The following is a 72,089-nucleotide window of genomic DNA, read 5'->3' on the forward strand; positions in this document are numbered from 1 at the left end:
AATAAATGTCATTCCACTTCACGATTGTGTCCCACTTGTTGTTGATTCTTCACAAAAATTTGAATTTTATTCCTTATGTTTGAAGCCTGAAATGTGGCAAAAGGTTGAAAAGTTCAAGGAGGCCGAATACTTTCGCAAGGCACTGTATGTGCCTCTGAAGGTTCAGGTCTGAGTCCATCACTACACCCAGAGCCTGATTAGTGGTTTCTAGCTGTATTAACTGAAGCTGTGTACTAACTTTTAAACGCTCTTTCTTTGGTCCAAAAATGATTACTTCAGTTTTGTTTTGATTCAGCTCAAGAACATTTTGGCACATCCATCCATTAATTTCTTCTAAGCATTTACCAAGCAATTGAATGGGTTCATAGTCACCTGGTGACATTGTAACGTATAGCTGTGTGTCGTCTGCATAGTTATGATAACTTATGTTGTTGTTTATTAAAATCTGAGTTGGGGGAGCATGTAGATATTGAATTGGAGGGGTCCTAAGATGGACCCTTCGGGAACGCCAAATGTGATTTTCGTGGTCTCTGATGTAAAGTTACCTACTGACACAAAAAAGTACCTGTCCTTCAAGTAGGATTTAAACCAATCAAGTGCTTTTCCAGAAAGGCTGACCCAGTTTTCCAGGCGCTCTAATAAAATGGAGTGATCAACAGTGTCAAATGCTGCACTAAGGTCCAATAATATAGTCTTCATTTATACAAATGTCATTGAACACCTTGACAAGGCAGTCTCTGTACTGTGGTGAGCACGGAAGACATTGAAGCAGCTGGTCATTGTTAGGAAGTTGTTTAACTGCTGAAACACACATTTTTCAATGATCTTACTGATGAAGGGGAGGTTTGAGATAGGCCTGTAGTTCTGCAGTTGCAGCTGGTCCAAGTTGCTCTTATTCAATAGCGGTTTGACCGGTGCAAAGAGGATTGGGCGGCAGACGAAGGTAGAGACCTCGGCGGCCCAATCCCCAGATGCTTAGGCTTGCTCTAGGGATGTGGAATGTCACCTCGCTGGGGGGAGAAGGAGCCTGAGCTTGTGCGGGAGGTTGAGAGATATCGACTAGAAATAGTCGGGCTCACCTCCACGCTCAGCGTGGGCTCTGGAACCCATCTCCTCGAGAAGGGTTGGACTCTCTTCTACTCTGGAGTGGCCCATGGGGAGAGACAACGGGCTGGGGTGGGTTTGCTTGTTGCCCCCCAGCTCAGCGGTCTCGTGTTGGGGTTTACCCCAGTGGATGAGAAGGTCGCATCCCTGCGCCTTCGGGTTGGGGACAGGTCTCTGACTGTCTGTTGAAGGATTGCATTTCAGCAATGTGACCTACATGTAAAATGCACATGTAGCCCAATGTGCATGTGACCAACTGTCACATCAGTCTGAACACAACCTCCCCACCATGAGAAATGGTGGTGGTAGCGTCATTATTTTCTTCAGCAGGGGACAGAGAAGCTGATCAGAGTTGACAGGAGGATGGATGATGCTAAATACAGCACACTCCTGAAAGAAAACCTGGAGACAGAGTAAGACTTCAGGGGCAGAGGTTCACCATGCAGCAGGACAGGGACCCTAAACAGACAGAGCTACAATTAAATATTCAAAGCGTGTGTTAGAATGGTCTAAAGCTAAATCTCATTGAGAATATTTGGCAAGACTTGAAACTGATGTTCAGAATCAATCTCCATCCAACCAGATGAATGAGCAAAAATGTCAGTTGTTTGACATCCAAAGCAAGCACAGATGCACCCTAGACGTGCAGCAGTAACTGGAGCAAAAGATTTTTCAACAAAATATTGAAAACCATGTATCATTTCGTTCCACTTCACAACTATGTACTTCTTTCTTTTTTCTATGACAAAAGGTTGTTACATGACAAAATGTGAAAAGGAGTGTTAATACTTTTTGAAAGGACTGCATGTTCTTGTAATTTATTTATAAATTAATTGTTTTAATGAGTGCCTCTGGTGCAGGAACCAATGTTCTATATTTCACAAACAAAACTGTATCTCCAGTCAGTATCCATGCTGATTTTTGGCCTCAGTTATTGCCAGATATGACTTTTTTTTCTAAATATATCTTTGCAGTTTGTTGTATTGTGGGCAAAAATAAAGCAGCCGTTGATGGGACCTTTACTAAGTTACTGCCTGTTTCACATCACGGAGTTTGTGGCTCCCGTGTGGTTTTCTCTTTTGCTCAATATTCAACAACTATATGTCTCATTCAAATGTTATTTTCTATGAAATGTAGAAATGGGTTATTCTTGTTTTATTCTTGAGATAGATTTAAAATTTGTCCTGCTCTCTGGGTCTTTAGTTCTGCAGGGAGACATTTATTCTAAAGAAAAATGGGACCCACCTCTGAAGGTTTTGAATTTCAAAAATGGGCTCTTAGGCGTTCTGCTGTAGATGTAAATTGTTAATAAATAGTCTCCTCCCAGGTGACAACATATTCACTGTACATTTCCTTATTAAGATGTGGACAGCGTAAATGCTGTATTTCATGCATGTAAACTGTGACTTATTTTTATCACGACTTTCTACAGAAGCTAGATTAGCGTAGAGGTATTTGAGAAAGTCAGACAAAGAGTGCCGTCGTGTGTGTGTCTGATAGAGAGATAAGATGTCTGTGTGTGGGCAGTTTGTCGTTGATGGAATAATTCAGATTTAGTCTTTTTTTTGATAAAATCATGCCAGGGAAAAAGTTATTTTCAAAGAATTACCTATGTCAAAAACCCCTTCACAGTTTTCCAAATGAGATGAAGACAAAGATAATTCCAGTTTACCAATGTGTCTCCTATCTATCTCATGCAAGCATAAGAGATTCTTTAGTGAAACAAAAATCACCATATTCTCTCTGGTTGGTGCTATTTTATTTAATGATTCTTAATCTTTGCCAAATATTTTGTAAATATTAAAACTGAGTGTAACTTCTTCCTGGCTTTCTGGTGTCAGTTGTTAAACTGCCTGCTACATGACGTGCCATGTGTTTGTGGTTCTTAACACATTTCTGTTTAGAAAATGAGTGGAAAGTAGTTTTCACCACAATCAGGCCAGAGAGCTCTATCACCAAATTAGACAAGAGTTCAACCGCTTTCATTTTTGCTGCTTCAAGTTTATCCTGTCATGACTAAATGTAACATGATACAATGTTTACTGATGTTTTGTCACACCTTTAGGTTAATTTAAATTTGTGACGTTTTAAGTTGGCTTTTAGTTCCAGTTTTGCCAAAATGTCAGGCTGTTTTTAATAATTTTTTTAAATTTTGTTTTACTTACTGTTTTAAGCCATTATTTTTCTTTTTGTCTATTTGTTTTACTGTAGGCGTTTGTGTGTTTTTAGTTTATTATATTTATTTGTGTGCATAAAGAGCTCTATAAATAAAGTTTGATTGTTATATTGTGTTTCAAGTCTTGACACCAAAGGTCCAAAATTTTACAAAATTCAGGCATTGGTTGATTCTTCAATCTGTCGATAAATTGGATCATCTACACTGCCTGGCCAAAAAAAATTTGCCTCCAGAAAAAAAAAAAGGTCACACACTCTAATATTTCATTGGACCGCCTTTAGCTTTGATTACAGCACACATTTGCTGTGGCATTGTTTCAAGAAGCTTCTGCAATGTCACAAGATTTATTTCCACCCTGTGTTGCATTAATTTTCACCAAGATCTTGCATTGATGATGGTAGAGTCTGACTGCCGCGCAAAACCTTCTCCAGCACACCTCAAAGATTCTCAATGAGGTTGAGGTTTGGACTCTGTGGTGGCCAATCCATGTGTGAGAATGATGTCTCATGCTCCCTGAACCACTCTCACAATTTGAGCCCGATGAATCCTGGGTTTGTCATCTTAGAATGCCTATGCCATCAGGGAAGAAAAAATCCATTGATGGAATAACCTGGTCATTCAGTATATTCAGGTAGTCAGCTGACCTCATTCTTTGAACACATACTGTTGCTGAACCCAGACCTGACCAACTGCAGCAACCCCAGATCATAGCACTGCCCCCACAGGCTTGTACAGTAGGCACTAGGCATGATGGTGCATCACTTCACCTGCCTCTCTTCTTACCCATCACTCTGGAACAGGGTAAATCTGGACTCATCAGACCATATGACCGTATTCCATTGCTCCAGAGTCCAATCTTTATGCTCCCTAGCAAATTGAAGCCTTTTTTTTTCCAGTTATCTTCACCGATTAGTGGTTTTTTAAGGCTACACAGCTGTTCGGTCCCAATCCCTTGAGTTCCCTTCACATTGTGTGTCTGGCTGTTTCACTATTAAACAGCCAGGAGTTCTACTGTTGTTTTTCTTCGATTTGATTTTACCAAACGTTTATTTGATCGTTGATCACGATCATTCAGGATTTTTTTTCGGCCACACTTCTTCAAAGACGTAATAATGCATTGGACAGTTCTTAACCAAATTTTGGTAGTTTCTGCAATCTCCTTAGATGTTTTCTTTGTTTGATGCATGTCAATGAAAACAAACTCACATCTGCATGGGTGCATGACCACAGGATGTGTCTTTCAACAGAAATGAGAAGCAACTCATTACACCAGTTAGGGTTTAATAACTTGTTGCCAGCTGAAACATAATCACCCATGCAGTAATTATCCAATGGGAGGCGCGTACCTATTTGGTTAGTTAAATCTAGGTGGCAACTTTCTTTTGGCCAGGTAGTGTATGTATTTTATGTAAAAAATGCATCAGCACACAGCTATCATAAATTATGTTTTTACAGTATGTTCAGGAGCTCAAGCCAAGTAGAGATGTTTTCTTCTGTAAATGAAAGAACTAGACTGATGTTTGAAATTACATACAGATGGTAAAAAGAAAGTACAGACCTTCAGTTGTAGAGCCTTATGTATCAGGCCATAACAAAAATGTTCTAGTCTTTACCTGGTTCTGAAATTTTTAATCTAACCTTAAGGGTACAATAACACAGATTCCACAGTGTTATTACAAAAACAAAAAAAACTTATGTAGTGTGTAAAAACCACATCCCATGATTTCATTTAAAAATAGTACCTCCTTTTGCAACTTAAATTTGTTATTGCTATAAACACAGTAGTATGAGGCCAAACTCCTCATACTGGCTGTCAAGTACGGTGGTGGAGGGCTGATGATATGGGCTTCATTTGCAGCGACAGGATATGGACATTTCAAAGCAAAGATGGAGATTTGAGTCTGGGATTTATACTCAAATTGTACTTAAATCACAAAAACAAACATTTCAGATTTGACCTGGGCTCATGCTCCAAAAACTGTTGACTCTACTTGGACTCGAGTCTCATGAACTATCTTTATCTCATCCAAGCAGAGGTGAAGGTAAACCTGTACCTGAAGATCATTTGTGTACATGATTAATGTCCTCTTTGAGTTACTTTAGTAACATTTCACTCAGTACAAATAGGTTCTCTAATTAGGCTGCAGACCACAGCTCTTACAGGGATGTGGAGTCTTTTTGTTTAAAGGTCCATTTCAATTTATCAATCGGGGACTTTACTGGATATTAATGGTTCATAAAAACCTTTTAATATGTAATGTAGCATCATAATTAATTATTACATGGATGACTCTCAAATTGAACTTTAGCAAGTGATCGCGGGGTGTTCAGACATATTATTTGACTTTTAAGATAGAGTTATTGCAAATGATGTTTCAGACAGTGTCCTGCCATTGTAGGCGATTTACCAGTCCAGGGAATTCAGTGCCCTAGATTTGGTTTAGAGGCTGCATAGTTGCATGTGAAGAGCTTGTTTTTTATGTGCTGGATGGAAGTATTTTGCAAGTGGGAGACAATGGTACCGAACATTTCACTGTTAGGCCTTCATGGTGTTTATTTTGCAACAGATTGACAAAGAAAGGCATTCTGGCCATGAAACACAGCATGTCTGTTTGCCTCTTTGATTCTCTGTGAGATTTTCCTTAATTTGTTTGACTATTGTTGGTAACTATGAAGTCATATTTGTATTAGTTATGATCGCTATCACTAGAATCATGGAAAATATTACTGTTACCAACAACAGCTGAAGATATCCTACATTGGCAATATTTCATTCAAAGACAAAGGTAGGATTTGACAGCAAAACATTAGTACTTTACAGAACCAAAATCAGAAGCATGTTTTCTGTTTGACAGAAGAACAAAAACCCAAGAAAATTCACATTCAGTTTTGTAGTTTTCAGTCAGAAACTCAGAAACAGGCAATTAGGGAACTGAGATTTCTGTCAAGTTGTCTTACTAATTAAAAATAACATTCTTGCTTTTTGTGCTGCTTAACTAAAAACTGATGTCCTTAAGTCTTTACCAGCTGCCAAGAAGACTTTCTGCAAAAGGAAACCTTGAATGCAACTTTTGAGATGGGTTTAAAAAAGCTGTGGGCAGCCACTGAACAGATAGGGCCTTCTGTGTCTCTCTCTGTCTCAGCCCTAATGTTCCCAGGAAAACAGAAAGCTGTTCTCCTTTGGCAGAGCTATGGCCCACACAGGCTGTAAAAGCTACCCCCATCAGACCAGCGGAGGCAGTCACCTCAGGCACTTCCAGTGTTTTCAGAGACCTTCCGACGCTCTATTGACCTCGCGCCCTTATCAGGGGCTTAACAGATTCTGTCAGCCACTGTCACGCTGTACAGCCCTCGCAGTACGTATATTTACATATGTTAGCGGAAGAAAGGATTCAAACATCATATGTAAAAGTAGAAGTGCATTAGAGTAAAAGCACACAGTCTAAAGAGCTTAAAACTTTGAAATGCGAAGAAATCAGCAGTGTTTAAAGTTCTGATTCTTGTAAGATTTATCTGGCTAAACTTATAATTATGTTGATTTTCTTTTTTATGCCGCATAGTGCTTCATTTTATAATAATGTGTCAAATACCTGAAACTGGAAATCCAAACATTTCACTCACATCCAAAACAGGAACAAGGGCAGACGGTAGAACAGAGACATGGAAAGTCGGGTCAAAAAGGAACTGAACAGCAACAGTTAAAAAAACAGGGACTACATACAGCAACTGTGAAAAGTGAACACACCCCTGTTAAAATCAGATGTTGTGATGTAACAACCTTTAAAACATTTTTAAATTTTAATGTGATACATATAATGTCTAACTCAACAACAGCAAAAAAAAAAAACAACCCTATCCCTCAGCATTCAGTCTTATTTGGTAGGATTCTATAATCTTTCCACATTTTGACTTGACAATATTTGCCTGTTCTACCGGACATAAGGTCTCCAAATCTACCAGACTGAGAAGACATCTCTCATCCACAGTGCTCTTCGGGTAACCCCACAGATTTGCTGCTAAATTTAGATCTGGACTCTGACTAGGCCATTCCAAATCTTTCATGCTCCTCTCATGAAGTAATTGTTTTGGTGCTCTAGATTACATGCTTGGACTCACTGTGATGCAGAAAAAGCTTTGTGTTTGCCTTTCAAGTACAAACCAGAATGGTATGTGAAACTATTCATCACAACTCAGTCCATCAACCTTGTCAAAATCCTAAATTCAATCTAAAGAAAAGGAATCCCACAGCATGATGCTGCCACCACCATGTTTTATTGTGAGTATGGTATTGTGGAGTGTTGTTTGTGTGCCAAACATCCTCTTTGAAATTATGGGCCAAAGGTTCAGGTTTGGTTTGATAGAATCAGAATCAGAATCAGAAAAGCTTTATTGCCAAGTACGTTTTTGGACATACAAGGAATTTGTTTTGGCGTAGTCGGTGCAATACGGTACAAATTAAACAGTATAAACATATCTACAATATAATATAAATATATGTGCACAGTTTTAAGTGAGTGAGAGTAAATGTAGAGCAGTATAGGATGCAAGAGCAATACAACAGTGCAGGTGGTACATACATCATCCCACAAGTTTTCACCATTTCTGGATGTTTTCTTTGGAGGACAATAATTCTGTCTTTCAATCCTACTTCCTAATCCACATACACTCACCGGCCACTTTATTAAGTACACCTTGCTAGTACTGGGTTGGACCCCCTTTTGCCTTCAGAACTGCCTTAATCCTTCGTGGCATAGATTCAACAAGGTACTGGAAACATTCCTCGGAGAGTGTGGTCCATATTGACATGATAGCATCACACAGATGCTGCAGATTTGTCAGCTGCACATCCATCGAAAAGGTGCTCTATTGGATTGAGATCTGGTGACTCTGGAGGCCATTTGATTACAGTGAACTCATTGTTATGTTCAAGAAACCAGTCTGAAATGATTCGTGCTAATGACATGGCGTGTTATCCTGCTGGAAGTAACCATCAGAAGATGGGTACACTGTGGTCATAAAGGGATGGACATGGTCAGCAACAATACTCAGGTAGGCTGTGGCGTTGACACAATTGGTACTAAGGGGCCCAAAGTGTGCCAAGAAAATAGCCCCCACACCATTACACCACCACCACCAGCCTGAACCGTTTATACAAGGCAGAGTGGATCCATGCTTTCATGTTGTTGACGCCAAATTCTGACCCTACCATCCGAATGTCGCAGCAGAAATCGAGACTCATCAGACCAGGCAACGTTTTTCCAATCTTCTATTGTCCAATTTTGGTGAGCCTGTGCGAATTGTAGCCTCAGTTTCCTGTTCTTAGCTGACAGGATTGGCACCCGGTGTCGTTTTCTGCTGCTGTAGCCCATCCGCCTTAAGGTTGGTCATGTTGTGCGTTCAGAGATGCGCTTCTGCTTAACTTGGTTGTAACGAGTGGTTATTTGACTTTCTGTTGCCTTTCTATCAGCTTGGACCAGTCTGGCCATTCTCTTCTGACCTCTGGCATCAACAAGGCATTTGCACCCACAGAACTGCCGCTCACTGGATAGTTTCGGACCATTCTCTGTAAACCCTAGAGATGTTAGTGCTTTAAAATGCCAGTAGATCAGAAGTTTCTAAGTAAGTAAGTAAGTAAGTAAGTAAACTTTATTTATATAGCACCTTTCACAGACATGGATTGTCACAAAGTGCTTTACAATAAAGGAACATAAAAATAATAAAAAACAATATGAAATCAGTGAAACAAAATTTTAGCTAAAAGCCTGCTTGAATAAATATGTCTTAAGACTTTTTTTTTTTTTAAATCAGTGGAATCAGAGCAGCACAGAGCATTCCAGAGCCTCGGTGCCACCACCTGAAATGCTCTGTCACCACGGGTTTTAAAATACGTTATGGGTACAGTCAGCAGCATCTGATTAGAACATCTCAGAGTCCTAGGAGGACAGAGAGGCTTCAAAAGGTCCACTATATATTTGGGAGCCTCACCATGAAGTGCCTTAAAAGTTAAAACCACAATTTTAAAATGAGTCCCAAAGTGCACAGGGAGCCAATGCAGAGAGGCCAGAACAGGAGTTATGCGAGCTGTTCTGTGGGTCTTAGTTAAAAGCCTGGCTGCAGTTTTGCACTGACTGGAAGGCGAGCCATGAAGGATTTACTTTAGACCCGCTAAAAGGCTGTTACAGTAGTCTAAACGAGAAGAAATAAACGCATGGACAATCATTTTTAGTTCCTTTTGTGATAAAATAGATCGCAGCTTTGAGATATTCCTTAAATGGTAAAAACAGTAACGAACTAACAGTTTACAATGATTGTCCAAAGACAAAGAACTGTCAAAGACAACACCTAACTTTCGGAGTCTATTTTTTACCGAAGGGTTTAAGAACGCAAGATGCTTCCTGATTTCAGCGATTGTATCGTCAGGAGCAACTATAAGAGTCTCAGTCTTGTTTGCATTTAACTGCAGGTAGTTGTCATTCAGCCATATTTTGATGTCAGACAGGCAGTAACTGAGTTCAGTCAATTTACATAACTCAGAGGATCGAAAAGAACAGTATATCTGAATATCATCAGCATACACATGGTATGAGACATTACTGTAGCGTTTTAAAATAAAACCTAAAGGGCGTAAATACAACAAAAACAGAAGTGGGCCCAAAACTGAACCTTGGGGTACCCCACAGCACAGCTGTGTTAGTAAATAAGTAAAATTTTATTTATATAGCACCTCTCAAGACACAGATCACAAAGTGCTTCACAACACTAAAACAAATTACAATTGGAATAATATATTTATATATGTAAAATAAAAGAAGATAAGATAAAATCAAAAATAAACTAACCAAACGCAAGCCTAAAAAGTTGAGTTTTTAGTTGTTTTTTAAAAGACACCACTGAATCCGCAGTCCTTATACACAAGGGGATAGATTTCCAGAGTCGGGGAGCTACTGTTGCAAAAGCTCTATCACCCTTAGTTTTCAGCCTTGTGTGATGTACAGCCAGTAGGACTTTAGCGCATGACTGCAGAGACCTGGGGGGAATGTACAGATACAAGAGTTCACTGATATAAATTGGGGCTTGACCGTGAAGACCTCTATAAGTCAGGACCAGAATCTTAAACTGAGCTCTGAAATTAATGGGGAGCCAGTGCAGCTGGATGAGTAACGGTGTGGAATGGAAATACTTAGAAGATTTTGTCAGAAGTCTAGCAGCAGCATTCTGAACAACCTGGAGACGTTCCAGGGAGTTTTTGCTAAGACAGGTAAATAAAGCATTACAGTAATCCAAACGTGAGGAAATGAATGCATGGATAGCAATCTCAAGTTCAGAACGTGACTCAATGGGACTTAACTTAGCAAGGTTCCGTAAATGATAAAAACAAGAGTGAACCAAAGATTTGACGTGGTTATCTAAGGAGAAAGCAGAGTCAAAGGTTACACCAAGGTTCCTGATGGAAGATTTAGCAAATTTGCCAAGAGGACTAAGCTTCCATCATCCTGGGTATAAATCTATCAAGGGCACAAACAAGGACTTCAGTTTTTTCATCATTAAGTTGGAGAAAGTTATCAGCCATCCAACTTTTGATAGATTCAAAACATACAATCAGCAACTGTAACTTAAAGACATGTTCAGGCTTAAAGGAAATATACAGCTGAATGTTGTCGGCATAACAGTGATAAGAAATGCCCTCAAAAGTGTTCAGGATATGCTGTAAAGGAAGCAAATACAATACAAATAACAAGGGCCCTAGGACAGAACCTTGGGGGACACCACAAGAAAGGGAGGCTGGAGAGGACCTGTACCTAGAGGCAGCCACACAGAAGCATCGTTCAGATAGATATGAAGTGAACCACTCTAAAGCAAAACCAGATACACCCACCCAATGTCTCAGCCTATCAAGCAAGATTTGATGGTCAACAGTATCGAAGGCAGAAGTAAGGTCCAACATCAGCACAACAGAACACTCTCCTGCATCACTACGCAACAAGATATTGCTAGAAACTCTAACAAGAGCAGTTTCTGTGGAATGAAACCTACGAAAACCAGACTGATATTTATCAAGGATATTGTGTTTGTCCATGAAGGCTATCAGCTGCATAGATACAACTTTTTCCAGAATCTTAGATAAAAAGGGTAATTTTGAAATTGGTCTATAACTGTTGAAAATAGAAGGGTCAAGCTTGGATTTCTTTAAAAGTGGGTGAATGACAGCGTTCTTTAAATAAGTGGGTACTTGACCAGAGACCAGTGAAGTGTTAATGCCAGTGATATTAAGCTGTGTGACATCGGAGTAGACGTTATTCATAAAAACAGTAAAAGACCTTTCAGATAAATAAGAAATAAACCAGTTTAAAACCGTGCCAGAAATACCATAAAGATCTCTCAGTCTGTTGATAAGACCAGTAGGATCCACAGTGTCAAAAGCTGAAGTCAGGTCCAGTAAAACTAACACAGTGTATTTTCCAGAATCAGCTGCCATCAACACATCACTAGAAACTTTTAAAAATGCTGTTTCTGTGGAGTGCAATCTGTGAAAACCAGACTGAAAAATGTCCATAGAATCATTTTCCTCTAAAAAGGAATTAAATTGTTGTGCTACAACCTCCTCAAGGATCTTTGACATAAAAGGAAGTTTGGAGATGGGTCTGTAGTTTTCAGGCAGAGAAGAATCCAAGTTAGGCTTTTTTAGCAGTGGACAAACAGCAGCCCTTTTAAAACAGTGAGGTACAGATCCAGAACAAAGAGAGGAATTTATCAAGTTTACTACACTGGGACCAATGCAATTAAAAATATCTTTAAAAAGAGATGTTGGGAGGACATCAAGGGGACTCGATGACAGTGTCATATGCGCCAATAGATTTGTGATGTCCTTAATGGTCACTGGGGTAAAAGAGGACCACTTCTCAGAAGTCAGAAGACAGGGGTCCAGACAGTGGGAAGGTGAAGGAGAGATACTGGCTCTGATGTTGTGAACTTTGTCCGTGAAATAATTTAAAAACTGATTACAGTTGGCATACGTAAAAGCACTTTGAGAGAAAGGAAAGGAGAAATAATGTTCTTAATTGTTTCAAATAAAATTTTTGGATTTCGTCCTTTGGATTTGATGAGATTAGCGAAATAACTGGCTCTGGCACTCTTGAGCATCTCATTTAAGGAGTTGATCTGGTCTTTAAGGTGGAGCCTGTGAACCACCAGATCAGTGCGTTTCCATAAACGTTCAGTTTTCCAACATGTTCTCCTCAAGGTCATGATTTCCTTATTAATCCAAGGACAGTTTGTGCGCTGAACAGTCCTCTGTTTTAAAGGTGCTATGAAGTTCAAAATGTCCTTACAGTAGGTGTTGAAACAGGAAACGCTAAGTCCACATTCATGAAGTTAAAATCTAAGGAGGCAGGATCAAAAAGAGAAATAAAAGCTTCAGCAGTGTGCTCAGTTATGATTCTTCTTTGGCTCAAAAGACTAGGAGGAGCAGGATCAGGGCTGAAGGACACATTGAAATATATACACTTGTGATCACTGAAAAATATATCCTCTACACGAACATCTTCCACATTAAGGGCTAAAGAGAAAACAAGGTCTAAAGTATGGCCTTCATAATAAGTGGGGGCACACACATGTTGAGTAAAATGAAAGAAGTCTGTGATAGAGAGAAGGTCAGCAGCTGCCTTACAAGAATCATCATCAATGTGGAAATTAAAATCACCGAAAATTAAAATATTTTCCAGCTTAATGATAGAGGACAGCAGCTCAGTGAATTCAGATAAAAACTCGCCGGCTGCACCTGGAGGTCTGTATACTAAAATGCAATGAAATATATTAAAAGAACCAACTTTGATTATTTGTATCTCAAAAGTTAAAAATTGAGCTGGATTAACAAGTCTGCAGGAGAAACTGTCTTTAAACATGGCCGCTAGTCCACGGCCTCGACGCGCTTCCCGGGGTGTTGCAAGCACCGAACAGTTTCCTGGACAGAGTTCCCGCAGATGAGTTCCCTGCCATGTTTCTGTTAAAAACATAAAATTAAGAGGCTCCTTCGTAATCAGTTCATTCAAGTCAAAAGACTTGTTGCTAATGGAGCACACGTTGAGGAGGGCCATACGCAGAAATGATAGTTTAGCAGCTCTCACATCCGTCATCAGCGGCACGCAGATTAAACTGCGCATATCAGCGGAGCGTTTGCAATGAAGAAATCTACGATGGTGAGCATGTAGACCTCCATCCATACAAGGTGAGTAATATGCTGATGACAGGCAGGTGGAGGTCCCCACCTGAAATACTCAGACCAGCTCGTCTGGCACCAACAACCATGCCATGTTCAAAGTCGCTTTAATCACCTTTCTTCCCCATTCTGATGCTCGGTTTGAACTGCAGCAGATTGTCTTGACCATGTCTACATACCTAAATGCATTGAGTTGCTGCCATGTGATTGGCTGATTAGATTTGCGTTAACAAGCAGTTGGACAGGTGTACCTAATAAAGTGGTTGGTGAGTGTATATGGAAAACACCGGAGATTCTTGTTGCATGTTCACAACCAGTTCTTGCAGGAATTCCCTGCAGCTCCTTAAGTGTTGCTGTCAGTCTCTTAAGATCCTCCCAGACCAGTTTCAGTCTGTTCTTTAATCATTTTTTAAGAAATAACTGATTTCTAATATTTTCAACAATAATTAGCACTATGCTCAATATGCCATGTTGGATATGTAATACTGTGGATTATTTTGTAGCCTTCTCCCGACTGATACTTTTGCATAGTTAGGTTATTCTTTTCTTATGTTACCTCTCAGCAAAGTAATGCTTTAATTTTGGTGTGTAAACACAAAATCTGTCAGGGATTGCAAGAGACTTTAGACCGTAGCAGAGGTTTACCTTCCAGCAGTTTGACAACAACCCTACACATACCACAGCTACAATAAAATGGTTTAGTTTAAGGCATATTCTTGTGTTAGAATCTAATTGACAATTTATGAAAAGACCTGAAAATTAAAGTTTACAAACCCCCATTCAATCTGACTGAGCTTGAGCTAAGTCTCTAGATGGGGAAAGTTGATAGCAAAAGATTAATCTACAAAGTATTGCCTCTTGGAGCTGACTGCACACCTCAATTTTATCTTGAAAATATACAGAAAACCAAGATATGTTTTCTTCCCACTTTACATTGTAGTGCTACTTTGTATTGGCCTGTCATATAAAATCCCAGCAAAATATGTTGGTTATAACGTGACGAAATGGGAAAATACTTTATCAACGTACTGCCCACAAATGAAAAGCACTTCAGTAAATTCCCTCTGACTGCAGTGTTGTTCTTTGCTACTCATAACTGATTCTTTATCAGACAAAGGGAGAAGGAGGAGCTGCGTTTAGGCAGTGGGAGGGACTATTACAACTGCTCACTCTCTACCATTCAAAGTACAAAACTGTCTGTGATACCGGCACAAAGCAGAAGTGGAAATCCTGAGTAAGATTAGAGAAGCCCTGTGAGACTTGTCGGAGGAAGAGCTCAACACACACGTTTGTTAGGAAGAAGAAGGAGAAAAAGAGGGAACAGATCATCAAGTCAAAATAATAAAGACGTTCACCTTATTACAAAGACAGAGCAAGGGGATCCAGCAAAACTTCAGTTCTGCTGTCGGGAGGAAATGTGTTGCATTGTGTGAAATCTGTGAGGCATGGGGAACTTGTGACAACTTTACTCCTTTGGAAGTGAAACAATCCAAATCACAGCTCAGAGTTTGGACAAAGGGACAGAATCTAATCATAAGGACATCCCTCTGAAGGATTTGAATGGAGATAACCCATATCGTTTGGACCATACGAGGGAGAAGGATCTTTGTTTGACTGATTTATCTGAGTGAGTAAAAGTGAGTCTGTATCTGGTGGGCTGTACCCTGGTGAACAGAGCCCTAGTAGGGGGAGGGGAAGAAGCTCTGGCCTGGATCTCTGTCCTCTGGGTTCATCAACCCCCGAAAGTAGGTACACCAAGAGAGGAAAGTTATTAACATTTGTAATGCCCCATCCAGAGGACTTGTTATTGCTAATGGCCTGACTGTGCCTCATTGTTTTGGACTGCTCTGGTTTTTGTTATACATTCATGGACAGTGGCATTGTCTCATAATGAATAACACTACCGACCTGCCAGACATTTCAAACTGCAGCAAGAATGACAACTTCAAATATCCCCTGTACAGCACAGTCTTCAGCATTGTGTTTGTAGTTGGACTCATCACCAATGTCGTGGCTCTTTATATATTCACATGCTCTCTGAAACTGAGGAATGAGACCACCACATACATGATGAACCTGGTGGTGTCCGACCTGCTGTTTGTCTTCACGCTACCGCTGAGGGTCTTCTACTTCATCAACAAGAATTGGCCCTTTGGGGGAACTCTCTGCCAGATCTCTGTCTCGCTGTTCTACACCAACATGTACGGCAGCATGCTCTTTCTCACGTGCATCAGCGTGGACCGCTTCCTAGCTATTGTTCACCCTTTTCGCTCGAGGATGGTCAGGACCAAACGTAATGCCAGGATAGTGTGCGCTGCTGTCTGGGTGCTGGTGCTTTCGGGGAGCCTCCCCACTGGGTTTCTGTTGAATAGCATCACAACGGACAAACATGGGAACACTTTCTGCTTTGAGAACTTTTCATCCAAAACGTGGAAATCCCACCTGTCTAAAGTGGTGATATTTATAGAGACAGTTGGCTTCCTCATTCCTCTTCTACTTAATGTTTGTTGCTCCATCATGGTGTTACAGACCCTGCGGCGCCCTCACACCATCAGTCGTGGGGGAAGGGTGAACAAAAAAAAGATCCTGCAGATGATAATTGTGCACCTGTTCATTTTTTGCTTTTGCTTCATTCCCTATAACGTGAACTTGGTGTTTTATGCTCTGGTCCGCACAAAAACCCTAAAGGGCTGCTTTGTTGAGTCGGTGGTCCGAACTATCTACCCGATAGCCCTTTGCATCGCTGTGTCCAACTGCTGCTTTGATCCCATTGTGTACTACTTCACCTCAGAGACCATCCAGAACTCTATCAAGAGGAAGTCTCAGGCCTCCCGTTCGTTTGACGTCAAGTTCTCTGAGGCTCTGCAGTCGGAGAGCAGCTCCAATTTGCAATGCAGCCTAAAGAACCTGAAAGCTAAGGTCTTCCACAACGAATCTTCAGTATGAAAATTCTTAATTTGTTTACTTTGGAGAGCATTTCCTAATTTGGACATCATCTCAGGGCAAAAGCTTTAAACTGTGGATTTAATAGCCTCTGCATTGCAGTATTACCATTTAACCCTCTGCTTACATGTGAGGATTTGTTACGACTACTTACACATATCTGTTTCCTGTGGATTATACTGTAATTTTGCTTAACATAGTTACATGTATAGGGTAATATGATGACTAAACTGCAGCATGGTTATTTTAACATATTAATGTACTTGTATATCTGTATATATGTATGATAAGTTGTGGTGCTAACTTAATAGTCTATTATCTATTAAGTTAACATAAAGATATTCAAAGCTATACATATACAAGGCTTTTTGTTTGTTTAAAATTAAAAGTCATTCTGTAATTCGCTTTTGTGAATGTGTCATTTTTTTGTAATTGTGAATTACAGAATGTAAGGGTGCCTTTTTGTTCTTGTTCTGGGAACATTTCTTTGTAGTCTCATTACTGAATTGTAAATGCACTGACACACTTCCCCAAACTGCACTCACACTATTGCCATGAATAAAAGTCATGTGCTGTGAAAAAACTTGACCACAAAACAGTCAGTCATTTTCTACCGCTTATTCCATAGAGGGTCGTGGGGGAGCTGGTGCCTATATCCAGCAGTCTATGGGCGGGACCTTGAAAGTTTTTGTTTTAAATTTGAAATAGGTGGTTTCCTGTCATTTATCACACTGTGGTATGTTTAAACTGAATTTGGTAAAGAATTGTTTGAATTATTGGATTAATAGTTTTATCATACTGACCCCAATCCTCTGTGTCTTGTTTTGAACCAAAAGGGGAAAGCTTGCAGTACTATACATTAAATAAAAGTGTGACTTTTCCAATTTAACCCTAAACGTTTAACTGTTGATACACAAATCTGAGATGTCTACCTCTAACCATAAAATGTTAAATGTTTCATTTTTGATTCACCCATTGCTGAGACCTCTGAATCTTTAACAAGGTTATTTGTTATTTTTCTTTAATTGAATCCTATCCATGTATTCTTTCCTTTTGTGGAAGAACTAAAGATCTAAGTGCATGACTATATGCACCTTCTAGGAACCAGTTTTTATGGAGTACAAAGCCCCTATGAAATGGTTAGAAAAAATAAAATGTAAAATATATTTGAATTTTTTCATTAAATGCAACTGAAGATATGTATATCATTTACGATACATTTTATTGGTCAGTGCATTGGTTGTTTTTTAGTTGCTATCTGCTGTTTTTAATGAGTACTATCGATATTGTTTTGGTTTGAAAAACATGACGAATGTATGACCTAATTTGGCCTAATTTGTTAATTATGATTTTTGAGATTGAAAAATCCAGGTAAAGTTTATAAAATGTTTTAATGTTTTGAAAAGCATCCAAAAACAACAAAAAACAAAATGTAATTGATGATAACTATACAGCAAGCATGTAATTTTTGATACACATATTTCTGAGACCTCTTTTTTCCTCAAAAAACGATCTACCAAATCCAGTACTCTTTTGCGTGCTGGTGGAAGATCTAAATCCAAGATGACTACACCCAGCTTCTAAGCTGCAGTGTATGCAGCAAGTAGAAACTTCGCTATTTAAAATGGTTACAAAAAATTTAATTTGAAAAAGGATTTTATTTTTTTTTCTTAGAAGTCATGCAACAAAATTGCTGAAAATCATTTAGTGGTAATACAGAAACACTAGTGAGAAAATGGATCATTGGTTCTGCTTAAAAATTCTAGTATATTTTAGAGGTTACAATATTAAGGTTGTTTGTTTTTTTGGGGGGGGGATTTCTGATGTGTTTACCATCTACAGGGGTTGGACAATGAAACTGAAACACCTGTCATTTTAGAGTGGGAGGTTTTATGGCTAAATTGGACCAGCCTGGTAGCCAGTCTTCATTGATTGCACATTGCACCAGTAAGAGCAGAGTGTGAATGTTCAATTAGCAGGGTAAGAGCACAATTTTGCTCAAAATATTGAAATGCACACAACATTATGGGTGACATACCAGATTTCAAAACAGGACAAATTGTTGCTGCACGTCTTGCTGGCGCATCTGTGACCAAGACAGCAAGTCTTTGTGATGTATCAAGAGCCACGGTATCCAGGGTAATGTCAGCATACCACCAAGAAGGACCAACCACATCCAACAGGATTAACTGTGGACGCAAGAGGAAGCTGTCTGAAAGGGATGTTCGGGTGCTAACCCGGATTGTATCCAAAAAACATAAAACCACAGCTGCCCAAATCAGGGCAGAATTAAATGTGCACCTCAACTCTCCTGTTTCCACCAGAACTGTCCATCAGGAGCTCCACAGGGTCAATATACACGGCCGGGCTGCTATAGCCAAACCTTTGGTCACTCATGCCAATGCCAAACGTCGGTTTCAATGGTGCAAGGAGCGCAAATCTTGGGCTGTGGACAATGTGAAACATGTATTGTTCTCTGATGAGTCCACCTTTACTGTTTTCCCCACATCCGGGAGAGTTACGGTGTGGAGAAGCCCCAAAGAAGCGTATCACCCAGACTGTTGCATGCCCAGAGTGAAGCATGGGGGTGGATCAGTGATGGTTTGGGCTGCCATATCATGGCATTCCCTTGGCCCAATACTTGTGCTAGATGGGCGCGTCACTGCCAAGGACTACCGAACCATTCTTGAGGAACATGTGCATCCAATAGTTCAAACATTGTATCCTGAAGGCGGTGCCGTGTATCAGGATGACAATGCACCAATACACACAGCAAGACTGGTGAAAGATTGGTTTGATGAACATGAAAGTGAAGTTGAACATCTCCCATGGCCTGCACAGTCACCAGATCTAAATATTATTGAGCCACTTTGAGGTGTTTTGGAGGAGCGAGTCAGGAAACGTTTTCCTCCACCAGTATCACATAGTGACCTGGCCACTATCCTGCAAGAAGAATGGCTTAAAATCCCTCTGACCACTGTGCAGGACTTGTATATGTCATTCCCAAGACAAATTGACGCTGTATTGACCGCAAAAGAAGGCCCTACACCATACTAATAAATTATTGTGGTCTAAAACCAGGTGTTTCAGTTTCATTGTCCAACCCCTGTACATCCTTTTGGTTCGGAAATATAATAACTACCAGCCCATAAATGGCTGACATATTGATAATGCCACAAAAATTTCAGAAATGCAGAAGACCTTTCTAAAAATTGATCTGGAATTTATGTGATTATTTTCTCTGGTGACATGCACTACAGGGTTAGGAGCTAGGCAGCTTTTTTTTCTAACTTTCCCTCCATGACATAAAGAAGTTGAATCTAGAAACAGGAATGATTTTCACTTCTGCAAGGGACTTCTGTATAGCAGCCTAGAATAGGAGAAAAATACGTAATTCTTGTTCACTGACATTTACAGGCTCTCCACACGTTTAGGTCATTGAAATATGAATGCATTTGTCTCTGTGGTGCAAAATAACCACATTGAAAGGCGGATAAATCCCTTTTGCACAGTTGGTTGATCAGTTAAAGAAAGGCTGGAAACGCAATGGTGTCTGTTTCTTTTTAACCTAGACTGGAACTTCATTTTATCTTCCTGTAACACTTTGTCTTCCCTTCCCTCACAAGGACATAGTGTTTTTGATTTGAACAGAGGCTCCATGCCTCCACCAGGCTGGTACATGTTGTATAAGTATAAATAAGCAGTTTTTTTTGTCGAGCTTTTTAACAACAAGGGTAAAAGTTTATATTGTAGTAACTGATAGTTCACGGTTTTGATAGACCCATTTAAGAGACGGTCCAAGAAATAAGCAAACCATGCAGGATACAGGATTTTTCATAAGTAAATCTTAAAAACTTTGTGGTTAGGTTTGTTAAAAAGTTTACAGAATATTTAATTTAACAGCATTTTAATTATTTCATATTGAACATTTTAATGTATTTAAAACATAACAGAATTAATAAATGTAACAATTATTATCATGCAAGTAATGTCTTCATAGTGTGATAGTTAATAGTCATAGTTGGATACTTTTTACAAAACATTTCAGTATCAGTTAGGTTTTCCAGTATGTATTACAGTAATTAATTTATCAAAAAGACTGCATCTGCTTCATAGAAAAAAGGAAAAATACACAAAAGAAAATCCACTGATGCACTCACCCATAAAATATACCCGAATAGCAGATATCACAATTGATGTCACATTAACACAAGTATTATATATTTGTAGGATGTTAAGTTATTTGACTCAATTAAAGAAGTATTTGTGATCCACCATCATCCCGGTTCCCAAGAAACCCACCATCGTAGGATTAAATGACTACAGGCCTGTAGCCCTCACGTCTGTGATCATGAAGTCCTTTGAGTGGCTGGTGTTGAAGCACCTGAAAGACATCACAGGCCCCCTGCTGGACCCCCTGCAGTTTGCTTACCGAGCAAACAGGTCGGCAAATGATGCTGTTATCTTAGGTCTACACTACATCCTGCAACACCTCGACCACCCAGGGACGTACGCCAGGATCCTGTTTGTAGACTTCAGCTCGGCCTTCAACACCATCATACCAGACATCCTCCACCAGAAGCTCACCCAGCTCAACGTCCCAGCCTCCACCTGTCAGTGGATCAACAGCTTCCTGACGGACTGACAGCAGCAGGTGAGACTGGGGAGCATCTTCTCCCGATCCAGATCAATAAGTACTGGTGCCCCCCAGGGGTGTGTTCTATCCCCACTCCTCTTCTCCCTGTACACAAATGACTGCACCTCAGCAGACTCGTCCGTGAAACTCCATAAGTTTGCAGACGACACCACTGTCATTGGACTGATCCAGGACGGTGATGAGTCTGCATACAGACAGCAGGTGGATCGGCTGGTACACTGGTGCGGTCAGAACTACCTTGAACTGAACCCACTCAAGACTGTGGAAATGGTGGTGGACTTTCGGAGAACACCACCCCCTTACACACCCCTCACCATCCTCAACAACACTGTATCGGCCGTGGACCACTTCAGGTTCTTAGGAACCACCATCTCTGAGGACCTGAGATGGTCTTCACACATAGACACTGTTCGAAAGAAGGCCCAGCAGAGACTGTACTTCCTGAGGCAACTCAAGAAGTTCAACCTTCCACAGGAGCTGTTGGTCATCTTCTACACTGCCATCATTCAATCTGTTCTGTCTTCATCCATCTCAGTGTGGTTTGGCTCATCCACAAAACAGGACAGGTCCATACTGCAATGAATAATCAGGACTGCAGAGAGAATAATCAGGGCTGACCTTCCCTCCATCCAGGACTTTTACAGGTCTAGGGTCAGGAAAAGAGCTGCTAAAATCTCTGCATAAACTGTTCAGAGCGTTACCTTCAGGCCGCCGCTACAGAGCACTGTTTACTAAAACCAGCCGCCGCAGAGACAGTTTCTTCCCCCAGGCTGTTTCTCTGTTGAACATTCAATAGAGTACAAAACAACAGCATACAGATGTTGCAAATGCACCTTTTTATTATATATGTGTATATTGTACATTGTAAATTTTAAATTTGTATATTCTGTAATGCAAAAACAAAACAAAAGAGCAAAGTGTACCGGAGTCAAATTCCTTGTTTGTATGTACGAACTTGGCAATAAAGCGGATTCTGATTCTGATTAATAAGCCTTAAGAGCGTGATGCAAACGATAACAGTCAGAAAAATCAATATTTTTAAAAGTGAACTTTTTATTTGACATTTTATACATTTTTTATTAGAAAAATCTGAATTTATGGTCCTAGGTTTGTTTTTGTATCTTAATATTCAAAAGGATATGAACTGTATGCCTAAGGGAATGGCAGAACTCTGATGCAAGGTCCCATAAAATAAACCTGAATACAACTGATGCACACAGTTTCACCACAGGCTTTTTTTTAGCACATGTAATATTATGACTCATTTGTGTAAAACTCTATTAGATAATTTTAAAAGTAATCAGTGTTGTTTTTATTTCTTTATACCACTTCAAAAGGAGCAGTGTGTACTCCATGAAACCCTTCCTTCTTAGAATGTGAGTGTAACCATCCTGGACTTGGATCTTCCACAAGAGGACAGAAGACAAGTATAGGATTAGATACAGCAGGTAATTGAATGAAGTGCAGACTTTGTTAAAGAAATGGAGGTCTCAGAAATACCGGTATCAAAAAAGAGACATTCAGAGTTACAGGGTTACAGAGTTACAGAGGCTGCACCGTCACGCAGTTGGTAGCACTGTTGCCTTGCAGCAAGAAGGTCCTGGGTTTGATTCCCGGCCGGGGGTCTTTCTGCATGGAGTTTGCATGTTCTCCCCGTGAATGTTCTCACCGGGTACTCCGGCTTCCTCCCACAGTCCAAAGACATGCCTGTTAGGTTAATTGGTTACTCTAAATTGCCCTTAGGTGTGTGAATGAGTGTGTGCGTGGTTGTTTGTGTGTTGCCCTGCGATGGACTGGCGACCTGTCCAGGCTGTACCCTGCCTCTCGCCCATAGACTGCTGGATATAGGCACCAGCTCCTCCGCGACCCACTATGGAATAAGTGGTAGAAAATGACTGACTGATTTGTGGTCAAGTTTATAAAGAATCGGTTCTGTGTGGCAAATTTAAAATTATTTCATTATTTTGCATCCTATTACATTTTTAAGTTTTATCAAATGTAGCAGTTGTCATCGCACAAACAAAGTGTTCATATAGTTTAATAGCTATGTTAACAGTCAAAGTTGAAAAATAAAGTAAATTCTGCTTCGGATGTCAATTCTCTGATCTATGGCAGTCAGTAAATCCAGGCAAACTACTGCTTTCAGTGCGACTGTATTTACATGTTTTCACAAAAGAGCTGACCTTACTTAAATTCACACTCATACTCAATGAGGAATTGTGCCTGCGAATGTGTCATTCAGTGACGACAGTGCATGTAAAAATAGTTAGTATGTGTGTGACGTTTTCCTCTTCATCAGAAACCTTCAGCAAATTTTCCTGCACATGGCAGGGTCATATACTGTACATTCGCATACACGTATGTTCTGCTGCAGGTCTCTTCCTGTTGAAAGGGAGGTTTCCGTTCTGCTGTCCTTACATGCATGCTAAGTATGAGGGATTGCTGCAATGACACTGACACAATGCAAGTGACTGTCCACGCTACATGCTTGTCCAGGAGGAGTGAATGGTGCAAGTCAGTGGCTCTGTGCAATTTTGATAAAAAAGATTTTTAACCAATTTGAATAATAACTGAACATAACTGCACTGTTTGTATGACTCCGTTGCTTTTTTATTGTAAGGTGCCTTGAGACGACACGTGCTGTGAGTTGCTGCTATGTTAATAAACAACAGATATGAACATACATGCCACACACATGTGGCTCTTATCCACTGTTGTGGTTTGCAACAAGCTGGCAATAAACATAATATTTGCCAAATAGAGGTTTGATCTTTTGTTGCAGACATGTTTCTAGTGTGAACCTTTTATATTTTACATCATTGCAGGCCAGAAAGTCTCACTCAGAGATTTTAGAAGCACCATTTGTGCATCAAAATGTAATGTTTATTTTAAGGCTAAAAGAAAAAGAAAATTAATTGCTAGTCACGGAGGCCTACTGTAGCACAGTGGGAGAATGACAATCTAAAACTCGAAATCTGTAGAATTGGTTCCCTTTCTCACAATTAGTTGTGAAAACGGTTGAAACTTCAGGAATCAACTCAGCGTGAGAGAAATTAACAGAAACACATGCTGCTGGAACTTTATTGACAAACCCCAAAGGTCAGCCAGCTGCACTTTATTCATACTTTAACCACAATTCAACAAAGTCAAGGACAGATACGAAAACAAACAGCTCTCTAAACAAAAGGTACTATCATCCCTGTTAAGGGTCAAAAGTCAAGTTCTGTGTTTGCAGTGTACCATCTGATCACCAAGTGTTAATACTGGTTGACGTCCCTGCAAAGAATAGATACAGGAACAAGAAGGGATAAGCAATGGAAATCACAACTTCAATCCACTTCAGATTAATGATGTAAACCTTTTCACTCATTTACCACCAAGACAGACAATAGAAAATGATATCGCATAATACTTCAGATTTATTGATCTGGTGATGCAAACTCTGAGGTTCTAGCGTCTGAGAAGGAGCCACTCCATATCAGAGGCAGAGACCCACATGTTCTTTGCTTTCACAGCCGGTATCTAATCAACTTGACCTTTCCTTCCCAACAGACTGCAGGATGAGAAAACACAGGCGAGGCATGGCTTGTTGTCACATATACTTTCTGTTCTGTATTCAGATGTGCGTGTGGACCAGAGGTTTTGAGAGATAAAACACAGTGTATTTGATCCAAAATGCAAGGACAATGTATATTAAATTTAAGATATTTCAATTATCTAGAAAGGTGAAAGTAGTTTTAACATGAGTAATTGTATCTATGTTTCAAGTGGAAATGTCCAAATCAAACAATTTATACAATTCAAAGTTTCCGATCACTGATCGGAAACTAAGACTTACCAATAAGGACCAAGGATTATAAGGGCATTACATTTTTTGTATTAAATACAAATTAGCAAGGCCGCACGGTGGCATGGTTGGTTGGCTTTGTTGAACCCAGGACCTTCTGGCCTTGCAGCCAGAAGGTCCTGGGTTTGACTCCCGGCCAAAGGTCTTTCTGCATGGAGTTTGCATGTTCTGCCCGTGCATGCGTGAGTTCTCCTCAGGTACTCTGGCTTCCTCCCACAGTCCAAAGACATGCCTGTTTGGTTAATTGGTCTTCCTAAATTCCCCTTAGGTGTGTGAATGAGGATGGTTGTTTGTGTGTTGCCCTGCGATGGAGTGGCAACCTGTCCAGGGTGTACCCCGCCTCCCGCCTATAGACTGCTGGAGTTAGGCACCAACTTCACCACAACCTACTATGAAAGAAGCGGTAGAAAATGACCGACTGACTTATTAGCAAGCCTGATAAATTGTTTTATTCTCTATTTGTTTGTTTGTTGTCAATTTTTGACAATGATGAAATAATAATGATAATAATGATTCTACTACTACTACTACTACTAATAATAATAATAATCATAATAATAAAACACAAAATTTAACCAATTTCAAAAATTTCAAAACACAAGACTACATCTGTCCAACCTTCTGGGGCTGTGTTATTGTTAAACATTTTATAGATGAAAAAAAAATTTTTTTTTTCAAAAAACAGCTAAGGGTTAACAAGCTGCATCTCTCTTCAACACCAAAAAGCAGCCTTTTTCTTTGGGTGAACAACTATTAATATAAGGACCAGAGGCAACGTCACACTTCGTGTATGCAAGTGTAGTCAGTGTTACACAGCCCTCAGTTAAAGAGTTTTACAGACAGTTATATCATAACAAAAAAAAAAATTTGTTGATCCTTTAAACTGTATTTAGCAGAACTGATCATAAATATACCTGTCAGCACTTACTTGTGGTATATTTACTGATTGGAAAAATATTGCATTTTGAGTTTCTGACTGGCTAATCACCAGTCAGTTCTAGTCTGGTCTAATGCAGAATTTACTGATTAGCCTGTGCATCTCTGGTTTAAATGTGTGAACAGTTAATATTTAACCTATAAGTACCACAACCCAAGATCACTCAATTAATGTTTATGCAATGAGCATTAGAGCACCATCTCATTCTTGACCTAATTTGTTCAAGATCAAGACTGCCAGCTTTTGGGTCCACATCACCTTGTGACAACTCCAACATCTTTCTCCTCTGATCCTCCTGATGAGCTCTTTTAAGCACTGTCAGTCTGTATCAATTTCTGCTGGAACACAGAGTGTGTGCTGTCAAAGGAAAAGCAGTTTGGGTGGGGTCAGTTGTGAGGTTGGTGGTGAGGTCACTGTCCTCAGATTCAGTCCACAGCTTAGGTCACATGACAGGGAGAGAACACCATTTTGCCAAATTAATTTGGGGGAAGGGGACCTCTGCACTAATAAGCTATTTTTCTCTCCATGCAGTGAAAATTAGGGAGGAAATGGCTGTTATTACCCTGACATGGCCAGTGCCCATATCTGCTCTGTTTTTTGTAATTATATTAAACATGCCAGATACATCTATTCCATGTATGCTTTTATAGGGATTTAGTCACACTCTGTTGCATTGTTGGGGTGATGGAAGCCCTATTATTCAATACAAAGCAGCTTTCCTGGCAAAGATAATACCAAAAAACAAATCCCCACAAAAACCTGCCTTAAGCTATCAAGATTTGGTTTAGGAGCCGAAAAACAGAATATTGCTGTGGTAACACAACAACATCCTGAGACAATCTAAGACCAGATGCAGCAGTGAACTATTAACAAGCTGCAGAACAGATTGGGACGAGGTAGCTATGCCAAATAACAGAGAAGCACAGTCATATGAAATCTGTTTAACTCCCGATCACCTCCACCATAAACAGCTCTTATCAGTCCCCTGGAGCAGTCGTGACCAGATCAGCTCTTTGTTGCACAACGTTTCAGGAATGAAACAGAGAGCATATACAGCATGTTGATAAAACACTCCCTACAACATGGAACATGGTGTTTGTGAAAATATATGTAAGGTTCAGGAAAGTCATTTGTGAGGCCTCTCATGTATCTCAGCAGTACAACCAGAAGACTGAATTTCACAGCAGCCGTTTGCACAATGTATGTCATTGTTTCCTTTTTAATTTAACTTCTAATTCTTCACCTTCAGGCAGGAATTCAGTCCGCTGAGACCTGTATTTTTGTCTTAGCACATGAGCCAGAAACTCCCTGTTGCATATAAATGACAGAAGACGGTTTACCAAGGGGCTTCTCCATTTGAACAACCAAGTGTTTTGATTAGAAACCAAGGAGGAAAAATATTGGGATTACTTAACCTTCAGCTGGTGTGTATTGAGACGACAGGGATGACAGCATCAATGGTACAGCCCCAGTTTCGCATTAGACTCAGAAACTGCAAGTCCCAACATGATGGGGCACATAAATGGGAATTTAAGTTAGCAGTTCTGACTCAATGTTCTGCAACACTATCTGGGAATTTGTAAATGTCCACACTCCAACACACATTGTTGCACAAAACGTGTTAATGGTTGGCACGATTCAGATTTCAATTACGAAAATATGTAACGTGGTCCCCAAACTGGATTTGCTGACTTGTAACATGTTGCAGCATGGTAAAGCCCAACATTCATTTGCGTCAAGCAAAAAACAGCATGAGCAAAAAAAGAATTTGATCTAAGGGTGCGTCGAAAATTGTAGCGGACCCACCCCAATGGGACCCCGTTGCTATGGACTAAAGGTTGTTGTTTTTTTTTTTCAACCCACTTAGCCTTCATTTTAGATGTGATCTTAAATCAACAACATGCTCATTCAGATCTTAGTTAGCATAATAACACAAATTGGATTGTTTTATTATACTGTCAGTATACTGCTTCTAAATAGAACACTGCATAATAGTACATCTAATCTTTTGCCTCCAGTAATGACTGTTTGAGTTTGACTACGCATTGCTTCACAGAGGCTTTTCAAGAATAATAAAAAAAATGAATTAGGTGTGTTCTGCTTGATGATACAAGTTAGGATGTCTGATGCTGCAAACTCCTCCTTTAGAGGGTTTAGACAACAGCTGAGCAGCCAGTGTGAAGATACTAATTGTTTCCTGTTGCTGCATATCAGACTGAGCAGCCTACATGTTAAACTGACATCTAATGAGAAAAATTAAGAGCTGGTAGTTCAGAGCCACACATCGAACCATAGTACCCCACAGAAAACAGTCATACTGAAATGACATTTAGTTCTTTTTTTATTATTTTAAAAAATTGACAATACTGTAACATTGCATTAAGCATTAGGAGTGTTTATTAATTAAGTGGATTACAGTAAATATTAAGCACAGCAAATAAGCTACTTTTCTCCAAGGAAAACATTAAGCAAAGACTGACAATGCACAGAAAGTTCCAAGACTGGACTGCAAAGGAATGAGGTGAAGTTGTTTTCTTCAATTAAGGTCTTTGAATCTGTTTGGGACATCTGGAAAATGGTTACCACTGTTCTGAGTCATGTTATGCCAACTGTGAAGGATCCTTTGAACATTAATCTGTGAGGTTACCTCTCATCATTTTTTTAATTTCTTTTTTTCTCTGTCCTGTCCGGCAGAGTAGTTCTACAAATCGTTGTCTGAGTTCCAAGAAAAAGCCCAATAGATTTACTTTCGCAAGTGAAGCATTGCGGCTTCCGCCATAATGCTGCGCTTTATATATTTAAAAGCTTAGAAACTGCTTTGGGATTATTCATGTACAATGGACACAGAGACGGAAATGAAAGGGGGGAAAAAAGCAAGAAAAGTAGAAGGGGAAAAGGATATTAGAATAGAGGACAGAAAGAAGGATAAAGAGAATACAAGATAACACCCTAGAAAACTGCTTGTACACCTGCCGAAACGCATATATAACAATATTACCGAAAGTACACGGTACTAATAAATGCAAGATGTATTTAGTGGCAACTACAGCTCAATATAGGCAATATAGAGTATATCTGTATATATGTTTATCTGTAAACACCTGAATCCAAAAATCTGTGGGTGTATGTGTGAGCGTGCTTGTGTATACAAGGTGGTGGGGGGTGGTGTGCGTGGGAGCTCACCGGGAGTAAGCAGCACACACACCAAAACACCCAGCCCCAGACACTGAAAACCATCAACACACCAGCGGGCAGAGACACCAGCCAGGGAGTGTGACGGGAAGGAAATACGCACAAAATTTCATGGGGGGCCTAAGATGATCCAGGAGAGGTAGCAGCCTAAGACCCAACCTGACACAAAAACAGGCGTACGCATTCCCAACATAAAGACACACAACACTGGACGCCGTACACTCACTAGCACTCCCCATACACACTTTATATTTCCAGGTCCAGGCACTGATACCCCAGAGACACAACCAACCCCTATATATATATATGTATATATATACTGGTGCCTATCTCCAGCAGGCTACGGGTACACCCTGGACAGGTCCCAGTCCATCACAGGGCAACACACAAACAACCATGCATGCACTCATTCATACACCTAAGGGCAATTCCCCATGAACCCCCCATCCCCCCATGAACCCCAACATGATTTTCACCACCAGGACACAGATACTGAACACTTGTCCCTGAACACAAATGGCATAAATCCACTCCTCACCGAGAGCCCTGCAAATTGAAGAGTGCCAAAGAAAGATCATAGCACCCACCATGTAAATGCCGCACCCCCTCTCACATGCGGATCCACCAACATCCAGACCAGCCAAGCAACGACGACAGAGCCAAGCCAAGCAATCAGAATCAGAATCAGAATCAGAATCAGAAAAGCTTTATTGCCAAGTACGTTTTTGGACATACAAGGAATTTGTTTTGGCGTAGTCGGTGCAATACAATACAAATTAAACAGTATAAACATATCTACAATATAATATAAATATATGTGCACAGTTTTAAGTGAGTGAGAGTAAATATAGAGCAGTATAAGATGCAATTGCTCCCCCCAAGCCAACGCCTTAGCAACAGTGACACCACACATTCTTCCATATGTCTGTAGGGACACGGTAAAAACCACCAACCCCAAACACACACCACCCACCATGAACCACCTTGCAGATGTCTTTAAAAAGAAAGTTTCATTTTTAACATTAAGTCTTTCCATAAACTTTATGTATTGCTCAATTTAAAACGTTCCAGCCTGTAAAATAATTTCTACATTGGACAAAAAGATCTAATAACACTAAGGCATTAAAGATTGTCTCAGAAGTTCTGGTCTCGACTGTATATAATTTAAGCTTCACTTAAAACTTCTTGTTTTACAGCAGATTTTCTTGGCAATCCCTATGATATTACAGCACACATTTAAGCAAATGCCCAACCCACTCCACAGTACAATCATAAAAGCCAATGCTTTAGGTGAGCCTTGAGGTCATCCTGTCCTCTATTAGGAATTTCACAATGCTTTCCCTCTCCTCCCCAGCAGAATTAAATCTCCTACATGGTGCCACAGAAAATAGCTTAGAATACCTGCTCAGCTCACATTTTCCTGAGTTCTTAAAGATATGATCATGTTATTTTCAAATTCAATTCAAATTCAAAAATACTTTATTAATCCCAAAGGGAAATTAAATATTGTTATAGCTCATATTATGTAGGTTTCTTCAAAGAGCCGTTGTAGATGCTGATGGCTGTGGGCAGGAAGGATCTCCTGTAGAGGTCCGTCTTACAGCAGATCTCAAGAAGCCTCTGACTGAAGACACTGTTGTTGTAGGACAGTATCATGAAGAGGATGCTCAGAGTTCTCCATAACGTTCTTCATTTTATGAAGAATCCGTCTTTCCACAATAATCTCCAGAGGTTCCAGAGGAGTCCCCAGAACAGACCCAGCCTTTTTTATCAGCTTGTTGAGCTTTTTTAAGTCCCTGGTTCTGATGCTGCTTCCCCAGGAGATGATGGTAGAAGAGATCACACTTTCCACAACAGACTTATAGAAGATATGCAGCATCTTGCCAGTGTTATTTTGGCAACAGTTTACGTTCCACCTTCCGCTGTTGCCGACACTGCATGTGATGCCATCAGCTCAGTTGTTGCTAAGCTACAGACACAAAACCCCAATGCTTTTGTGGCAATTTCTGGTGATTTTAACCATTCACTTCCAACGTTTCAACAGTTTGTCAGCTGCTCTACCAGAGAAAACAAAACATTGGATTTGTTTTATGCAAATGTCAAGGACTCATACATCTCTACAGCAAGACCTCCGCTAGGCAAATCAGATCACAATCTTGTTTTTCTCTGCTCGAAATATAAGCCCCTTGTTCAGAGGCAACCTGTAATAAAGAGGACTGTGAGAAAATGGTCACAGGAAGCTGAAGAAGCTCTGCAAGGTTGCTTTGAGGTTACAGACTGGGACGCACTGTGCTAGCCACATGGAGATGACATCAATGCCATGACTGAGTGTGTAACCGACTATATAAACTTCTGTGTGGATAACATCATCCCCACCAGAACCGTGAGATACTTCCCCAATAACAAACCTAAGCTTGTTATTGGACCTAAGCTTCCTCAAGAAGTACAGTCTGCTCTGTCCCTTCTTGTAGATGGCTTCACAGTTGCATCTCCACTCTAGTCTGTTGTCCAAGTGAACACCGAGGTATTTATACTCCTCCACCACCTCCACTTCTTCTCCCATGATAGAAATAGCGTTTGACTTATTCCTGTTTCTTTTAAAATCTACAATCATCTCCTTTGTTTTAGTCACGTTCAACATGAGATGATTGTTTCCACACCATGCCACAAAGCGATCCACCACCTTCCTGTACTCAGCTTCTTGTCCATCTTTGATCCACCCCACGACTGCAGAATCATCCGAGTATTTCTGCAGATGACAGGAGTCTGTCTTGTACTGGAAGTCTGAGGTGTACAGAGTGAAAAGGAATGGTGAGAGTACAGTCCCATGTGGTGCTCCTGTGCTGCTGACTACCTGGTTAGACTCACAACCCTTCAGTCTCACAAACTGTGGTCTGTTTGTCAGGTAGTCTTTGATCCAGGAGATTGTTGAGGCCTCCACCTGAGTCTTCTGGAGTTTCTGACAAAGCAAATCAGGTTGGATTGTATTAAATGCACTGGAGAAATCAAAGAACATGATCCTCACAGTGCTGCTGGCTTTGTCCAGATGACAGTGGGTTTGTTGAAGCAGGTGTATGATGGCATCTTCAACTCCAACTCCACAGCAATAAGCAAACTGAAGGGGGTCCTGATGGTTTACTGTTTGCTTACTCAGGTGGGCCAACAGGAGTCTCTCTAGGACCTTCATGATGTGAGATGTCAAGGCAACAGGTCTATAGTCATTGAGGACTGATGGGTGAGTTTTCTTTGGTACCGGAACAAGACAGGAGGTCTTCCACAACACCGGAACCTTCTTCTTGGTCAGGCTAAGGTTGAAGAGGTGCTGCAGAATCCCACAGAGCTGCTCTGCACAGGCCTTCAGGACTCTAGGGCTGACATGATCTGGACCTGCAGCCTTATTCCTATTCAGTCTCTCCAGTTGTCTCTTCACCTGACTTCTTGAGACACACAGGTGGAAGGGGGAAGCAAAGGAAGCATCAGCATCTTCTGATATGGTTGATGGCAAACAGGTAGAAGGGTCTAGGGCTGAGGTGGAAGATAAAAAATGTGAGGTGTTACTGGACAGCTGTGGGTCCTGTGGGTCAAAGGAGGGTGGGATGTCTGTTTGGCTGTGAGCAGGAGAGGAGGATGCGAAGCTTGTTTCTGAACTGAACCTATTGAAGAATGTGTTCAGTCCATTGGCTCTGTCCAGACCTTCATCGGTCTGATCATCCTTCTGCTTGAAGCCTGTGATCTTCTTCATACCTGACCACACATCTCTGATATTGTTTTGCTGGAGCTTGCTCTCCAGCTTCTTCTTGTACACCTCCTTGCTGTCTCTTATCTTGACTTTAAGTTGCTTCTCTAAACTCCTCAATAATTCTCTGTCTCCCTCTCTGAAGGCTCTTTTTTTCTTGTTAAGCAGGTCCTTCAGGTCACTGGTGATCCAAGGTTTGTTATTGGGGAAGTATCTCACGGTTCTGGTGGGGATGATGTTATCCACACAGAAGTTTATATAGTCGGTTACACACTCAGTCATGGCATTGATGTCATCTCCATGTGGCTAGCACAGTGCGTCCCAGTCTGTAACCTCAAAGCAACCTTGCAGAGCTTCTTCAGCTTCCTGTGACCATTTTCTCACAGTCCTCTTTATTACAGGTTGCCTCTGAACAAGGGGCTTATATTTCGAGCAGAGAAAAACAAGATTGTGATCTGATTTGCCTAGCGGAGGTCTTGCTGTAGAGATGTATGAGTCCTTGACATTTGCATAAAACAAATCCAATGTTTTGTTTTCTCTGGTAGAGCAGCTGACAAACTGTTGAAACGTTGGAAGTGAATGGTTAAAATCACCAGAAATTGCCACAAAAGCATTGGGGTTTTGTGTCTGTAGCTTAGCAACAACTGAGCTGATGGCATCACATGCAGTGTCGGCAACAGCGGAAGGTGGAACGTAAACTGTTGCCAAAATAACACTGGTGAACTCTCTGGGTAAATAATATGGACGAAAACTTACTGCCAACAGTTCAATATCTGGACTGCAGAGTTGACACTTCACAGTAACATGTCCTGGATGACACCATCTGTTGTTCACAAATACTGCCAGTCCACCTCCTTTACATTTGCCGCTCCTCTTTAAGTCTCTGTCTGCTCGTATGGTTAAAAAGCCCGGCAGAGAGACGCTGGAGTCGGGGATATGATCCTGCAGCGATGTCTCAGTAAAACACATGATACTGCATGCCCGGTACTCTGGCTGGGTCCTTTGTAGGGCTTGGAGTTCAGCCAACTTGTTTCCCAACGATCTCACATTGCCCATCATAATCGACGGAAGAGATGGTTTGAACTTCCTCCTTCTCTCTCTTCTCTTAGCTCCTGCTCTGCATCCACGGCATCTCCTTTTCAACTCATCAGGGATTTGGGGTTGTAGTTGAAGTATTATTTGAGCTTTTGACATATTAATCAGCTGCTCCCGGTTGTAAGAAACAACCCCGTTGCCATGGCAATGCATCATAACAAATGTCCAAAAATAGAAAGTATCAAGAAAAAATCCTCCAAGCTGCACAGCATCCGACACCGGAGTGGACAGTAGTCCAAAAAAAAATCAACTGTATCCACCACAAGAGGAATAGTTCCCAAAAAAGAATAAATCAGAATCAAAAGTAACAGAGCTACTCCAACCTGCTGCCACCTTGAGCGGCGCAATTCTAGAAATTTTGCAAATTAATTCATTTTGCAATATAAGTTCCTGTTGAAGGGGGTGGTACGCAAAAAATGATTGCCTTGTCACCAAGCCTCCCAGTATTTTTGAACCAGGATCCTGAAAAGGCACCTACCTAACATTTTAGCCTCAAGATGGGAAGGACACAGCACATCGATAGCCCTGAGGTTATCAGCACTGCTCTAAAACAAACCCCACAATTAGCCCCTATGGAGCAGAAAGATAAGGCCAGGATACACAGAGACAGAGCCTGAAATCTGAGTCATGATTTCTGATCATGAAAATAAATAATGGACATCCTTTATGGGTATTTTACAAGAATACCAAAATAGAGGAGTGGTTTGAATCTCCTGCCTTGTTTCAAAACTTGCCTTGCAGAACTTCATATTTTAGAGACAGAGGCCTGTTTTAATTTCAACTGTAGGCAGGCAGCAGTGAAAATATGAAACATATGTGATTCTAAGTGCATTTGTCTTAATCTTGGAAGTGTAAACCCTTTTACTCTGATACCCCTAAGCAAAATCAAGCTATTTGTGGTATTTCTTTACCAGCTTTGCATATCTAGAGACTAAATGGTGCTGCCTAACCCTAACCCCTTTATGTTTAGGGCTGTTGCCCTGCTGGAAGGTGAACCTTTGCACCATTCTCAAGTCTTTTGGAACTCCCAACAGATTTGTTTTCAAAGATTGCCCTGTATTTAGCCCCCTGCATCTTCACCATCCTCTCTGATCAGCTTCCCTTTCAGTGGTAACGGAGAGCATCCCCACAGCATGATAGTGTCACCACCATGTTTCACGGTGATGACGTTCAATGATATGTCAAAAAGGCCAAAAGATTCAGTGTTGGTCTCAGCTGACCTGAGCCTCCCACCATGTATTCTTGTGGCACACTATTTGTCTATTACATCCTCTATTACATTGAGGTTAGTAGTTATACTGTGACAGAATGAGAAATATTTTTATTTGTTATAGACACTTTTGCAAGGCACTGTCTAAGTTTTTAAATATAGGTTTTAATTATAATATCAACTGTGTTTGAAAAAAAGGTTACTCTGATAGCTAGGACCAGTGTTAAATATCACTCTCTTGAAGATTGTCCATTCAAATCTACTATTTGTATGTGTCTTGGAAACATTTCCACTGATGCCACCAGCACTAATGTTAAATGAGCAGAGGAAGAGGCAGGACCAATTCATTTGTTTACTACTGACCAGACACTAATCATTGTTTGTTGCCTGGTTTAATGCAGCAGCCTGGTTTGTATCAGCACTTATATTGTCACTATAAACCGACTCATTAAATTCATTCTGCGGTGTCTCGACAGTTAACTCTGGGTCTGAGAGGAAAACTAAATTAGATACTGCATGACTCACTGAAAATTAAAGAACACTGCTTTGGATTTTTTTTCTTAATCTAACCAAACATGAAGCAGATGAATGTCTGAGCAAGGGAGGTACCAACTTTAAAAAAACGAGAATAAAAAATGTAACACGTTTATTTTAAAATAGCAAACAAAAACAAAACAAAACATACTCTTATACCTAATACCAAATTTGGAACCTGTCCTCATCAACACCTATCCTCACGGAAGCTTTCAGGCAGTCTGTAAATAGAAAATGAAACAACATATCATATCAAGCTTCTGTTAGATGTTGCAATAAATATAACACAAAGTTTAGAGATCACATACACTTATGCATTTGAAAAGTATTTTTTTTCAGTTTGGGCTGATTATGCAACATCTTCAATAATATTTAATAACTAGAAGTGAATGCACAGGTTTCAATTTATCGATCTTTTTTTCTAATTCTTACAATGTCAAAATTAAACCTACAGGCTGTATAGTACGGTACACACCCACTTTCATTAGCAAATAAATGTCCTCCAGCAAGTCGCAGAGAAGCCACCAGCTTTTATAGCACAATTCTGGCATATGTCTGGCTGGATATTTGACCACTGCTCTTATCAGAATGGGTAGAATCTACTTAAATTGGTTGGTTTCCTGGTATGGACCTGTTTTTTGCATATATTTCTAAAAACTGGGGAAGATGTCTGGGTTTTAGGAAGGCTTTGTCCTTTCAAACTAGTTTTGATGTCTTTTTAGAATCAATTTCAACCATCTGACCCAAACTGTTGTTCTAAGAGGAAAGAAACAATCCAGGACTCAGCAAGGTGCAACCCTATAGCCTTGACTGTGAGTGTTACTATCAAAGCTAAAGACAATCCAAGAAAATAATCCCTATTTTTAAGCTTGACTGGTTGCATTAAACTTGACAATTTGCAGCTCTCCATATGGCGAATCCACAGAAGGTTTTTATCCTTAGATGAGACAAGAATTTAGCTTTTTGGTGGCAATAACAAGAGGTATCTTTGGGAGGAGTCAAAGTTAGGCCTTTAAACCTGATACCAATTGTCAAGCATGGTGGTGGTAGCATCATGCTGAAGGTCTGTGTCATTGGCAAAATTACTAGATGATTAAAACAAACTGTTGTTCCACCAGGACAATAATCCCAAACACACATCAAAACAACAAAAACCCTAACAAAGGAAAAAATATCAGCTTATTTAAAGTTATGTTGCCAATGAGGCCTTCAGATAAAATCTAAATAATTTCATAGACAGACACAAAATACTTCATCAGAGGTATTGAGATTTTTCTCTTCACTCAGTTGTCACAGTGAAACCCTGTTGTGTCTGTTGGCTTTGCAATCTCTCGGGGATGTACAGTCATATTCAATAAATTAGAACTTGCACTCCAATAAGGCTTGCTTCTCAAATTCTAAGTACCTTTTAAAAATAACGTTTCCCATTTGTGTATTAAAAATGTGTTTCTTATTGGTCTCATGTAATATTCTAATCTTAAATATGGTCTCTATTGTTTTCACTAGTTGTAAGTATACAATTATCATAATTACCAGAAATAAAGGGTTGAAGACATCAGTCTGTGTGTAATTCATCTATGTGTGTTTCACTTGGTGAATTGAGTTAATAAAATACATTGACCTTTCAATTATATTCTAATGTATTGAATATGACTTTATGTCCCTCAGTGTGCTGTTTGCTGTGGTTATGCCTGTTAACGCGTGTCCATTAAGGACATCCTGGAGAGGCTTGAAGAAAATTACCAGCTCAGCATGTTTGCTTCTGCATCACTGAGATACTAAAACAAATGCGATTTAAACTTAAATGAGTCTGTATCTTTTTTTTTAAATGCTTAGTTTTGCAACTGTTTTCTTCTTTTTGTTTTAAGGCCAAAAGGTGGATTCCTTATAGTTAAATGCATTTATAGGGAAATGTATAACTCAAAGCAAATAGACATGCAGGAAAATACCTTAGAAACCTTAAAATACCTGCAAAACCATCCATACTTTAATCTTTTTCCACATTTTATCACATTTACAAACACACATTTTTTTATTAGGATATAAAATGACAAACTAAAACAAAGCAGTGCATCAGTGTGAAGTTAAAGAAAAATTATACAAAATGATTGCATGCGTGCATCTATGTTCGGACTCTCTTACTCAATACTATAATCACAGCTACAGATCTTGTGTGGTATGCTGATTCCGCTTTTCAAAATAACTGTCCCAATCACACTGAACTTTAACTGAACCTTTCCGTTACATGATTATGTATTTTTAGCTGAAAAACTAAACTGGAACATGTAAGAAATTCTATGACTTTAATACTCTTTTCTAGCAGCTACAGATAATTTTACGAGCCATGTTTTGGCTTAGACATACAACATACTTGACATGTGGTCATATTGCTTGTTTATTGCTGGTAGTTGCCGGTTTTCTTTGAGGACGGCCCTGTATTTATCCCCATCAATCTTTTCATCAATTCTGACCAACTTCCCTACCCCATTGAAGCAAAGCAAAGCCTCCCCACATTATGATGCTGCCACCATGTTTCAAGGTGTGAATGGTATGGTCAGGATTATCTTTATTACATTTTTATCACACATTATGTACAACCTAATACTCTATAAGTTTATCACTGACCTGTCTGCTGTGTTCCTCGGTCTTCATGGTGCAGCTTGTTCATTAATGTTCTCCAACGAATCCCTAAGGCCTTCACAGATTAGCTGGATTAATATTAGGAAATTATTACACATAGGTGGACTCTATTAGCTAATTAGGATAAATTGTTTGCGCTGGGTTTTATTTATTTATATAAGAGTAAAGATGGTCTAAAGCAAATGCAATGCCACAGATTTACCATTTATCCTTTTCTTTGCATGACTCTGTGCTGGTCTGTCATGTAAATTCCAACTAAAATACATTGATGTTGTGGTTGTAATATTGCACAAATTGAAAATGTTTAGGGACTACGAATCTTTTTGCTAGGAAGCATTCTTTATTACTTTATTTAGGAAGGAAGGACTCATTTCAGCAATTTTTAATTAGGCTGCAAGTCGACGGTCCTTGTCTGCAGTGGATCTATTATTGTCTGAAAGGAAGGATAGGAAGAGACGTGCCAGCAGAATGTTTAACCCTAACTAAAAGAGGTACAGCTCATTTGGACTGAACAAACGTGCACTCTAAAAATAATCAGATTTTAAACTGTGTCCCACTTTACCATATCCAAATTTAACTTTTCCTGATCGTTTACTTTTAGCCACTAATATGTTGTTCCACCACACATAACCCATTTGGCCACACCAATCTCCAATGTGTGACACAGAGCAACAAAACACTGGCAAGCACACAATGGAGGGTCGCTGTGGGGTGCTAGAAATAATCATAATGACAGTCCCCGTATTTATAGTTGCAAAGAGACTCCCAATTGCAGCGCCTAAGTGCTTTATTATTAACAGGAAGAGATGCACCCCATCAAGAACAGACAGCACTTCTCTTTAAGGGGTGACTCATGTTCAAGGTTTTCACTGTCCAGAAGTTGCCAGTAAGGCTATAAATATTAACTAAAAATGCAGAAACATTAAAACAAATGTAAATCCATACGTGACGCCCAAACAAAACCAAGAGGTATGCAGAGGCAGTGAAGGGTTCTGATAGAAAAAGGGATTTCCAAGCATCAGTAGCCAGACAGAGATCATTTGGTCATCTTGCATCTGCAAAGCACTTCCTGAGTGAAACTCAGGACAATTGAAAGCAGGAGCAAAAACAAAGACAAAAGGGGAACAGAGACTGCTGCTGACAGAAAGCTCCAACATTTCATCAAGAGTGATGACAGCAGCTGAGAGGGCGACGTGTGGGGACGAACTGCCAGATAGACAAAATAAGGGGTCCATAAGTGCATCGTTTGATAAGAGAGGATGTTTCTTGATTATTTGCTATCAGGACACCAGAATTGCAGGAAGAGAATAAGTGACTCACTTAAGATTACACGCCCAAGTAGTGAAACACGGTTTAATATTACTCAAGTGTCCTGTACAGGATGTAGCATGTTTCAGACTGAGAAACAAAGACAGAAGGTGGAATGGCTACATCACAGTTTTGTGGTTTAGTTCCTCAGATCTATCTGTGTGAAATGTTTCACCAAGTGGAACACTGAGGCATTGTGGTTCTTGCTCGCTTTTGTCAGCACAGCTGCAAGCTCAAGCATGCCTCTTTTGCCTCAAACAGAGTATTAGTTCTAATAATAATCAGACATGGTCAAATTAAAGTTGCATTTCCTTTTTGGTTTTGGTAAAAGTAGGTATCCACAGATGCATTTCATCCTGAGACATGGCTTTCTTTGGCTCATTTACGAGCACTGAAACAACAGACACGATTCAACATCCTTCCTGCAAGAGGAAGCCTTTGTTCATCAGACCATTTCGCGCCATATTTTATGAAGAACAATTTTACGAGCTTCCAGTGCTTTTTTAGTCTCAGACAGAGTCAGAGGAGGCGAAAAACATAAACATCTGCATAGTTTCATGCAAACTATAAAGGCTTTGTTCCACTGATCTGCACAAACTGCAATATTACAAGAGTCATAGAAATCTAGAAAAACTAAAGAATTTAAAATTTCTCATCTGGAAAACATCTGTCATATGTGCGGTCACGTTTTGTTATTTTCATGCACCCTGTCTGCATCACCTGTGCACATTTCCTGTTCTGTGCCAAAGGTTATTGTTACCAAATGTTGAAGTAAATTTTACATTCATGCTAGACTCTTCTTCACCAAAAGCTGCACTTTAATTCTTTAATGCTTGTGCCATTACCAGCATTAAGATCTTGAGCTCAAAATAATGCTGTTTCTAAACCATTATAGTTTTGGTAAAGATGTGTAAAAAGTAGGGGTGTAACACTGGGCATACTTCTTGTTCCTTACGTATAATTGGTTTTTGAAGTCTGGTCTGATGAATTTAGACTTCAGCTGCAACATTTAGATGCATTCAGGTCAGAACCTGGAAGGAAATCATGGATCAACCCTGCTTTTTCTCACCACTTTAGGCTGCTGGTAGTGGTTTGATGGTCTGGGGGATATCGGCACACCTTGGGCTCTTTTGAAACCTATTGAGCAGTTAGTAAAGAGTGGGTCTCTTTTTAAACTTTCATTGTTTTTCTAATATTCTCCTAAATAAACAATGGGCAAGCAGGAGTACCTACTTTCTTGAAGGCATTAGCTGAGTTATAACACAAATTACCCTTAGTTGATGGCATGTGTCATATCACATTTATAAGCAAGGGAATGGTAAATGTGTGGATTATGGCTCCGACACCGTCTGATCCAACTGAAAAAGCAAAGTGTAACCTTAAAATAGGCTCTAGTTACATTCATTTCACAACTGTGAGCAGGACCACAAATTGTAGCCAATGTGATTTTGACAGTTTTTCTCAGTGTGGGATTTTCTACCAAGATGTTTCTTCTGACTGTATGTAATATTGCTCAGCCAGGGTCCCGACTGGAATCTGATAGTCTGTGCAGCAAGCTAAAGATTAGGGTAATGACAAGGAGGCCTTCCAACCTTAAGACTTGGAGCACATCAAACAAACCATCGTCCAAATCAAATAAATGTGGAAATGTGCATAAGCCTGATCAGCAATTTTAAGAAGGGTTTGATTGCTGTAATGCCTGTAACATTTGTTTCATTATTCACTGAGAAGGGCACAAATAAGTTTTTTGAAATGTCATTATTTTATTAAAATAAAAATTAAACCGATACATGACTTTTGTTTTTAAATGTTAACATCTTCTACATTGTTTTACTGTTTCTTGAGATGTACTTGTTCTATTACCTATCAGAAAACAAGAAAGTAACAAAAGAGACCAAAAATAGAACAGCTATTAATGTAATATGCTGAGTTGTGAGGACACTGTTAAATACATCTCGACCACTGATGGGAGACCCTCCTATCTGCAGGACACAGAACTTTTTGACACTGTAAGCAAACTTTTAGCTCCAGTTTATCTGTATCTTCCCTGAACATGAACACTCTTCAGGGGGTTAGAGGGGAAAGTAAAAAACAAAATGTCAAAAAAGCAGGGAGGGGCCTGGACTTTGAACTCTGGATGTGGATTTTTTGTGAGTTCAAGATAAGCACAAGAGCTTCAGGGCTGAGCTTCCTTATGGAAAAAAAAGGCTCCATCCCAGGCAGATTCAAAACTCCTATGGGAAGGAAACTCCTGTCACCCATTAGGTTTCATTCTCTGGATAAAAATTGGCAACAAGGGTAGTCCATCCCTGAAATGACTGTTGGTGAATCAGCATCATTATGGTTTAGTCTATATCCTGGTGAACCCAAAATGTCTTGGGCGAGGCTTGTGTGTGGCTTTTTTGTTGCTTGAGGTTTTTCTTGAGGTTGTTCTATTGTTCCCTTTTACTCCACACTGTCAAGCTTTTAATTTGGAAACTAAAGAGATTCTTTTCACACTAGGACACCTCTCCCTTAAAATCCCACATAGCCAGGATAAGCACTCATGTTTAATTCAGCTATTCTCTATAACTTTTCAATCCAAGTCCCAGCAGCAGCTTTAACACCACCTAGTGGTATGTAATCAACTTTTATTGTAGGAGAAACAAACTTTTCTGCACTGACATAAATTTAAAATAAGGCAACAGCCAAAAGAACCAGATGTGTGCAATGTTAGGTTAGCTTCAAGAGCGTGGAAGCCAAACAATATTAAAGACAAAACATGTTTAGTCTACGTTTGATATTGCAGAGGAAATGGGCTTTACTGGGCTTAATATGCCCTGATTATCCAAATATTAGAACATAAGCTTCTGAGATGGCCTTCAGTTTTCTGGGTACGGTCTCACTGATGACCCGACCAACACGTAGAAGATGTTCCATTCAATTCAGAAGACAGCACAAAAACACTCAAAGAAAACTCAAACAACTTTAATGAAAATAAACCTTTACAGAAAACATTCAGAGTTGTATTTAATGTTAAGTCTCTTCTCAAATAATCTTTCATTTACTTTTTAAGAAAAAACAAAAAGGTCTGGCACATTGAAAAAGTTAGTGTTTTCATCAGTTTGTGGTCTGGAGGAACGAGGCTTTAGTGTTCTGAAAATATTTTCTCAATTTCGTCCACCCAGTCACAAGGAGATTCTTCCTCAAAGTCCCTGTGTGGACAGAACACACAATACAATGAATTTTAACTGTGTTTTTATAGGAGAGCTGTTTTATATGAATTATGCAAAGCTAACACATTCCATGCATTCTGCAGGTACTTAGAAAGTTCTCCCACACTACACATTAATAGTCAGTGCCTGAACTGTTTATTGTACAAGAAGCAAACACACAGACTGGCTCGGAAATATTTGGGAAGTCAAACATTTCCACACTAAAGATGTACTATAAACGTGCACGTTTTGAGCTTACTTTGACTTTGATAATATCCAAATGAGACAAGAGGTTCCACCCGAAACAAATGTGCGGTGATGATCTGAAGCTATATTATTGCACTTTATAGTACACGTACAGAGAGACGTTTACAGCCACTCACGAAGGGCATGAATGTTACATTATATTTGGGTCTTTAAGGATCAATTCTAACTGTTCTTAATCTGTGGTGGAATGATCATACAACAAACAATTTTAAGTTCAAAAACTAGAATTGTGTGAATAAGGTTCCATTACTAGTATTTGGTTAATTGTGTTTTGGCAAGGTGCACCTTAACTACACCCTTTATGAAGCCATCATTAAGGTTCTGGCATAATTCTGGCTGGAGATCTAACCATGCTTCTAATCATAATAGGTAAAGCTCATTTAAACTGGTTAGTTTCCTGGGACAGACCTGGCTTATAAGAATTTCCTACAAGGTTCCAGTTGGGCTGAAGTTGCAGCTTTGGTAAGGCCATTCCAGAAGCCGGATTTCAAAACCAGTTTTGATTTGTGTTTGGGATCGTAATCCTGTTGGAGAACCCAATATTTTCCGAGTTTCAACCATCTGACCAAAACTATCCACCTCAAAGGAAAGATAGTTGGTAAGAATGATCAAAAAATCCAAAACCAAGCAACAACTAAGACACAAGTCTGCAGTGAACTGGAAACTCCAGTTTGACATTGGAATGAGAGGATGTATGGACTATGCCTTTAGGGCCAGGAAACTATTCATTCGGCCATTGACTGTACCTGCTTATTCTTGCAGTGTCTTGGGGGGGCTGCTGCCTCTTTCCAGGTCAACACAAACACACACAAAACAAACAACCATGCACCCACACATTCTCTCCTAAAGGTAATTTAAGCCAGTTAACATAACATGGATATTTTTGGACTAAGGCAGGAAGCTGGACAGCCTGGAGAGAACCTACATGAGTGCAGAAAGCCCCCAGTCCAGGATTTGAAGCCAGTACCTTCTGGCTAATAACTGCTTAAGACCCCGTCTGTATTACAGACAATCAAAGATAATTTTTAACATTTGCTCCCAATTCTTGTCTTATCTAACCTCGATTGAAGCTAAAAAAATTATGGATGCACGATATATTGGCATTAACATCGGTATCGGCCGATGTTAGCCATTTGTTAACATACCAGTATCGGTCCAACAAGTAAAAGTGGGTTGATCTTAATAACTGTACACAAGGTAACACCATACACTAGCCATTTATTGTGGTATTAATAAGCTAAAAAGCAACATGCCTTATAAAATTATTGCTAATCACTGAACTTTTTCACATTTTCTGCCATTACAGCCACAAACCTCAGTGTATTTTACTGGGATTTTATCTGATAGACTAACAGAAAGTAGTGCACGTATCCTTTTCTGCCATTTTTACTGACACTTATGCACTAGATGACGAGTTAGATCATGCGTCATAATACATATAACATATAATGTGATAAAAACAGCAAACAGTCTTACGTGTCCTCATCATCAGAGCGAGGCTGCAGTCTGGACTCGTCTACAAGTACTTCTGGCTTAAAGCCATCAGTGTCATCACCCCGCTGTTGGGATAGGGGTCCAACTAGAGGGTTGTCATCTGAAAATGTGAATAACAGCATCAAATGAAACCCTGGAGTGATATCAATCTCTCATTGAGGATGTTTAGGTGAAAAGATGCTTTAAACATTTTCTGGACCTCCTCTGTGAATTAAAAAGGTGCTGAAAGCTTTGTTCAGCTGGGCCTTTTCCAACAGGCCTAGAAGTTTCTCAGGGGGATCCCGCACCCATTGTTTTCTCTGCCTGCTGGCCTCTGAATCACCTGGAAAAACAAGGACAGAACATTGGGATCATTTCTACAAAGTTTTCTTTGTCGAACAGCTCAGGAAATTAAATTCTGCTGCTATCGTACTTTCATGGGTGGAGCTGGTCTGGAGAGCTGCAGCCATGCTGTCTGATGAAACCAGGCTGGCATTGGCCAGCATCTGCAGCACAGTACTCCGTGGCTCAGTCGCCCACTGCTTTCTAAGGGCTGGCTCTGTGCTCTCACAGCCGCTTTTAGGTAAATCCCCACCTAGGTGCAACAACCTGGAGCTTTAAAAGTGAGTCTCTTACAACAACCAAATGGACCGTATACAGTGCCTTGCAGAAGAATTTGTATTGCTTGACCTTTTTCACATTTTGTCATATTACAAACACAATGTTCAATGTATATATATACCAACATAAAGTACTAAGTTATTGAGTGGTGGAAGAAGAACAATAGATGGTTTTCAAAATGTTTTACAAAGAAAATCCTTAAACAGTGGCACATTTGTAAATAGCCGCCTTTAATTGGAAACGCCTAAATAAAATCCTGTGCGACCAGTTGCCTTCAGATGTTACATAGACAGTAAATAGTGTCAACCTGTGTGTCATTTAATCTCAGTCTAATTCCAGTTTTTCTGTGAAGGCCTCAGAGGGTTCTTAGAGAACATTGGTGAACAAACAGCATCATGAAGACCAATGACTCTGTCCTCTCTTTTCAATCATTACAATTTCTATGAACTAAAGCTTCAAAGTCACAAAAAATATAAATCAGCATTTGTATAAAGGATTGTAAGAGACCATCCAACAGGTATGGTAATATTACTGGTTTGCAGAATGAGTGCACAGCACTGTAGCGTTCAATATTTGTGTCTTTATCACAAGTCAACATTCAGCAACCAAAGTTGTATATTGCCTGGTTTTTGGATATAGTGTTGCCCTAGTAGGAGAGTTGTTTGCGGTTTGTCACAAGCTATGCAAGTTTACACAGCAAACATGTTGAAGTTGCTCTGGTTAATCTGTGTGTGGTGGAAAATTAAAACCCTGAAAACATCCATTCAAGGTTAAACCTAATGGTGCAATGAGGATGCATAACTTCAGCAGGTTCAAGAAGCTGCTTGGATTTGATGGAAAAATGGATGGAGCTGAATACAAGGCAATAAATAAAAACTTCAGTTTAAGGACGAGTGAAGCTTATACTCAGAAAGACCTGTGGTTTTACTTGCAGCGAACGGTGATCCAACAAAGTACAGACTTAGGGGGTCTGAGTAGAAATGCATATATACTAATTAATGCTGATCTATCACATAAAACCCCAATAAAATACATTGAAGTGTGTGACTGTAACATAACACATGTGAAAATGTTTTGGGGTTAGGACTATTTTTGCAAGGGCACTTTAAAATGAAGCACTTTGAACTGTCTACCTTCAGTTGTTGATGTTTTTATTAAACTCTTCTCTCCCAGGAAATTAGCCACTTTCCGCCCTTCCTCCCTGTTCCATCGACACGTCCTCTTTGCTTCCTCTGTCTTTAAAACCTATAAAGGATTCAAACCAGCGCAGTAAATGAAACACATCAAACTAATGAAACACAACAAGATCTCCAGCCCCATCTGAACCTGTATGAGCTTGTCTGAGAAAGGATTCCACAGATGAGGACGTTGTGTAATAGTTTGAACTGATTTTGACATCTCTATCAGAGGGTAAGATGCAAAATCACTTTGGACCCAGAGTGGCTCTTGTGCTCCTACCTGTGAGGGCAGATGTGTGCGCAGAAGTCTGGAAACCCGGTGAGAGGTCAGGATTGTGTGTACCGATGGCCTGTCTTTTGGGTTCGTCTTGAACATGTGCTTGATCAGGTAGTGCAGCTCGTACGGCAGGTGGTTGGGGAGAGGAGGGTATGCACCCCGGCACACCTTAAGGATCAGGCTCTTCCAGCTGGATGCCTGGAACTGGACACAGAAAATAAGACTAAGGGCCCCAGAGACAACAAACAACACCAGAACACTCAAGTCACAAAAAATACACAGCAGATAATTTAACTCAGCTGACAATTTTGGGCCCCTGCCATTCAATAATAAAACTACGCAGGTTCTCGCTGATTTTAGTCAACAACTGACTGATAAAAAAATTGGACAGAGGCCCACAGTTAAACTCAGGGAGGGGGAGGGTGAGTACCGGGTGTCGCAAGGTGCAGAGCTCGTAGAGGACGCACCCCAGGGACCACACATCACTGCAGAACACACAAAGGCAGAAGCAGTTATTCATTCATACCAGACATTCGTCATGCACCGTCACAGAGAGGCAACATTACATAAGTTAAATAATCCCGACTTAGCTGTGAAGCGAGACTAAGACTGGCTTAAAACAGGAATCTGGTTTTTCTTTCAGTTTGTTTTTTTTGTTTTTACATGTCCTGTCCTGACAGCTTAGAGAAACGGGCGACACTGGCTGCCTTGGGGTGTCAGGGATAAAATAACATATTCTTCCTAATGTATTACTGACTATATTGAATTAATGGCACTAGAGGCCATATTAGGTTCAGGCAAGAAATTGGACAGACTATGACAATTATAAGAGGGCACACATGGGATGCAGGAGGAATGGGTTAGGTGTTGTTGGTCTGCATCGGCACCATCCTGCAACCAACAGACTACCAGACACTTCTGCAAAGCTTAATGAACAAAACGCAACAGGAATGGGTTGTTTTCTCCGCATTGCTGCCACCCCCCAGCCCACAGCTCACTGGGCAAAGCTAGAGACTGTTCAAGTCGAACCATGTTGTTTAAAATTGTGCAATCTCTCCAAAATTAGGCCTATTTGTAAAAGGCAATTCATATAATTTAAATCATAAATAACTTTTCAATTTAGTTGTAAAGGAGCATTTTTTAAATGTTGGCCAAGGCCAAAAACAGCACCAGAAATACCAAGAATCTAAGCAAACGCAGAGGAACTGTGCATGATATGATTGAAATCTCCCCAGAAATTGTGCAGATATCCGTATGCAGGGCAATGTTTTGGTCTGCAGGCAGCAGCACATAAAAAGCTGGCAGGATTCTGTAAAGGCAAGCACACCGTGGGCTTAGAGAACCTTCTGAAATCCACTGACAGTCAACAGTTGCTCACTGCATCCACAAATCCTTTTAAGCACCATGCAAGAAAATAACATTTCCTATTGCTGCAAGGGGATGAGGTTCTTGAGTGAAAATGTGCCCAGTGGCTCCTTTAAATAAATATTTGTTTAAAATCATGGACATCCTGCTGGCTATGGAGAAAAGGAATACCCAAATTTATTATTAGAAGATAGAATTTTGCAAAACGTATTTTTGCCAACACCTAAGACAAACCAAAAAACATAATAAAAGTCCATTTCACACCAAGTAAATTACTTAAATATAATTTCTTTTTCAAAAGTCAAATTATTTTTAATTGCTTAATTAATCACTTTCAATCGGGAAATAGAAAACTCATAATAATTTCATTCATAATTGATACAACATACCTCTTGTTATTGTATGGCTTGTTGTCCCAGATTTCAGGTGCCACATAATACGGCGTCCCAACATATGTATAAGCATAAGCCTTTGAGCTGCAACAAATTTACACTCATTTTTTCAAAGCATAACAGCAAAAGCAGCAATGACAAATCCGCCTAGAGAGGTGCTCTAAATGTGTTTTCCTGCAGCACCTGTTCAGAATACAAGCAGAGCCAAAGTCCCCGAGCTTCACGGAACCGTCATCTGCCAGGAAAACGTTCTGTGACAGGAAATAAGTAAGAGATTGTGATTTAACATGAAGAAAAACAAAATAGCATTCAGCTGTAGCACCCAAGAAGTTGATCATGCACTCGTCTCCGTTATTGCTTAGCAATTCAGTTAAGCTCTTATATTAATCCATACTTTGATGGTACTTTACCTTAGACTTTAAATCTCTGTGCAAAACCCTCTTATCATGAATATGCTTTGCACCTGCACACATCTGAGCAAACCACTTCAAGATCTGGAAAATGGAAAACATTTTTAAAGATAAGGGACAAAAATAAACAGTAACCAAAAAACAGCTGCAGACATCCGACCTACATTATCAACAGTGAACTGCGAGGATTTCTGCTGCTGGATCCTATGAAGCAGATCTCCTCCACTGCAGTACTCCATAACAATGCACAAGAGGCCATCCGCTGGACACACACAACCACATTTCCTTTTATGTAACCGCAATAGAAGCTCCAAAGACGTTTGCACGGCTCCCACGAAAAGTATTCACAACAGTGGAACTTTTTCACACTTTGACCTTTTAAAACCGGAAACTAAAGAGCCACATCCGGGGGCTTTCTGGCCTACACGCAAAACACTGTGTTGCTGAAAATAACACTGCAAATGGTGTTTGTGAAAAGACTGAGGCAGCTGTTCACCTTCCAGCAGGACAACAATCCTAAACATACAGCAAGAGTAACAATGTAATGGTTTAAATCAAACCCTATTTGTGTTGGGATGGTTCAGGTAAAGTCCAGAACTAAATCCAATTGGAACCTGTGGCAAGACCTGAAAATTTATGTTGTCATATTTTTTCCTTCCACAGTTACAGTTTTTCACAAAATTGAAAACCAACACTTTATGTTGTTCTGTCACATCAAATCCCAATAAGACATTGACGTTCATAAGATATAAAAATACTTTCTTAAGGTGCTGTAAATGTTTTAATTGGACTGTTTAAAATTACCTTCAAAAACCTCTCTGAAAGCCACAATACTGGGATGTTTCATTCTGGAAAGCAGGACTGCTTCCTTTCTTGAACTCTGCTGTTTCGACTGGTTCTGTTAGATGCAACAAGAAGCATTGATCCATATATTAATATGCAAGGTTGCAGAAATCGGACGAGTATATAAACATATATATACAGTACAGACCAAAGGTTTGGACACACCTTCTCATTCAAAGAGTTTTCTTTATTTTCATGACTATGAATATTGTAGCTTCACACTGAAGGCATCAAAACTATGAATTAACACATGTGGAATTATATACTGAACAAAAAAGTGTGAAACAACTGAAAATATGTCTTATATTCTAGGTTCTTCAAAGTAGCCACCTTTTGCTTTGATTACTGCTCCGCACACTCTTGGCATTCTGTTGATGAGCTTCAAGAGGTAGTCACCTGAAATGGTTTTCCAACAGTCTTGAAGGAGTTCCCAGAGATGCTTAGCACTTGTTGGCCCTTTTGCCTTCACTCTGCGGTCCAGCTCACCCCAAACCATCTCGATTGGGTTCAGGTCCGGTGACTGTGGAGGCCAGGTCATCTGGCGCAGCACCCCATCACTCTCCTTCTTGGTCAAATAGCCCTTACACAGCCTGGAGGTGTGTTTGGGGTCATTGTCCTGTTGAAAAATAAATGATGGTCCAACTAAACGCAAACCAGATGGAATAGCATGCTGCTGCAAGATGCTGTGGTAGCCATGCTGGTTCAGTATGCCTTCAATTTTGAATAAATCCCCAACAGTGTCACCAGCAAAGCACCCCCACACCATCACACCTCCTCCTCCATGCTTCACGGTGGGAACCAGGCATGTAGAGTCCATCCATTCACCTCTTCTGCGCCGCACAAAGACACGGTGGTTGGAACCACAGATCTCAAACTTGGACTCATCAGACCAAAGCACAGATTTCCACTGGTCTAATGTCCATTCCTTGTGTTCTTTAGCCCAAACAAGTCTCTTCTGCTTGTTGCCTGTCCTCAGCAGTGGTTTCCTAGCAGCCATTTTACCATGAAGGCCTGATTCACACAGTCTCCTCTTAACAGTTGTTCTAGAGATGTGTCTGCTGCTAGAACTCTGTGTGGCATTGACCTGTTCTCTAATCTGAGCTGCTGTTAACCTGTGATTTCTGAGGCTGGTGACTCAGATGAACTTATCGTCCGCAGCAGAGGTGACTCTTAGTCTTCCTTTCCTGGGGCGGTCCTCATGTGAGCCAGTTTCTTTGTAGCGCTTGATGGTTTTTGCGACTGCACTTGGGGACACTTTCAAAGTTTTCACAATTGTTCGGACTGACTGACCTTCATTTCTTAAAGTAATGATGGCCACTCGATTTTCTTTACTTTTTTCGTGCCATAATACAAATTCTAACAGTCTATTCAGTAGGACTATCAGCTGTGTACTGTATCCACCTCCTGCACAACACAACTGATGGTCCCAACCCCATTTATAAGGCTTGAAATCCCACTTATTAAACCTGACAGGGCACACCTGTGAAGTGAAAACCATTTCAGGTGACTACCTCTTGAAGCTCATCAACAAAATGCCAAGAGTGTGCGGAGCAGTAATCAAAGCAAAAGGTGGCTACTTTGAAGAACCTAGAATATAAGACATATTTTCAGTTGTTTCACACTTTTTTGTTCAGTATATAATTCCACATGTGTTAATTCATAGTTTTGATGCCTTCAGTGTGAAGCTACAATATTCATAGTCATGACAATAAAGAAAACTCTTTGAATGAGAAGGTGTATCCAAACATTTGGTCTGTACTGTATATATATATATATATATATATATATATATATATATATATATATATATATATATATATATATGTGTGTGTGTGTGTGTGTTACCCTTGACTTAAAACTACTTTACTGATGTAATATTGTGATGTGGTTATATTATGATGGGTTTATATTACTTTTTCAAATTAACATTTTCCCACTGAGTCATACAAAGGATTATTCTATTCTATTCAGGACAAAACTACAGCGTTTAAGATGTAAAATTATGTTCGTACCCACCTTTGGCAACTGTATTTCCTTGAGCACATATTTCTCCTGAGTGCTTTTGCATTGTACCAACACAGCCCGACCGAAAGACCCTTCCCCGATTACTCTAAGGTGGGAGTATTTCTCCATGATGCTTCACAGAAAACAAGAGCTCACACCAGATATATAACCCAGTCAGATACAGTCAAAAACTGTAAAATAAAGATTTAAACTTCTTTTTTAGCCTTACTGAACATACAAGGTCAAAATGGGTTCACAAATTAATATATGCAGCCAGTGACAAACCTACCCATGGACTCGTACGGTTTGGTTGGTCCCTACTTCCTTGTTATTGTATGACGTAGCGAGGGACGCAACTGTACTGCACAGTGCGGCCACTAGATGGTGGCAGATCACAATGTTTATTTCCTGTTCCTGTCTTGAAGTTTGTCCTGTTTTTGCTCGGATTTACCATGATGTAACTTCATGAAATTGTATTGTAGTAAAATCACAACTAAACTATTTTTCTTCTTGTGATTTATTTTCTTATTAAATGTATAAGCCATCATGATACTGTATTTTGCACCATTGTGGCTAAATTTGACTGAAGTATATGTTTTACATAAGTAAAGTGAAATGTTTACTTTACACTGCCCATATACTCTAAATTCTTGAAATCTACTAGCCTTTGGTGTAAAATTGATCAAATTCACTCAATGTAGACCAATCAGCCACTTTATTAAGTACATCTTGTTCCTACCTGGTTGAAACACCTTTTGCCCTCTGAACTCCCTAAATTCTTCATTCTGTAGATTCAACAAGGTGTCAGAAACAATTGTCAGAGATCTAAATTCACATGATATCATCACACAGTTGGTGCAGATTTATCAGTTGCACATCCATGATGCAAAGCTTTTGTTCCACCACATTGCAAAAGTGCTTTATTGGACTGAGATCTAGTGACTGTGGAGGTGACTGGAGTACAGTGAACTCCTTGTTAAGTTCAAGAAACAAGTCTGAGATGATTTAAGCTTAGTGACATGGTGCGCTATCTTGCTGAAAGTAACCATCAGAAGATAGAAGGTACAATGTAGTCATAACAGGAAGTACAGAAATACTCAGGTTGGCTGTGAAGTTTAAATGCTGCTTAATTGGTCTTAAGGCGGCATACAATGTGACAGGAAAATACCCTCCACACCATTACACCAGTATCGTCTGCCTGAACTGTTGGTACATGGCAAGAGGGACTCCTGTTTCATGTTGTTAATGCCAAAATATGACTTTACAATCTTAATGTATAAACTGAAATGGAGAATCATTTGGCCAGGAAATTTTTGTCAATCTGTTAATGTGCAGTTTTGGTGAGCCTGTGGGAATTGTGACTTCCCTTTCCTAGCTGACAGGAGTGGTACTCACTGTGGTCGTCTGCCCACCTTGGTAGTGAGTGGTTATTTAAAGCACTGTTGCCTTTCTCTTATCTCACATCACATAAGGCATAAGACAGCTGATCAGTGTTTTGAGTGCATCTTTTGAAGGTCAACAGCAAAACAAATGTAAAATTTCATTATCAAATATCTTCAAATGATCATTTCAAGTTGGCATAGAAACCGTTTGGTGGATGCCATCCAATATGATGGTTTTCAAGCCCAACCAATGCTTCTCATGCATCACCCCCTTCTTCTACTGAATCCTACCAGTTAGCCCCACCATGCATACACTTGCAGCGCTGCTTATGCCATCACCGTCATTCCAATTAATGTCAGAGAGAGGAAGAAGTATGAAAGAAATCCCATCACTCTGCAGTCAGAAAGACCATAAGGTTTACCAAGGCCATCTTGTTTCCTGTGACTCTTTTGATATAATCGACACAAATGCACACAAAGCAAAATAAGCAGTATTCTTTTAAAACTTCCTGCTGTAAAAATCTATACTTCATTACCCAGATGTGCTTTTATTAACTGCTTACATTTGTTTGAGAAAAAAAAAAAATACACCACTGGATAACATTTTTAAAATAATCATGTACAGACCAGTTCTGTTTTATTCAGAGCCATCTGCACTGAGAGGAGGTTATTAAAGAGGAGGTTTAGAACAGTCCCTGGTGAGGGTTAGTGATCTATTTAGCTGCTGACCTCGAACTGAGGATGAAGATGCTTTTCCGCTGGCAGAACTGCTAATCACACTTTTAAAAAGTGGGCAGAGCATGTCAGGTTGCAAGGTCAAACTATCGTGACAAAAAAGATAAAAAGAGACCCATGAAGGAAATGTAATGAGGGCAGCCTGAAATGATCCCTTTACCCCCTGCTTATGCAGCTATGAATGCATGAAGAGCAACTAACATCAGTGTAAAAGGGCTTTAATTGGTCACAGATGGAGAAGTCTGATATTAGTTTGCAAAGATAGGGACTTTTGGATATGAGCCAAAATGACTGGCAGCTAAATTAAGAAGGAGACGGAAAGGAAAAGGTGGTCTTCTGACAGCAGAGGGCCTTGTGTAAATTTCCTAATTAGCTCTGAAAGATTTAGTTTGGAGGGGAACTTTTATCTGAGAGAGCACAGTTCAAGTATTTGGATGAGTTGAGATTTGTAAAAACTGGTTTATTTTGCAGACACATGTAAATCTTTGACTTAGGAATATGATGTAAAATCATTGTGCAGCAAAGCTTTCGCTTGTCTTACATGTTTAATAAATTGTTTAATGAAGATTTACAATTCCTTGCAAAGGTATTCATTCAGCTTAAACTGTTTTGCCTTTGTTCCATTAAAAACCACAAACTTCTCCATATTTTATTGGGAGTTTTTTGGACACTGATCTGCCGGAAGACGAACCTCAGCCCCAGTCTCAAGTATATTGATTCCTCTAAAAGGCTTTGTTTTCAGACTGTCCTGTATTTAGCTTCTCCAACCTTCCCGTCAACTGTGAACAAGCTTCTCTGTCCCTGCTGAAAAATTGCTTCCCCACAGCATGATGCATTTATCACCATGTTCAACAAAGGAGATGCTGCATTAAGGGTACTGTGCAGTGTTAGTTTCCCATCACACACAGTGTTTTTTAACAATGGCTTTCTTCTTGGCAGTTTTGCATTAAATAAAGATTTGTAGTTAACATATTTTCCCACCCGAGTTGGGGTTTTCTGTTCTGCTTATTAATCGGCGACTACTTGAGGCACCTGTTTGCAATGGATTTTATTTAGGGGTTTCTCTTTTAGGATCACCTCATATTTAGGTCATTCATTTTCCCATAAACTGTAACAAGCTTCCCTGTGGTCCCACTGCTGAAATTAAAGCATGCCAACAGCGTGATGATGCCATGACCATGTTAAATGGTACGGGAAGGATATATTCAGTTTTATGTACAGTGTTAGTTTCCCACCATTATGTTTTGCATGCATGTCAAAAGGTTTACACATGATTACATTTAATAAAGCAGTAAAATTTTAACAAATGTGCAACACATGTTTCTTATAGTCAAAGAAAATTGTTTTATTATTAGTGATTTCGGGCATTAGATAAACGGAGTCTGGAATATTAAGTCTATATAATGCAAGTTGTTTGCCACCAAAATGTCTAAATGTAACTTACTTTACCAGAATGTGTTCAGTAAAGAATGCCCCAATATGGTTAGTTTATTGTACATTTTTCCTTTTTTTCTTCTAAATAATAATAAAGCTCATACGTTCCCATGATAACAGATCAGATACAATGTGGATGTCCCATAACTGTGATTCTTTGTTAAATTAAAAGAGAAGATGTGGCAGAGGGTGTATAATTTCATATAATGTGATCTTTTAAATGACTTATCTGGTTTTTATTCATATCCACATGCTGAATAAATGCAGTCTTAATGCTGTGAACAATTTTGATGCATGATCTTTATAAACACATAATATACTTAAGAAAACGATGAACATTTTGACATTCAGTGTGATGGATCAGTCCATTCAGGCAAATTATTTGCTGATTGATTTCCATATCACCCATTATTGAATGAAACGCGCCGGTCCATGTGTAAATTGCATGCACAAATTGAAGTGCATTTGATTTGTCAGTTCAGGAGATGAAAACCTCATTCACATGTTGCCCTGGTGTTCAGCGGAACTAAATGCACCACAGCCCAACAATAGCATATAGCAGGTCAAGTTTCCAACATTTACCTTGTTACTTTCCAATTTTTTGCTCCTTTCCCTTACATTGGTTCCACCTCTCTGCTAATGGTCAGCTACAGCAGAAAAAAAGGAATAAATAAAAAGATACAGTGGAGCAGTTGGTTTATAGCTTATGGGCTATGGTGGCCAAGCTGTTCAGGGAAAAATGGAGGGCATTTTTAGCTTTTCTTGCAGTGTCAAAAAAATTGCATTAGGTCTAAGGAGAATCCCAGAAAACATATCAGTGCAGAGATACCAGAAAAATGGGTTGGGACTCCGGCCTATGCTAGCTGAAGTATTTCGAAACTTAAGAGAGATACAAGTGTAAAATTTCAGAGTTTAAAAAACAAGCTCTCCCACAAGAAAAAATGCAGAGAAGCTGAAAAACTCATAACTAAAATGTAAATAAAAAGATTATTGGTTACAGAATAAAAATTAATTTCCTTGCAGAAGTATTATTGTCCTTGAATGTGATAGACTGATGCAAAGTAGAGAATAACTGTGAAGTGGAATAATAGGATAAATGGTTATCAAAATCCTACAAATACAAGCGTGTGCATATTCATTCAGGCCCCTTTATTCTGATACTCCAAAAATAAAGTCAACCACGACGGGAGAAGTCACTTAATTGGTAAATAGAGGCAATTTGTTCACATTTAATATTTGTATAATTCAGGTGTTTGTTCACTGATATTCTATAACTGTATCCAAAGATCTAATGGAGCACTGTTCAATTCAACATTTGAAAATGGAATACAGGTTTCACTACTGCAAGGAGAGCATTGATAAGAGAAGCAGCCACAAGGTCCATGGTAACTCTGAAGGAGCTGCTGGGATCCGTGGCTCAGGTAGGAGAATCTGTTGACCCAACAACTATTAATTGCCCACTCCACAAGGCGTGGCAAGAAGTAAGTATTCTTTTGAAAAAGCCATCAGAAATTAAAGAAATTAATGTTTACAGATGCTTACCATGCAGTTGGACTGAGCCTGAACTATTTAGCAAAGATAAATTGAGCAAAATGTTTAGTTTCTACATATGCAAAGCTTGAAGAGACATAGCAGTTTGGACAATGACCTCTAGCTTGGAAGTGGTTCCATGAAGAAATTGACACGAAGGGACAAAATACAAATCCAAGGCACACATTTTTTTTATGTATTAAATTATTAATCATTTTACAAATCACATGACAGTTATGTTCCATTTTCTGTTGATCTATCACATAATATCCTAATATAATACACTCAAGTTGGAGATTGTTGGTAATTGGTAATTTTAATATCTACAAATTGAATGGCCTTTATGTAAAAGAGTTTGCTTTTATAAAGATCTTGCTTTAATGAGAATGCATGTTGCTGTTTTGATATCGAGGGAGCTTCTAAATGCAAAATAACCTCCCTTGTTTCTTCTTCTGCATAAATGACAAATGAGTCTCAGGAAGCAGCTGTGGGGCAATAAAGAAAATTAAAATAAATGAAATGAAAATCTACTGGAGGAGGAATCAGGCTTTTTTTTGGATAACACTGGCAAGTATTAGACTTATTTATGGATATGCATTTGTGCTCAGCTTTAAAAACATAATCACTTCAACAAGACATTATACCTACAAGATGTTCATGCTAACAGCATTTCAGTGTGATAAGCTCCTGGTGTCCTTAAATTAATCATTTTAAAACTGTTATATTTTTTCTAGATTATACATTATCGGTGAAGTTTATGTAATAAAATTTTTTTTTATTATATCCTACCAATTTTATTTATGAGAAAATGTATTAAACTTTAAGATATCAAATGTTCAATCTCCAAAACCTTAAAAATGAATACGCCTACACATTAACAACCAGAGGAAGCTTCTGTTATTAATCACTTGAGTACAGTTTTATTTAAATATTTATGTGGCTCCATGAGATATTGCAGCAGCATGCTGTAGCAACCCAGGTGAAACATTTTAATGTATAAGACAAATTACTTTAAATTTAGGTCCTTTGGGAACTTAGATAAGGACAGCAAGTTATGAGGTGCTGCGATGTTTGATATTCACAGATACAAAACTTTCAGAGGGAAACGGAAAATGTGGCCTTGCTACAAATCGCTGGTGACATCTTAAAATCGATCAGTGGTTCAAACAAAATGAACAAATAAACACAAATAAAAAGCATAAAATCAATTTGAGAATAATCCACAGGGAGGCTGGTGCTTTGTGGAAAGCAGAGGTCTCTTTGTTTGAAGTTCTCTTGTTGTATTTTTTTAAGGGGTTCATCTGATTAACATGGTCTTTATTTCTGTCCTGGCACACAGACTACGATCCTTAGCCTCAGATAATTATCTTTAATATGGCCGCCATTTGCACTTCACTGTCCTCCATGTTATTATTGGGTTCATCCTTCCCAGGTTTTTGGAGCTGACAAATATAATGAAAGTACTAAAACTGAATTACTTCTGTATGACTAAGAACTGTGACACAAACATACTGGATATTGTGTTTAGATTATTATAGTAATGATACACAATTATTTTTGCATTATTTTGCTTGAGCTTGGAGGGCTGGTGTGTTGGTCCCACTGACAAAGGGTCAAATAGTTAAAGTAGAAGCAGTTTTACTAACTGTATTAGTAGTACTAGTAGCACTAGTAGCAATACTGCTAGTAGCAGTATTAGTAGAAGTGGTAAGAGTAGTGTTAGAAGCATTAGAATTAGATGTATTTGGAGTGGTAGTAGTAAAAGAAGTACTACTGGCAGTCACGGTATAAGTACTTATACAAGTACTAGTAGTAGAAGTAGAAGTAGTAGTTGTAGAAGTAACAATAGTTGTAGTAGTAGCAGCACTATTAGTAGCCTTAATAGTAGTACCAGTGGTAGCAGTAGTAGAAGTAGTAGTAGTAATAGCAGTTGACACTACAGTAGGAGGAATAATAACAGTACTCAGTAGTACAACTGGCAGCAGCAGTGGTAGTAGTAGCAGCAGCAGTAAAAGTGGCAGCACTATTTGTTACGGTAAGTGGGTCTTTGTTTTGTTTCTCACTTTTGTTTTGTATTTGAATTATTTTCGGGTTGTTGTTGTTTTCTTGTTTTTGTCCCTTCCTGCGTTCCGTACTCACACGAAGGTAATGATTTTTAGTTCTTTCTAAGTTCTTTCTTAGTTCTTTCTAATATTCTGCTCTTTGTGTTTTCGGTCACATTCTTATTTTAGTGTTAAACCTGAGCTTTTGTTTCATAATATCCTTTTTGTGACCCCTGGGTGTTCACGTCTGTGTTGGTAATATTCCCTGCGCTCGTCAATTTTGGTCCCCACCCAACTGAATTGCACTCATTAGTCTCACCTGGTTCCCATGTAACTCATCACTTTTCCAGCATCTGTAAACCTGTACTTTCAGCAGATTCTTCAGTAATCTCTATGTCAATAGTTTTCTGTGTTCTTTTTGAATTTTTGGATGTTTAATTTGTACACTTATTAAACATACACTTGTCTCTCACACTGCCTGCCTGCCACCTGTCACTCTCTGTGCTTCAGTTCTTTTTAACTACCCAAATCATGACAGCATTGTGTTAGTAGCAGTGACAGTAGAACACTAGCTGTAGTAATTGTAGCAGTAATAGTAGAAACAGTATCTTACTATTAGTTGTGACTGTAATACCAATAGTTGTAGTAGTAGGAGTAGTTGTACTATTGTCTACTCCCAGAGTCTACGCTACCCTGTTAAAATGTTTTGCGAGTTAACAGAAATAAGGCCATGATAAATCGTTTAAAAACATTTACTACATGCAGCGTGACATTTATCAACTCAATTAAAAAACAAATCTATTAGAATAAAAAATACAAAATAAAAAAGTGCAGTAGCCTGGTTGCATAATTATGCGCATATTTATATACTAAAGCTTTGCTTAAGCACATTTTTATTTAATCTTAGCAGTCAGTGTTCTTTGGAAGGAGTCTAACACATCCCACTTCTTCGCTTGGGAATATTTGCCATCACTACCATGAAAACATTCTTCTAAGATTCTTCTAAGATTGTGAGGACATCTCTTTTCTTCAGATCTCTTTACATGAGACCACAAATTTCAGTGAAATTTAGTTCATGACTTTAGTTGTCATTTGTTGATAATTGTTCAAGATTGGGCTCACAGTGATGCTGAAAAACAACAAACATCTTCATCTTCACTTTTATGGTAGACACTTGAAGGTTTTGACTCAAAACTGACTCGTGTCAAAGTGGTCATAATTTCATCCGCCTTGACAAACAGTTCTATCTGAAGAGAATAAACCCCAGTGCATGATGCTGCCACTACTGTGTTTCACTGTGGGTATAGAGTTATTTTGCTTATGCTCAGTGTTGTTTTTGTGCTAAACATACTTCTTAGAATTGCTGCCCAACATCTCAATTTTAGTTTCATCAGACCAACACCTTCTCCCACAAGGTTTTGAAATATTTAATTCAGGCCTGGATGTCTTCTTTGAAAGAAGAGGCTTCTGTCTTGCATCCATACTTCTGGGTCTTGACATATTGAGATTAAAGGTAATTGTTTTAATGTACAGCGGGTAAAATAAGTATTAAACACATCAATGTTGTTCTTGAAAAATATGTTTCTTAATGTTCTATTGACATGAAATTTACACTTTATGCACAAATACAAATAAATCATAGCAAATTAGTCCACAAATGAAGTTATGAATAAAAAAAATAAAAAAATAGAATGACACAGGAAATAAGACTTGAACACGCTTACTAAAATTTAGTGAAAAATATTTTGTACAAAAGCCTTGCTGTTTAACCACAACCTTAAGATGTCTCATGACTGGAGAAACTATGAGAAACTACTACTCACATGGTTTTTCTCAGTGATTTAGACCTATTCTTCCACACTGCTGTTTCTGATTTAAGAAAATCAGAAACAGCAGTTTGTGTGACCTTGGATATATGTTTTACTTTATAAAGCAATTCTTGAAAAAAAAAAAAATCATAAACGAATTTTAATAATTGTTATATTTTTCACAATTAGATTGTCACTCGCTTTGTGATAAACAGTGTTGTATAAACCCAGTGAATCTAAACTTTTTGATTGAAATGCCTGTTTTCTGGTGAGAACTTGACAAACATGTCAGTCACAAGTTAGGTTTATAAACCTATCATAAAAAGTAAGGAAATTCACTTTTAGTTGAATTTTTCATTTTGGTGTAATGATTCTTCTTGGCACTAAAATGTACACAGTTGACATGCTTTTTAAATTTTCCTTGAATGGTATCACATTTGTGAGGAAAATGCATTTCTAGATTGAGCAACAGAAATCAATGTATGTTGCACCAATGAAAAATTTCCCAAATCCTTTCTGCCAGCATTAAACTGCTTCTGATGGAGGCAGTGTGATGGTGTGGGGTCTGTTACTGAAAACACAAGTCATCATTAGAGGCAGTCTTAGTGCAAATTGATATCATGACAAGGTTCTGTAACCAGTGGGAATCCCATTTCTCCACCTTTAAGACCACACTATCCTCCCAGATGTCAATCCTTGCCCCCACAGAGCAGGGTTTATTAGGTTTATTGAGGAGAGAGAATTGCATTGCCTGCCTCAATTCCTGACCACAACACTAATAAACACCTGTGGGATCTCCTTAGGTGTGCTGTTTGTGCCAGAGTGACCAACACAATCCCACTGGCTGTCTGTTTAAGAATGGGATGCCATCCCACAGCAGTGTGTGACCCAGCTGGTGACCAGCATAAAGAGGTGGTGTTGTGATTTTGTTTGTTATAAAATTACCAACATGTCTTGTTTCTTTTAAATTCCAACATCCAGTCCAAACAACATTAAACAAAAGTTATTAGCAAAAGAAGCAGAGAGGAATTGGCAAGGTTTTTTTTTTTTTTTGTGGTGCTTAATTTTTCTTAGAAATGTAGCACCACAAAAAAAAAACTGGCTTTTCCAACCATACTGGATTTATTCCCAAGATGCATTGTCACAACACAGCAATAATTAACCAAACACCAGCGTCTTCTGTTTTTGTGGTAAGTATAGATGATCAACTGGATTAACTAACAGATGAGAGCCGAAAGGTAGTTGAACCAGTAGTTGTGATAAACTGGGTACACACCAGTAACAATTTTATACTAGAATTCACTTTAATCAAAGACCACCTGGATGGAGGAGCTCAGTTTGAACAGCAATTTAAGCCCACTTGACATATGTTACCATGTTAAAAACAAAGTAGAAAACAGCACCACCCCATGCCTCAATGTTTTTGAGGAAGAATAAAAGAATCGGCATGTTTCTCCTGGGAGTTCTCATTTGTGGAGAATTTTGACAGCAGAGTTGATTACAGCAAACAGAGACAGTGTTGTACCAATTTTTAGATAGCAGTTCAGAAAGTGCTGCTTATGCAAATCTTCCTTGTATAAATCTCACATTAAAGCCTGCCAGGGTCCTCAAATATTATCGCCCATAATTGTCTTGTGTTGAAGCCCTCTCTGGGTCTATGTTCTTTGAAGAGAGACAAGGCTGTGAAGTTGACTTTTTTTTAAATAGTCCAGATCCATTCGGTGTTTGATGCAAAATAATGATTTTGCTAACTTTAAGAAACTTACAGTGTAGACTACTAAAAGATTTAATTTATGATATGTAAATTAATGAACTTTCAAGTCAGAAAAAAAGCTGTAACCAAATGTCAGTTCTTTAAAAAATCCTGCCTGAGTATGAATTTCATTTAAAAAAGCTTGATCGATCAGACAAATCTCGGTGAAGAAGGGGAATTCTTCTCATCCAGTCCTCAACATGCCATCCTCTATTTGAAGCACTTTGGAGAGCATGATGAAATAAAGTGGTGAAGAGGAGGAGTGAGGTGAATTGGAGGCCTTCAGAGATTATGTTGTTTATCTCTTCCTGAGAAAATTGAAGGGTTCTTTTATGAGGTGGTCCAGATGCACAGCCTGCCGGTTTATTTAATTCCAGTTGTCAGAGACACAATGTCAAATTAACAACTAACAAACCACACAAAGCCACGTTTGGTTATATATTTTTGCTATGTTTATAGCAGCAAGAAAATATTTCCAGTTGTGTTTTATACATTAACCCGTAGGAAATAGATTTTACTTCTTAAGGCAGCATTTATTCTGAGATATTAATTAGTTTTCATGTAAGTTGCAGGATTTAAGTCTCTTTAAAATTGTTACATTAGAGTAAAGACTTTGACTTGATTCAAAGGTTTTACAGTATTTTGCAAAAGTATTCATGGCACTTGAACGTTTTTCACATTTTTCATTTTAAAACCAGAAAATTAAATTTACTTTATTTGTATTTTATGTCAGGACCAACACAAAGCTGTGCATAATTGTGAGGAGGTGGAAGGAAAATTATGCAAGAAACATTGATTCATAAAAAAATAAAATAACATCTGCAATGTGTGGGCTGCATTTTTATTTAGCTGCTCTGAGTCTCTGAAATACTTTTAAAAATTAAGTACAATTTACACACAGTTGCTTTACCTTATAATTCAATTAAACTATGATTCAAAAGGTTATGATGCATTTATAGCTCAATTATTGAGGAACGTGCTGTTTAAGTGATCCATTGACATTGTTTCGGTCTCATTGTGAATTGTGAGGATCGCAGTGTAGGAAAATATCTTGGATGTGGGGTTTTCAAGCAGTGGTCCATAGCTCAAAAGTCGCGGCTCTTAACAATTGTAGATGGTCACAAATCATTTTCAGTAAAAGCTGAGATGAATTTTGTACTTCGCTTTGCCTTTTCCAAGTTAAGGAGAAGCTTTGACATTATTGCTGGATGGTCCTATGGTTGACAATTGTAAGTACGAGCAGCTGCTCGCAGTGTGGCTCATTTGGTGCACGAGGGTGAAGGCTGTATGTAGCGCATGTTTGACATCTGTTAATTGGGTCAAAATCATCCATGTCCCCATCATTGCTGTATATCTCAGCTCATTGTCGTGCTGGAAGACAAACCTCTGCCTTAGCCTCCAACAGGAAAAGCATCCCTGCAACATGATGATGGAACCATCAGGTTTCGCCGTGGGGATAGTGTGTTTAGCATGTTAATTTTAGGCCACACATAGCATTTGCATATAGGCTAAAAAGTTACATTTTATTGTTATCTGAGCAGAGCGCCAATTCCATATTTTTTTCTGCGTCCTTTACATGGCTTAAGGCAAACTTTAAACTAGACTTGTTATGGCTTTCTTTCAACCATAGATTTCTTCTTGCCATACTTAGATAAAAACCATAATTGTCCAATCAACAGATTCTCATACCTGAGCTGTGGATCTCTGAAACTTGTCCAGAGTTACTCTGGGCCTCTTGAATGCTTCCCTGAATATCATTTAAGGTAAATAGCCACGTCTTGGTATGTCTGTAGTTGTGTAACTGAATTTTCTTTTGGGGTATCAGGTAAATGGGACTAAATACATACGCATGCCACACTTTTCAGATTTTTACTTCTGTCATTGTCCTTACCCTATACAATAATTTGCTATTTTTTGTTGTCCTATTGTAATAACATAAAACACAAATAGAATACATGGCGCACTTCAATTGGAGGTATGGTTCGAGGTTTATGGTTGCAATGTAAGAAAAATATGGAAAAGATTTATGGGGTACCTTTGGAAAGCACTATGCTACTCTTTCATTGTTTCCTGGTACAATTAATTGTGTGTTTAGGGATGTTTTTGAATAGATGTCCTGGCATTTTCCCAGAGAATCCTGTAGAATAAATCTGAATTCATTCCTCCGTACCAATGATGGCAAGCCATCCTTGCTCAGACGTAGGAAAACAGAACAAAATCACAACACAGAGAGCTGTGGCTTCCTCCCATTGCACCCCTGCCATTCTTGCCATTGTTTCTCTTTTTTCTCTTGTTGGTGGACTCATAAATATTAACATCAGCCAATGTGATAGAAGCCTGTAGTCACTAAGAAGTTACAGACAAATATATTTGCACAAAATATGCATGACAGTGGCTAGTTTTTTAATCTCTGACTCTTTTTCTGAAGTCTTCATTGGTGCCATGACTCATTGCCATAAACAGGAGTTGTGCATATCACCGGAGAAACCTCTGCTCTTTAAATAAAAATGGCACCAATCCACATTATAATTAATGCTTACATTTCATGTACAAATCACTAATTTAGTAAAGAAACTTATTTTGAAGATTGGTTTTTAGTTTAGAAATGTATCATGTTTCACATTTTCTGTAAAGAAAAAGCTGGTGGAAGCCTGTTCTATCTGTCATAGAGCATGGTGATTTACTGCACAGCCAAGCTGCATCTTCTACTTTGAAAAGACTCGATGAAGTCAATCATACTTCAATATGGTTCTTTTTAAATGCCTATTCTCTCACTCACCACTGTACTATTGGTTGGATGGAAATTAATAAGTGTTCGTATGCAACATCTTTGGTTTATGTTCATCTATAAAGCTATGTTGGGTAAACTCACACAGTATGTTAATCACCCTTTTTGTTATCAGCTCTAGCAGCTACCATTTGCATCACTCCAAGTAGTTGCTTTTAAATGCTTCATGGGTTTCGACAGACTTTAGTAAAGCAGTGTTCTCCTATCATGGAATAATCTACCAAAATATCTTAAATTAAACATTCATATCCATGACAGATTTTAAGAAAATCATAAAGGAAGCAGTGAAGGTGCAATGTCACTGTTTTTGTTGAGCCTTGACTCAATTTAAATTTTTTATTAAATTTTCTTTGTGTGATTGTTTGTGTTTTTCATGATTATATACCAGTTTTGCATTGTTATTTTTATGGCTACTAACTTGGCCAGATCTCCTTTGTAAAAGGAAAGATAAAAAAAAAGTAATGTTCAAGAGTACTTGGCTTTCTGTCGTGAATGCTCAATATATAATTAACCTGCTTAAAACCTTTTTTTCCCAATCATGTTGCCTTAATCTACTTATTGTGAAATAACATCATTATCTTTCTTTCCCCGTTGCTTTATATGAGACAGGTTTATTTTTGGTATCCTATCCCCTTACCCATGCCAACAATAGAAGACCAGCACTTTGCGTGCGCTGTGTCGCCTCGTTCAATCACTATCTGCAGCTGAAGTACTCCTGAGCAATGCACTGAACCCCAAACAGCTCCCCAGGTGCTGCTAATGCAGCAGCCCACAACTTTGAGAGGCTTCACTGTTTCTCTAGATGTTCCTGGCTGCTCATTTTTTGCATGCAAGATTTAAAAATGGTTTAATGGTTTACTTTAACTTGATGCTTACACAGACAAGGGCATTGATTTGTTTTTTGTTTTGTGTTTTGCAGAAAAATATTGTTGTTTTCCAATGGTTTTTCCAATGAGAAAAAAAGCTTACCAAGAAATGAACAATCCCCTGTTTTTATGTGAGGTTTATTTTAATGGTGAGAGTAAATGGGAACTTGCTCCTCCTGAAGAACTTCACTCAATGGCTGCAGGAACACGATAGATGTGTCATAGTTTGCGCTGGTGAAGGACAAACGCTGCAGAAAGACATAGGCAGGCACATAGTGGATTGATACATTTCATAACAAAAACTAAACTTACAGGACTCAACAGAAAACTCAGGAACCAGGAGTGACAGGACAGCAGGATTCTCAGCATAACAGCTGGATAAACAGACGACCCGACGATGAAGGAACAGAAAACACGGATTTAACTAGAGAGGATTGACAGAAATCAGGTGAGTGCAATCAAACAGAAACACAATACCGGTGCGGATCATGACAATATGTTTCTTGTAGCTTATGACCAGGTTTGCTCTCATATTTATCAATGACCCAACGTCTAGTGCAAATAGTCACCTTGTGTGTAACTTAATCTGAGAATAAATCTAGCTGTTCAATCCTTCATCTAAAAATGAAAAAAGAATGGCACAACTGATTGGTAGAGTTGCCCAGTTCTATCCATCCATCCATCCATCCATCCATTTTCCACACCCACTTTTTCCATACTGGGTTGCGAGGGAGCTGGTGCCTATCTCCAGTACTCTACGTGTTATGATTTGGGGTAGTTTGGTTTCGGGTTTTTTTTTATATGTTTTTCACGATTGAAGTTTTGAATCGTTCTTCTGTTTATTATTATTATTATTATTATTATTCTTGTTAGATTTTTGAATCATGTTTCTGTTTGTTTTCCTGGTCATGATTTAGTATTTGTATTCATGTTTTGCTAAGTTGTTTTCTTGGATTGGGCTTCTGGTTATGCTTTGACTTCATGTTTTTCTAGTTTGATTTTTATTTGTTTGTATCCTTGAAGTTCTGTTTTGGACCTGTCACGTTGTGTTCTACTGTCAATTAAGTTTATTCGGATCACCTGCACCTAGTTAATCTGTCTCCTTGCTTCACCTGGTTCACATTCCATATATACACACCTGTCCTGTTTATTCCTTGCGGAAACATTTTTCTGGATCATGCTTACGTCTTGTTTTTTGGATCATGCCAAGCCTGTCTTGCCTGCCCGTTTATTGTTTTGTTCCTGCCTCTTGTTATGAGTGAGTTTTTGTTAATTAAAGCCTTTTTTTTCTTACCGTCATGCTGCCTGCTCGTCTGCATTCTGGGGTCCAACGCTACACAAGTCATAACACTACGGGTGAGAGGTGGGGAACACCCTGGACAGGCTGCCAATATTCTAAGGAATTCTACAAAGCCATTAAACCCATGCTTCACTTTCCTTCTTTGCAAATATGCACTACTTTTTGTTGGCCTATTACATAAAATCCTAGTAATATACATGTGGTTATAATGTAATAATGTGTAAAATGTTTAAATATTATAGCAAAGCACTGTAACTATGAGACAATTGCTATTTTCACTACTAAGACACCTTGACCTCTAAGAAAAGTAAATGTCTGATTGTTAGATTGTCATTGTCGTGGTAATATTTATATTGGCACGACTTCATCATATCTTCATCATATCTTTCTGGCCACTTGAATGAAACTCAGCAATGTCTGGTGTTATTACAATGCACTGTGCTTCGCCTCCTGTCAAACGTATCTGCTGACGTCATCTGGTCTTCAGTGACCTGATGCAATGAGCAGCATCGCTGGACTCAAGACAGAAACACCTGTGTGTGCGCATGTTCTTTAAAAGATAAGTACTTCCTTTGTTGAAAGTGAGCATCCTTCCCAGCTCAGATATTCTTTGCAAGTATGCCCTTTACCTCTAGCTAACTTCAAACAAATAGCTAATTTAGAAATCCTGCTCACCACAAGCCTGCATATCCTTGCGAGTGAACCAGTGAACCTTGAGATGTAATCCATCAATGCCATGGGTGTGTGAGCCTTGAGAAACAGCCTCTGATTCTAGTTGCTGATTTGGTTTGACTAGTATGTTATCATGGAGCCCATGTACTTCCATTTCTGTTTAAACATCAATAAAAACACAAAATACAGTTGACTGGCAGATCCTGTAAGAAAGAGAGACAGACATATGAGCAGGTTTTAATTTAATTCTTTCCACTCTGGGCATGAGTTAAAGTCATCCTATGTGCCATTGCTTAAACAAATGTAAATGCTTCATAAAAAAGGAGAATAGGGTTTGTAATGCGGCCAAACAAATAATATTTGACCTTTCACCTACAAAAACTGTTAACCAAGGTCCCTTCAACTTGTCCTTGTTAAACTTGTAGAACCACCTAAAGGAACCACTTATCTCACTCCACCAGCTTTCATTTAACATTTAAACATTTAAAATAAGAACGTCTTTGTAAACTCATAGTGTTATATTTGAAAAACCTTTGTCCGCTAATTTTTATATGAAGAAAGCTTTTAAAATAATCAATGGTATGTCAAAATCTTAAATCTTGATCATTGTGTGAAAACTGAAATTGTTAACCTGTCTTTTTATTCAATGGAAGGACTGCATGTTTGATAATTTGAGTGTGAAAACAGCCTCAGTTAAAAAATAGTTGCTATTATGACAATGATAGTCTGTTGACATGTTTAGTCTCTCCCTTGTGCCTAAAGAAAGCCTTTTTGGAAAAATAATCATAATCCATTTTATTATTAGCGTTCTAAAACAACATCGCTTTTTGTTACGCCAGGTCTATCTCTGTCCATCAGTGCATCTTGACAACTGTTTTCCAGAAAGCTTCATCAGACGAGTAGAGCTGGATTCAAACTCAGACAGAGAAAGAAAGAACCAGTGAACCCATCAAGAAGCTTTACCCAACTGGGCCGGAGCCAGGACTAATCACCCTATCGGATTTGATTGCGATACAGGGTTGTGTTTGCCTCGTATGCTTTGCTATGTTCTTCGTTTTTTGTGTAAAGCTAGGCAGGATTCAAATTTTCCCTTCCGCACTTCAGATGTTGCTACAGCATCACCAATAAACTTTTATTGAGCATTTTGTCCTTCGTATCATACTTAGTTCCTTATCTGTTAAAAGGAACCAACAATTGTCTTGCCTTTTGGCCAGTTTAAAGAAGTGTTAGGGTGCCTGGGCATCCCTATCAGCCAAACCAAGAGACAGTGGGTCGGACCTCACACTAGCAGAGATCCAGTCAGTTCCAAGAGTGGAGTCGATTTCGGACTGCAGTAAGGCACTCACTTTATTTTTCTAGTGGCAACTATAGTGCTAAAAGTCCAAGGTGGTTCTAAGACTTTGAGTTCATCCTCCCTTTCGCTAGACTCCTCAAGAAACCCTTGATGGAGCTAAGATTTTATAAAGTTTACGTACAAAGTTTTGAATGTAAAATTTGCTATGAAATTCTTGGTGTCAGATCCAAATGCAGACAGGAGGGCAGGAGCAATGCTTTGCTTTGAGGAATTTCAATAAGAAATAAAAAGCAAACTTACAAACAGGCAAAAACACACGTCATGGCAATAGGAGACAAAGACATGATCCTATAGGAAAAATGGGCATGAAAAACAGAACAGAAACTCAAAATCCGGCTAGGACTGATGTCCAACATAGAGGCAATAGAGGGAAAATCAGATGAGCAGAATAAACTAGTGGCTGTGGCTGAGGGTGGGAAACTAATTAACATGAATGGGGCTGAACAGAGTCACAAGGAAAATACAAGACACAGGGGAAAGACAAACAAAGATTTAGGATAAATATCTCTAAATGTACAAAGAACATTAGACAAGGAAGCTAAACACAAAATAATTAACTAAAACACCAAACAACAATGAGCACAGGGACATGAAAAGGGCAAGTCCTAAAGAACTTAAAAACAAACGGTCAAAATACACATACAAAAGAAAATCAAATCCCAAACACCTCTAGATTGTGACAGTTCTTTATTATGTTGAAATATACAGAAGATAGGATCAATGGATGGGAAAAGAACTCCTAGAGTTATGAGACTGATTGATTTAAAACCCTTCATTTAGTAGTATATTCATGCAATACAGTGACAAGGACTGAGGATGCTCATTTTATTTTACAGTGGTTCAGTGAATCTCATTGTATTTTTGTGTCATAATAAAAATGAAAACAAGGCCTAAGAGGGGCCCAAATAACTAATTTATTGTAAGCTCAAGATTTTATCCTTTTTTAGAGTTTTTTGAGTTACTGTGATTCATTTTGCTGTGCATGAGCCACTCCCTGAACATTCAGCCACTTTATATGTAAATAACTTGCCAGGGGATGTTCAGTTCATTTCACCAGTTTTTTTTTTAGCCAGCTAAGAACAAAAGTCAGCTCAGCCTTTTGAATTTAGCATAATTTCTAATTTCGCTCAACAGACAAGTCAAATTTGAATGCAATTAACTAGATACAGTACTTGTTCAGTCCAGTTACAGCCCAACCTATAGATAGAAATAGATAAATGAATGTACAGAGTAAAATGGCACAAACTATTCAAGCCCTTAATGGTTACTATTTTGCTGTAATATTCACTTTGTAATTTTTTAAGATCTAAGCATTAATAGTTCAAACTTACTTTTGAGAGGAAATGATTTTAAGAGCAGCAGGATACCATCATGAGAAAGAAACATTCATTACAAATAATTAATTTATGTAGATTTTTCAGTTTAGCTTCAAAGGATTATCTCTCCAAAAGTAATATAGAAATCAGTCAAGCAAAACAAGGCAAAACACAAGCAAACACAAAACAACTTACAGTCGTGCATGTTCCTTCTCATTAGATTTTGTACCAAAGGAAACAAACTCTCTAGACTTTTTGTGTTGAGATACAGTGTCTCTGGGTTTTTAAAAGTCTTTTAAAGTATTTTTGGGGGACTTGCTGTTTTTAAGCCCATTTGATATTTACCTGAAAAAAAAATTAAGAATTATAAAAAAGTAAAAATCCCAAGGGTCTTTCTATAGCACAAAATTAAGAAGGCTTATACATTTAATGGATAAATAACATTATTCCACATGTGCAAAAACAATGGATTTAAATTATAATTTGTGAAAACATTCTAAAAGAGCATGCTGTTCCTATATTTGTTTTGTCTAGATCTACAAAAATTGCCAAAGATAGCACAGTCTGGAGGCAAACAATAGTATTCCTGCACTGCCAAGGTGATTTCCAAAGAAGTTATTGGCCAGAATATTGCATACCACTCATGAACTGACTAAAGGTGAATCTTTCTCTGAGGTTCCAAGTTGGGACTAGTGTAGATTTGTTTCTTCTTTTTGGTTAGACAAATACTTTCAGATAGGGTCCACTTGCTTCAGGGACTTAATTAAGTTTTCAACCTTATTTTTTCTTGTGAATCTTGCCTACAATTTGTTAGGTAAAAAATGACCTAACTGTATCACCAAGAAGTGTCTTGAAGAGGATTTAAAGAGACTTTTCAGAATTCTGTTAAAACAACATGAAGGGTTAATATCTTACCTGCAAAAGAAAACTATTGCTGTGTTTATTGAGTATGAAGCCAGATTAGTTGGTAACAGAGGCTAAAACTAATGATTATTCCTGAGAGTGGCCAAGATCAAAGTCGACCTTTACCACCCTAAAGCAGCTTTAGTCCAAAAATAAAGCGGTTTCATGTGAACACAAATTTTTGAACCTTTAAACCATCATCAGGTGGTTGTGTCAGATGTGTCACCAATGATCTTCCTGTACAAAACACTTGAAAATGGAACATATTATCACGGTCTGAGGTTGTTTTGGACCAAAATGCAAATGCTTGGGTTCAGCATATTGAAAACAGATCTTCTTTAATTAAGGCTCGGAGATCAGCACTTAAAATGGACGTAGAAGATTCAGAGAAGAGAATTCACAAGAAGCATAATCCAAAGAGCTCGGGGAAAGACGTGACAAACATGGTATACGTGAAATGGGGAACCAGCGAATAATAATTAGAGGAACTGGATATATAAGCAGGGAGAGAAGGAGAGTGGACCAATGAGGGAGAAGCTAGGTTATTCAGAAGAGAACTGGAAGCAGGTGCGGGAACTGGCTGTGGA

General features: G+C 39.0%; 2 protein-coding genes across 3 annotated transcripts; one reads left to right on the forward strand and one right to left on the reverse strand.

Moving 5' to 3' along the window:
* Positions 1-14,690: 14,690 nt before the first annotated feature.
* On the forward strand, positions 14,691-17,027 carry lpar6a (lysophosphatidic acid receptor 6a). The gene has a single exon (XM_047390719.1). It carries the CDS (start codon positions 15,387-15,389, stop codon positions 16,440-16,442), a length of 1,056 nt encoding a protein of 351 aa, XP_047246675.1. The 5' UTR covers positions 14,691-15,386; the 3' UTR covers positions 16,443-17,027.
* Positions 17,028-42,547: 25,520 nt separating this feature from the next.
* nek3 (NIMA related kinase 3) lies at positions 42,548-52,007 on the reverse strand. Of its 2 annotated transcripts, none has more exons than XM_047390706.1 (14): positions 51,909-52,007; positions 51,632-51,810; positions 49,577-49,670; positions 48,937-49,034; positions 48,773-48,856; positions 48,546-48,613; positions 48,360-48,446; positions 47,036-47,090; positions 46,609-46,809; positions 46,284-46,395; positions 44,963-45,124; positions 44,750-44,872; positions 44,533-44,650; positions 42,548-42,789 (listed from the first exon to the last, which is right to left on the reverse strand). In XM_047390706.1, the coding sequence occupies exons 2-14, from the start codon at positions 51,746-51,748 to the stop codon at positions 42,723-42,725; spliced, it is 1,386 nt and encodes a 461-aa protein (XP_047246662.1). In that variant the 5' UTR covers positions 51,749-51,810; positions 51,909-52,007; the 3' UTR covers positions 42,548-42,722. The 2 variants fall into 2 exon arrangements, with proteins under 2 accessions (XP_047246662.1, XP_047246663.1); XM_047390707.1 differs by having other exon boundaries at positions 51,632-51,752; positions 51,909-51,939.
* Between the last annotated feature and the right edge of the window lie 20,082 nt (positions 52,008-72,089).

The sequence above is a fragment of the Girardinichthys multiradiatus genome, chromosome 18 (genome assembly GCF_021462225.1).
Source record: "Girardinichthys multiradiatus isolate DD_20200921_A chromosome 18, DD_fGirMul_XY1, whole genome shotgun sequence".
NCBI lineage: Eukaryota > Metazoa > Chordata > Actinopteri > Cyprinodontiformes > Goodeidae > Girardinichthys > Girardinichthys multiradiatus.

Coding starts and splice junctions, on each gene's coding strand:
- lpar6a (XM_047390719.1), top strand. CDS start 15,387: ATGAATAACACTACCGACCTGCCAGACATTTCAAACTGCAGCAAGAAT.
- nek3 (XM_047390706.1), bottom strand. CDS start 51,748: ATGGAGAAATACTCCCACCTTAGAGTAATCGGGGAAGGGTCTTTCGGT. Junction 49,035..49,576: donor TTTCAGAGAGGTTTTTGAAG/GTAATTTTAAAC, acceptor GTGTGTGTCCAG/CGGATGGCCTCTTGTGCATT. Junction 48,447..48,545: donor TCTGCTTGTATTCTGAACAG/GTGCTGCAGGAA, acceptor AATTTGTTGCAG/CTCAAAGGCTTATGCTTATA.